This window comes from Palaemon carinicauda, chromosome 32 (assembly GCF_036898095.1).
Source record: "Palaemon carinicauda isolate YSFRI2023 chromosome 32, ASM3689809v2, whole genome shotgun sequence".
NCBI lineage: Eukaryota > Metazoa > Arthropoda > Malacostraca > Decapoda > Palaemonidae > Palaemon > Palaemon carinicauda.
The window spans coordinates 4,655,681-4,727,769 of NC_090756.1; the positions used below are offsets into that span (position 1 = coordinate 4,655,681).

Sequence of the window (72,089 nt, forward strand, 5' to 3'; positions counted from 1 at the left end):
GCTTCTCTGGGATACCATGCACAGCGAAGATCTTTGATAATTTGTCAATAACTGTCTGGCTGTGGGTATTTCCCTGTAATTCTTCCACTGCTATGAAATCACTGTAGTAGTCTGTCACTACGAGGAAGTCTCGATCGCATCATTGGAGTAAATCAGCTGCTATCGTCTGCCATGGCCTTGTAGGTATAGCATGTGTAATGATCGGCTCTTTCTGCTGTAGTCGGCGATTTTCTTGACAGTCGGCACACTTACTGATCATGTCTTCGATTTGACTGTTCATTCCTGGCCAGTAGACTATATCGCGTGCTATCTGCTTATACTTGACGATGCCAAGATGTGACTCGTGAATAATCTTCAAGATCAAATTCTGCATGGTTTTAGGAATTACCACTCTGTCACCCTTGAACACGATCTCATCCATCACAGCTAACTCATCACGTGAGTCCCAATATGGACATACTTCTGGAGGCACATTTTTTCTGTTTTCTGGCCATCCTTGCTTTATCACCTTTATGAGCTCTTGTAATGTTTTGTCATTCTTTGTCGTCTCCCACAACTCCTTCTGCCTCGGTTCAGTGAACGCTGTCAGGCCTCTAACTTCTATAGCAAATACATCTTGATAATTGACGCTGTTTAGGAGTCTTGTATCCGTTGCTGGCAAGAAGGCACGACTGAGGGCATCCGCTACTGGGACGTCTTTCCCTGACTTTCCAACGATGTCGAAGTCATAGTGTTGAAGAGCCATCCTCATTTTCTGTAGCCGTAGAGGTACTTGGTGTAGCGGTTTGTCCATAATTCTGACTAATGGAAGGTGGTCAGTTTCTACTGTGACATCAGATCTTCCATAGACATAAGTGTGGAATTTCTTGAAGCCAAAGACGATGGCTAGCATCTCTTTTTCTATCTGGCTGTAGTTCTTCTCGGTCTCGGTGAGGGCCTTGGAAGCGTAGGCGACTGGCTTTCCTCCTTGTAAAATAACTGAACCGAGTCCAGCTTGTGATGCATCGCTACTTAGCGTTATGGGCTCTGTTGAACTGTAGTATCGCAAAACTGGAGCACTCGTCATCATCTCCTTGAGAGTTTTGAAGGCGGCTCTATGCGCATCGTTGAAGTAGAATTTGAAGCCTTCATCATTGCTTTCTTTGATGAGGTTCCTAAACGGCTCCGTCACAGTCGACAGGTTTATCAGGAACTTACATGTGTACGTCACCATGCCTAGTAGAGTCTGGACATTGGCGATAGACGTCGGCTCCGGCATATCAGTCACTGCTTTAACCTTCGAGACATCAATTTTCACGCCATCCTTCGTAAGCCTGTGTCCGATGTATGTGACTTCTTCGGCACACAGCTTGGTTTTCTGTCGGTTTAGTCTCAGATTTTTCTCTCTGCATCTCTTTAACACTTGTTCCAATCGCTGGTCATGGGTTTCTTTGGTCGCTGCATGCACCAGGATATCGTCCATTACTATCTCAACTCCGTCAATATCTGAAAACATGTCGTTCATGGCACGCTGGTAGATCTCGGGCGCTGACGAGATTCCCATGGGCAGGCGTTTATACATGTACCTCCCAAATGGTGTGTTGAATGCGGTTAACCTCTGGCTGGCAAGATCTAGGCCTATCTGGAAGTAACCTTGGTTAGCGTCGAGCACTGTGAAGAACTTTGACCCGTCCGTCCTTGTCATGACGTCTTCTATCGTTGTGATCGGGTGGTACTCACGCTTTAGCGCTCTGTTGAGGTGCTGTGGATCAATAGTTACTCTGACTTCAACTTTTTCATTTACTTTGTCACTGTCTTTTTTCTTCTTAGGAACTACGTGAAGCGCTGAACACCACGGCGTTGGCTCACCGACAGGAATTTTGACAATGATTCCCAACTTCTCGAGCTCGTCGAGTTTAGTCTCTGTAGGTTCTCTTAGTGCTGCGGGTATGGGGCGGGCATTGAGGGCTACAGGCTGGGCATCAGGGGCAATCTGGAGACTGTAATCACCTGGGATTTTACCTGTACCATTAAAGACATCAGAATACTGCAGCAAAAGATTAGTAGTATTAACATTAAAAATGCGTTTCACCAGGTTCATACGTACAGAGTCTGCTACAGATAACAAATTAGGAACATCTTCGTTGTACACCTGACACTCAATATTATACAAAACATCTTTGTACTTAACTGGTAGTGAAACAATTCCCTCTGGACATTCTGGTTTACCAAACAAACCTTTTACAGGAAGACCACCACGCTTCAGCGGGGTTTCACACTTAAACTATTATAAGCCCTATGACCCAAAATAGAAGTAGCTGCTGCTGTATCAATACGGAACCTTATAGTTTGACAACCTTGCACCTGCAAATCGACTAAAAATTCAGGGTGCGACATGTATACTGAATTACTAGCGTAAACAGCTGAACCAACATTCAATGTATTAAAAGCATCACTAAACTGCTCATAGTTTATTTGCATATCTTGTGGATGCTCATCTGCATACCTAACACTGTTTGATCTACAACATCTTGCAAAGTGATTTTTTCTGCCACACGCATTACAAGTCTGACCAAAGGCAGGGCATTGGCGCGGTGGATGACCACGACCACAATTACCACAGTTACTGTTACTAAAATTACCTCGACCACTGCCTTGTAAATTACCTCTACCTCGACCTTGAATTTGACCTTGGTAGGCTTGACCTCGACTTTGACCTTGGTGGGCTTGACCTCGACCTTGAGACGGCGCATAGCTCTGACTGCGTCCCTGGCGGCCTCGTCGACCACGGCTCCTACCGCCTCCTCGTCCAAACGCTGCTGCGTTGACCTGAGCCTCGCCGGTTATGCGCCTTGTCTCCTGCAACTGGTCATACTGGTTACATTTTTTGATAATGTCATTTAATGATAAATCATCTTCCCACAGTTTTTCTTTCAACTTTTTGTCCCTGACCCCATTACTTATTTGAATGCACACTTGAGATTCAACTGTAGCACCGAATTCACACTGCGAGGCAAGCTCGCGAACGGCTGCTATGTAGTCATTTAAGGATTCTGTAGAACCCTGGACCCTTTGGTGGAATCTGGTTACATATGCCTTTAATAACTTTTTTGGCTGGAAATACTCATCGAATTTTTGAATGACTATGTCATATTTCTGGTCATCTCCAGCTTCAGTAAAAGTAAAATTTTTTGCTACCTTAATCCACTCAGGACCCATGGCCTACTTCAGCATACCGATCTTGACCGGGTCGGTCGCAGCCGTCTTTTCCGCTGCGATGAGGTACAGGTCAAACTGTTCCTTCCAGTCCTGCCAGGCTTGGACATGGTTGCTGCCCTGTGGTGGATTGAAGCTCTTTGGAGGCTGGAACCCGGTCGCCATGGTTACTATAAAAATACTAGAACAAAATGTTAATTAACCAGAAATTCACACTAGAAAAATTGTCAAAACACCAGCACTATCAGTAGACTGTTATAGGCTCCAGGTCACTTTGGGTAGGGTGTGTGACTATCACTGTAGTAGACACTGGCACTGTAGTGGACACTGGCTATGTCATTATAGTCTAGTAGAGCTGTCTGGAAGATCCTCAGAAATCAGCTTAATATACGCAGAGCCACTGGTGTATTACAACTTTGCTGGGGAGCACCAGCCCGTTATATGCCAGTAAAAACTTACACAATCATTGGCAAAATTTTCAAAAACATTGGCAAAGTTTCTCTTAAAACTTCGGCAGTTACTCTTAAAACATCGGCGGATTTACGTGAAAAAAAAAATTGTCAACTTTCTTTGATCCTACACGGCCTTATAATAACAGTTACACTGACAGGACCTGGGGCACTCCTGTAACTTTAACCAGGTCGAAAACGGCCGGCAAAAATCGTGTTTTTTTACTTGAAAATGTCAAATTTCTTCAGCATTACACGGCTATTTTAAACAACAATGTAGGCTGGACTAAAGTAACTGTCACTGTCTTTGCTTACCCACTACAAAAACCTTGGCAAATTTCTCAGTTCGTTATTGTATACATGGATGGCCATCTTGTTTCGGCGACATCATCAGTCCGTATTTCGTCTCTGCCGGGATCGCTCAACTTTGGAAGCTTTATATCTTGGTTTCTCTGCTTTGTCCTTCACTTTTCTGTAGTTTTCTTGAATCTTGGGTCCTTATCTTATCACCTGACACCATGTTACATCTTTAGGTTACGGATAAACCCCAACAAGTGTAGATTAACTTGTACATACTATTTATTGAATGGATGGATGGTGTGAAGAAAGCTCTGGGTGATAGGAGGATAGATGTGAGAGAGGCAAGAGAGCGTGCTAGAAATAGGAATGAATGGCGAGCGATTGTGACGCAGTTCCGGTAGGCCCTGCTGCTTCCTCCGGTGCCTTAGATGACCGCGGAGGTGGCAGCAGTAGGGGACTCAGCAGTATGAAGCTTCATCTGTGGTGGAAATGTGGGAGGTTGGGCTGTGGCACCCTAGCAGTACCAGCTGAACTCGGCTGAGTCCCTGGTTAGGCTGGAGGAACGTAGAGAGTAGAGGTCCCCTTTTTGTTTTGTTTCTTGTTGTTGTCGGCTACCCCCCAAAATTGGGGGAAGTGCCTTTGGTATATGATGATGATGATGATTACAATGGCGCGTGGCTATGGAGTGTGCAGAATCGGTTGCGTTCTTCTATTACATTAAGGCGGGTGCGTTCACATACATAACACTTATGATTAAACTATATGCTACCTCTACCAAATTGGGCCCAGGTAAGAGACATTCATTCAATGACTTACAACCCTTTGACCTTGCCGAGGCATTGAACACGATTCTAAGGGGGGTGGTACGGCTGTCCTTCCTAACCCCAAAGTGTGGCATGTAATAACCTTCCACTATGGGATCTTTCACCTCAGATATAAAACCTGCTTCGATATATTTGTCTATCACTCCCTGATATTGTTCAAAATATTTCCTATCCTTTCTGAATTTGGTCTGCAACGACTCTAACTGCGCCACAGCGTTACGATAATTTGTTTCTGGCCTAGCATCCGACCCGAATGGTAGGCTAACCTGATATCCCTCAGGTTTTTTCACAACGCTTTGCGATACCTTTCGCATGGCCTCGGCCTCGCGAACAGTGTATTGCTCAGATGGGGCGATGCCAACACGGTCTAAACGCCACCACTCGTCTACATCACACAGATATGGCTCGTTCGTGATTCTGCACACTCTCAACGTTCTCACCTGCTCAATCCTCTCCCCTTGCAGTAGCCACTGCGGCACCTTCCCATATGGCGACATGCCATCATGCGTCAGGAAGAGATTGATCCCATCCACTCTCTCCACGCCTATTACAAAATAACTAAAGTAGTCAGCCCCTACTAACACGTGGACATTCTTCAACACATCTGACTTGTTGGCTGGATCGGCTAACGTGACTCCCTTGGTCAACAGATGCTGTCTGACTTTACCATAACCAGCGTTATGTATCGGGACGTCTACGCTCTCATGTGCTACTAGCTTCATGCGCACGATTCTTTTCCCCATTTCAACCCTGCAACTTACTACATCGTATTGTCCGCTTATTTCCTCAGAACCAAACGGAGCTATATTTAAGGATACTCGTCCTACCACCGGTAGGCCTAATTGACGGGCAATTTTTGCTGAGATGAAGCTCCTCTGGCTTCCTGAGTCGAGGAATAGGCGGACTCGCTTACTACCTTGCCTTAGTTGGATACCTGCCATGGCTGTTGGCAAGATAGTGAATGGGAGGTCCACATCAGACCTCTGCGCGATCTTTGCTCTTGTGCATGGTTTAGCCTCTACTTTAGTCTGGGGTGGTCGGGGGGAAGTTTCGGGCTGCTGAGGCGTCGCATTCACTACGGGGCGGGACGTCGTTGTTTGACTATTACTATGACTAGGGATCGATTGCGGTCTACCCGCATCGCAAATTGCAGTGTTGTGCTTAGCATTACAGTTCCTACAGGAATTTGAAATGGGACATTTATCGCTACGATGACCTGATTTCGTACAATTAAAACAAAAACCCCTTTTCAGCAAAATGCGACGTCTGGCAGCTACGTCAGTCACTTGGGGACATCCGTGAGGCGGGTGCCGTTCGCTACAAAATGGGCAGGAATTATTGTGGATGGGATGGGTTTTCGGTCTTACACTACTGTCTGGTCTTTTGTCACTCTCAAGACTGTCGCCTCTCTGCAACGCATCGTCTTCTAGCATTCTCACAATAAAGTCTATTGCCTCAAAAAACTCGTCCAACGTATTGTCACATTTTCTCAAATGCTCGACCACTTTGCGGTAGAGCTTTCCCTCTGACAATTTTTGATTAATGAGGCTCATGACCATGCCCTGGCCTATGTCATTGGTACTCAGTATTTTGATTTGTTCAATTATGATGGTCAACTCAAAACGGAACCTTTTGAGTTCTACTGGGTTTAGTGACGGCACAAAGATGTTGGCTAATTTGCGGTGCAGAATCACGAGTGTCTGGTGCACGTTGCCATATTGCTTATCTAAAAGATGTAATGCTACACTATAGTTCGCGGCGGTTACACTTAGAGATTTGATGATTCTAAGTGGCTCTTTGCCCAACGTCCCCAATAAATAAGTAAATTTAGACACTTCGTCTAAATACGCTCTTCGATCCCCGTGGATCGTGAAGAGCTCACGGTACGATGCGTACTCTTGCACTTCCCCTTCAAACGTGGGGAGAGGCAGCGGCTTCAACCTGGGGAGGGCAACATTCCCCGTTGAAGTGCTTTTCATTTTGTCTATCCTATTATACAGTAGGGTAGAAGCGCGTGTAGCTTCACCTAACGTGTGCCTGATTCGGGCTTCAATACTAGACTCTAGTTTCACACACTGGCTTTTGTATAGCTCTCTTAGCTGTCGGACCTCTACCTGCAACTCTGTTACCAAATTCTGGTAAACGGACTCAGAATAGGTCTCTAATAGCGCTCTTTGCGTTTCGCTAAGTAAGTCGTTTATTAGGCCCATCGACGCCTCGATGTGCACGATCGTGGCCACCGCCATCTTAATTAACTTTACTTTACGTTTGGGGGGGGGGTTGGCAAAGCAAGGAAAGAAAAGTAATTTTACGTTAGGAAGGGACTCAAAAAACTGACCCACGTGGCCGATCGCACATCGGGACGAAGAGGACCTTAATTGTTCGTCTCTCTCTCTCTCTCTCTCTCTCTCTCTCTCTCTCTCAAAAGCTCATATTTTAATTTAGTCCTGTCCGGCTCTGGGAAGCACTTGCGATCCGGTTCGAAGGACCAAATGTTGCGAATTTCACCAGTTTATTAAATCTGCCCGATGTACTGGGCGGATCGCAAGTCCTTGAAGAGGCAACACTCCCCAAAACCCTTCAGGAGATAACTAAAATACAGCTATAAAGTTTACAATTTTATTACAAAAATAAACTCTAATACAAGACAAACATCCTTAAGCATTCACAAGACTTAACGAAAAACAAGGCTGACTCTTTGTAATGTAACACATTACAAAGTCCACACCGGACTCATTAACAAACTGAAAATAGTGCCAATCCGAATTCAATGCACAACGAATCACACACCAATTATCCATATTCTTATTTAACTAAGGATTCAGATCCCCAATCACAAGGATCTCTACGTTAAACTGCGATATAAAAACTAAACGTCTTGCACACAAACTTATACTACAACCAACCTGGTACACGAGGTAGAGAGGAGAGAACAATTAAAATAATGACTTATCTTTGCTGAGGACGTCGGACAAAAGAGGCAGAGCTGAGCTCTGCACCCCCCGACGTCACCTTGTTCCCGCGGTTTTTCTGAACCTAAATTTCTAGATAGGATATTTTCATCATGTTACAATAAAATGACATTAAATTTCTGAGTCATAAATTACAAATGCTCGATTTCTTTAGCCTCAGCGCCTCCCCTACCAGGCGGTTGCTCTCTAGTTTCTAAAACAGTCTCGTCTTAAACCACATTCATTCGCCCGCGAGTTCTCTCAACCCTCCCTCCAATTTGACGTAACGTAGGTGGAGTTAAATGGCGGGAATTTCGAGTGATCAGTTCGAAATTCCCGACAATATGGGTAATATATTTACTCCAGATAAGATTTGCAAATTGCTTTTTCCTTCTTAATTGTATATATCATTACATCTGGCAACGCTGAGATTACCAAAAAATTCTTCTTCATCCAAGGGGTTAACTACTGCAATGTAATTGTTCAGTGGCCACTTTCCTGTTGGCAAGGGTATAAGAGACTCTTAAGCTATGGTAAGCAGCTGTTCAGGGAGAAGATCACTCCAGAATCCAACCATTGTTCTCTAGTCTTGGGTAGTGCCATAGCGTCTGTACCATGGCCTTCCACTGTAGCCTATTGGGGTAGAATTCTCTTGCTTGAGGTTACACTTGGGTACACTATTCTATCTTATGTTTCATCCGCTTGTTTTATAGTTTATTTTACAGTATATCTTAATGTTGTTACTGTTTTTGAAATATTTTATTTTTCCTCGTTTCCTTTCCTCGCTTGGCTATTTCCCTGTTGGAGCCCCTTGGCTTATAGCATCCTGCTTTTCCAACTAGGGTTGTAGCGTTGCAAATAATAATAATAATAATAATAATAATAATAATAATAATAATAATAATAATAATTTGGCCCTTTCATATGACCAGTAAGTTATTAATCGCTTGTTCTCGTATCATTTGCGAACTCATTTGAACGACACTAGAAACGTTTCTTATATAATGAGTTTGGAGTCAAAATTTATGTATCATATAACGAAAATGATTTTAATGTATATAAGAATTATCATAAAACAAGAATAAAATGTTTCGCCATTTATAATCTTTATATCGACAAATAATGTAAGAGAGAGATAAAAATGAATTGAAATTTAGAAAAACTAAACGAATCCCAATGTTTGTTGTTTTCGTTAACTTCGAAGGTCGCAGGTAGTCGACTCTTGCTAAGTTGACAAATCCTCAGCGGAGTATTGTCATCGAAGTTTACTTCACGAAGCTCATGATTATTGTAAGTTCGATGGTTAATCTGTTAAGATACTAATAGTGATTTTGATGAGAGTATGTGGTGATATATTCAAGTAAGTTGTCACCGTGACTTTCAGACCAAGAAGCTTACACGTCTGTACTAAGGTACTCTCTCTCTCTCCCACCATCCAACACATGAATTACTTGAGATTGTAAGTGCGGCCGTCTTATGTAGATCCAAAGTATCGCAGAAATCTTGGTTGGCTGTATAGTCTCGGTGTACCGTGTATTCCTAAACATACTCAGGACCCGTAACCTAAACTGTTATGACCTCACCTGGGCCAGCAATCCCCATTCCTTCCAGGACGTTTTCCCCACCATTATGTTATAAGCCATGTAAAGAAATAGTTAGATTTTTATATCGGCGGGCAGTTCCTCGCGCATTGATTAACAATGGACATCAACTAACATAAACTTTCCCCCTTAACCTAACCTATAAGCCGTGTCCTTACCTACTTACTTAATGGTGGACAAACGCCCCCCTGCGACCCCCTCTTAAACTGCCATATTCTAAGTTTGACATAATAATACATACAGGTGGCCGCTATTGTACATACACCCCAGGAAATAAAAAGTAGGCATTTTGTTGATAACTAAATTACACTGCATGCATTGCAAATCCAAAACATGATTATTTAACACTTTCAAGATTGGTTAAAGGCCACAAAACCTAACAAACCTACCTAAACTAACTTAGTAGTTCCCAGTTCACAGACCTAGCCAGAGGGGTAAGTCCTCTGGATCCCCCTTCCCATATCATAAACCTTCCCAGGTCATGGACCTAGCTAGGGTCCAAGGCCCCCCTGGACCCCCTTCCCAGGTCACAATAGGAGAAACTGATTATTTCTCCATTTGTAAAAGGCCACAGAACTTAACAAACCCACCTAACCTAACTTAGTAGTTTCCAGGTCACAGATCTGGCTTTGGGGGTTGCAGTAGGAGAAACTGATTGTTTCTCTATTTGCTAATTTTCCTGCCCTTTATAGTATAGGCTCATATTTCCCCCCTTGGGATATGATAAACTGGTTATTTTGCTTGAAAATGGATGGGTAAGTTTCCCTTTTTGTTTAATAATGTGTATTGTGCTTATAATATACAGGGTGGGGAAACTGTCCACCTGTGTACTTAGCTGGTAGGGAAATTGTCCTAGGGGGATATTGAGGTGGGGAAAATGTCCATACCGCCTTAACTTTGCCTACTATGTTATGTTCCATAATTCAGGGAATAATAACTAGTTGTTTTTTTCTTCACAGAACAACAAAGCATATCTGGGAAGAGTTTCATGGATGACAGCTGATTGGTAAGTAAAACATTGTTTCAATAAAAATTCTGAGTCATATTAATGTGGGGTAAAACTATATATATATATATATATATATATATATATATATATATATATATATATATATATATATATATATATATATATATATATATATATATATATATATATATATATATATATATATATATATATATATATATATATATATATATATATTTGTTCCATTACTGAATACAAACCACGCTATTTACATGGGGTAATTACTTTGGCGACAGCCGATGACGAGCCATAAAGTTTTAATGAGGGTTTCCTACCCCACCGCCAGCTAGCGGGGGGGTAGGGAGGGGTAGCTAGCTACCCCTCCCCCTCACACACACCGGAGAATACTCCACTTTACTTTTGGCTCGCATAGTGATCGGAGGTTTCCGCTCCTATGCTCTCTTGACGGCCATTATTGTCTTTTAACTTTCCTTTTCTTATACTGGATATATTTAAACATTACTGATGTTTATATATATTTTTGTGTATAGAAAATGTAAGTTTCCTTTGCTTTCGGTGTTGTGCGGTGTGTATTGTGTACGTCTGCTAGAGTTCGCCGGCTTAGGCCACCACGATCTTTCCGTGATCACGGCCTTGCACTTCTAGGCCACCATGTTTGCCTTTCGTGGAGTCCGGCCCTTCTCTTGAGGTCGTTCACCTCTTACTCCGTACTACGCCTACGATAGCTTCTCAGTCCGAGTCACTGTTTTGTTTATTTGTCTCAATTATTTTTGTGAACATAATTATGTTTTAACTTTCCAGTTCAGGGCTCACGTCCCTTCGGGGGTCGGTGATCCTTGGAACATTCAAAGTCAGTTGCATAATTATAATGTTATAATTCTGTTTGTTAACTTCGTCCCCCCCCCCCCCCCCTCATCTGGGCATGCCGGGTGGGGGAGGGGGAGCGCATACCTTCTTTTGTTCTTATATTTTTTCCCTCAGGGTTTCTCTTCAGAGTTTCACCCGGGGGAATTTCTGTTAAATAATTATTTTGTTTTATTTTCCAGTTTGCGATGCTGTTTCTTCGTGCCTATTGTGTGCCTTCGAAGCAGAGCTGTCCTGTTATCCTGGGGAGTCGGCTTCTCCGCCGTCTCAAGGCGTTCGTCAGGGCATTTCTTTCACTTAGAAGTTCCCCCATGACTACTGCCAGCTCTTCATTGCATCCTAGAATGATAAGGAGGTTTGCCTCCAGGGTAGTTAATTAACTTCCTTTTTTACTTCCTTGGTCTTTAGGCAGTTATGCTCTAGGGGCTGAGCGGCCGCCCTTGTGACTCGCTCAAGGGGCTGAGCGGTTGCAAGGCTAGACCATGGTATTAGCGACTATGCTCTTGGGGCTGAGCGGTCATTTCTGTGGCTACGCTCAAGGGGCTGAGCAGCTGCAGGTTCAGTCTGGCCCTCTCTCTCGTTCGCGAGGGAGGCCTCACTAAGGGCTCCTTTTGTCTCTTCTACGAAGTGTCCCCTCCCGTTCGCGTGAGAGGACACTCACAGAGACTCCTCTTCGGAGGATTGTTCCTGTTATGCCTGCTGATCTCAGGGCCTTTCGGGGCTCCATCGACAGTCTCTTCTACGAAGTGCTCACCTCTCTCGTTCGCGAGAGAGGCCACTCATAGAGACTCCTCTTCGGAGGATTGTTCCTGTTTACAACAGCTTGCTGTTCAGTCACTAACACTTTCGGTGTTTAGTGACAGGGAAACTTCGGTTTCCTTTTTTCCCTGACCCTTCGGGGTCTCGGAGCTTAGTTACGCAGTTCCCTCGGGCTCTCGTAACTTTAGTCACTTCTACACTTCGGTGATTAGTGACGGAGAAACTTCGGTTTCTCGTTGCGTTGATCCTTCGGGGTCTTGCAACTACTCCTCAGTGTACCTGTTGCCTGCTGTATCCGTTCCTGATTGCAGACGCGCCTTGGCCGCCCACGCCCCCGTTATCTAATGGGCTCCTCCCTTCGGGGCAGGAGAGACCGTCTCACGCCTTGAGTAAGTCCCTTAAGTGACAGGTATCACCTGCGCGCCAACGTTCCCTTACGCGCTTGCGCTCGACTGCTGTTCCTGCTGTTCCTGAATCTGCCCTCAGAGACACCCCGTTCCAGTATTCAGTTAGGCTGCTGCCAACGTTCCCTGCGCATTTTGCGCACATCGTTGGGGTTACCGATGTTAGCGCACTGGCGCTCACCAGCGTTTCAGCCTAGGGTGTCTCTAAGTCTCTTCTACGAAGGACACCTCTCCCGTTCGCGAGAAAGGTACCTTACAGAGACCACTCCTCGGAGTATTTAGCAGTACCTCAGTTGATCGTCGGCACTGAAGTAGACCTCCGGGTCCTCTTCAGGGGATGCCCTCCCTTTTAGGGACATATCCCAGTTCCTGATCTTCGAGTTAGCCGACGATCCCCTGATGCGCGCTGACGTATAAACGTTTATGATCGCCCGCGCGCGGGATGGTTTCCCGCACGCGATCTCGCGATCGTCGACGGTTAGCCGACGATCTTCTGCTCGTGCTAACGCGTAAGCGTTGATGATCGCCCGCGTGCGGGATTATTTCCCGCCCGCGACCTCACGGTCATCAATGGTTTAGCCGACGATCTTGTGTTTGCGCTAACGCGTAAGCGTTGATGATCGTCCACGTGCGGGATGGTTTCCTGTGCGCGATCTCGCGATCGTTAGCCGACGACCTTCTGTTCGCGCTAACGCACAAGCCCGCGCGCGGGATGGTTTCCTGCACGCTATCTCGCGATCGTCGACGATCGTTAGCCGATGATCTTCTGTTCGCGCTAACGCCTAAGCGTTGATGATCGCCCGCGCGCGGGATGGTTTCCTGCGCGCAATCTCGCGATCGTCGAGGGTCGTTAGCCGACTATCTTCTGTTCGCGCTAATGCGTAAGCGTTGATGATCGCCCACGCGCGGGATAGTTTCCCGCGCGCGACCTTCAGGCCCTTTCACTCGCGATCGTCATCCCGGCAACGGTCGTTAGCCGGCGATCTTCAGATCCAGCGCTAGGCGTGCAAGCGCTGACAATCTTCTTAGTGTGCGTAAGCTCCGAGAATCGTTCTGTGCGCGGGATGGTTTCCCGCGCGCGGTTTTCCGCACGCGATCATCAACGGCTGTTAGCCGGCGATCTTCGGTTCTGGCGCTAAGCGGAAACGCCGACGATCTTCTTAGTACGCTTAGGCTCCTATGATCGTTCTGTGCGTGGGATGGTTCCCGCGCGCGGTTCTCCGCACGCGATCGCCTACGGCCGTTCGCCGCCGATCTTCGGATTTGGCGCTAGGCGCGCGAGAGCCGACGATCTTCACGGTAGGCGTGAGCGCCGAAGATCGTTCAGTTCGCGGGATAGTTTCCTGCGTGCGACCATTGAGGCTCACGCAATCATCGCACGGATCGTCCGCACGCGGTTTTCCGGCTTGCGATCGTCGTAGATCGTCCGCGCGTGGGCACCGAGGTTCCCGCTCATGATCGCCGACTATCTTCTCTCGCGCGCGAGCTCCGACGATCGTCGCTTACGCGGGAGCGTCAGAGATCGTGCGGGCTCGCGCGAATCGCCGACGATCACCCTAAATAGTTGGAGATCTGTCACATGCGGGCACTATGGGTCCCCGCCCACTGTCTCCTACGGTTTTTTTCGCGCTAGGGCCAACGATCTTCGTACTCTCGTATGCACCGAAGATCGTCAGCATTTCTTCTGCGGTATTCTTCCGCGTGTGGGATGGTTCCCCACATGCAATCGCCGTCGGCGCTAGCACCGGCGATTTTTTTTTCGCCGAGATCGTTCACGCGTGGGATGATTTCCCTCGCCCACGATCTTTCACACGCAAGCGCCAGCAATTTTCATACGCGCTGAGACGCGGGGATCGTTCACGCGGTCGCCTATACGCCCACGCTCTCGCAGGTTCGCGGGCATTCGGGCGCGGTTATCTGCTACGCATGCTTTATTCACGCGTTACCCAGATTTGTGCTTTTCGCGCGATCGTCAGCGTGATCGGCGCACCGTTCTCCGACTCGGCCACGCCCTGTTTACATCAGGGCTTATGGCAGTCAGGCCATCTCCGCGTTTCCCTTCCCCGCAGCACAGAGTAGCGCCCTCTCCGGAGGGGGGGAGGTTTCCGGTCAGGTCACAGGTGTCTTCTCTCTTCACTATAGTTTCTCTACGGGCGAACCCTCATGTGTCATCTCCCCCAGGGGATTGAACGATCCTCTTTCCTCCAGAGGGACTCCCTGTCAGTGCGAGGATTGGTCGGCATCCCTGGTGGGATGCAGTAGTCAGAGCGCTCGAACAGGCAATGAGCCTGTGCCTCTGACTGGGGTCACTAATCAGTGGCAGCTTCCTCTCCCCCTGAAAGGGGTGAGAGGAATCTCTGGCATGGTATCTTCCCCAAGGACTATCCTGTCCCTTCGCGAGTCCTTACGCAGGCGATGAGCCCTCCTCAGTCTCCATCTCCCTTCCCCCGCGGATGAGCTTTGCCCATCCCCAGGAGGGTCGGAAGACCCGGTCCTCTCCCCTTTCACTCCATAGGGAGAATCTCCGCCTCTTCCTGAGGGTCCTATCGTGCTGAGGGGGCGAAGCTTTACATCCTTCATCGCTGGGGTCCTGTTTCCCTCCTAGGAGGGATCCTGAGGTCCTGTCTTCCGCAAGGATCCAACAGGATCCAGTTGGACCCTTGGGGCATGTCTACGAGTCTCCCAGGAAGAGCCGCCGGGAATGGGAGACCTTGCTGCCAGTCCATCAGGAGGATGAGCTCCAGGGGTCAGAACTTGCGTTCTGGCGGGTTCTGGCCCTCAGGAGAAAACCTCAAGGGGATCCCAGATTCAGAGATTCCTCTCCAGTAAGGGAAGGATTTGGTTCTGGACCGAGTTCTACTCACCCAAGGGCTCCCTTACGCCAGTGCAGCTTGCCCTGGTCTTAGGGAATGGAGAGCGCCAGAGACTAGGCCAAGGGCCAGCTCTCCGGGGTTGTCTCCTTCAACAGTCCCGGTTGGTTTCGAGCCCCTCCCTTCTCCCTGGGTAGGGATCGGTGAGGGGACGGGTCCTCCGGGCGGAAGTCCAGTCCAGGTCGAAGAGGCACCCCCTCCAAGAGGTGGCCAACGGGTTTCGAGGCCTCCGTAGTCGCCTCCTTCCCTCCTCGACTCTGTACAGGGTTGTCAAACAGTCTCTGTCCAGCATAGCGACAGCAGACTCGGTCTGCTTTGCTGTGAGACCAAAAGTCTTCATGGGTACACTGGTCCGGTAGGTCTCGTACTTCCGGTCCTGGTTCACCCATCTTCAAGGAAGTACTTTGGAGTCCGCCTGGAAGGCGGGTATACCAGTTCAAAGGGCTGTGCTTCGGCCTCTCCACGGCACCTCAACAGTTCTCCGATACTTCCTCTCGGATCTCTTCACGGGCGCTCAGCATCGGCATCCAGCCACTCCATTCCTGGGTGGCTGGCCGATCCTGGCAGTCTCGAAGGCTTCCCTTCTTCGTCATCGGGACAAGCTCCACGGACTTTTCCAAGTTCTAAAGATCATGGTGGTCCTCGAGGAGTCCTCCCCGCAGCCCTCTCAGAGTCTGGTATACCGAGCCTGGTCTTAGGCACCTATCTCCCGTAGCCTTCCCTTCAGACGTCAGGGTACCAAGGCAGAGGAAGGTCGCGAGACCTTTCCTCACACAAGAAGACCCTCCTACCCAAGGTTGTTTCGTCTCCCCTTCCTGGCCCGTCTGGTTTCCACAGTCGCCCCAGGTTGAGTTCTCTTCAGTGGTGACTCAGGGCGCGGGGGAGTCGGGGGCGCGTCTCCCCAGATGCCGAGGCCCCTAGGGGACAACCGGTACAGACGAACCCATAGGGGTGGGAAGCTGACGAGGGCCTACAAGAGGGAGTGGTCCTTCTCGTCCTTCCCCTGACTTGATGCTGTTTTCGGACGCGTCAAAGGAAAGGGGGGGGGGGCCATGTTCTGATCCACGGGTCCTCAGGCCGGGGCTCAGAACCAGGAAGAACCTTCTCTAGTCCTACTAGAGACGGAAACTGTGTTTCTGGCTCTTCAGTAGCTCCACCTAGCCTGGCGGACTACTCTGTGGTTATGAGGATCAACAACACCACAGTGATGGTTTTCTGGCCCAGACAAGGAGGTACTTTTCAGTACTACCATCCCATCCTGCGGTTGAGATACCGGGATGGTCCGAGTCTCCCTCGGTCTCCTTGGCAGCTCGCTTGATTCCAGGCAAAGGAATGGGCTCGCCGACCATCTGAGCAGTGTGTCACGAACACCACATTCCGAGTGGTCTTTGGATCCTCAAGTAGCCTACAAGTCCTGCTTTGGTGGGGTTCCCTCGGTGGACCGGTCCGCTACAGCACTGAGCTGCAAGCTCCCGCTGTACTGCTCCCCGGTCACGGATCTCAAGGCCCTCTGGTAGGAGGCCTTCCAGCAACGGTGGGACACCATCGATGTGTTGCCTCCGTAGCTTACTCCTCTTCCCGCCGGGGGTCTATCCAGCACCTCCTCAAAGAGAGAGGATTTTCGCAACAAGTGGCGAAAAGGAGGCCTGGACACCTGCGCAAGTCTTCCGCAAGTAATCTCCTAGGCGATTGGGTGAGTTTCTGTAACCGGTGTCGGGGAGAGGGCATCCCTCCACACGTTGCCGCTTCCAGCATAGCGGAGCCCCTAGTGGGATTGCGGGATAAGTGTGCCTTTCAGTTTCGACTGTGAAAGGCTATCCCCCAGCCTTAAGGCTTGCCTCCTGACTCTAGGGACAAACATTTCTCCCCCGCTGGAACTCTTCCTTCGCATGCGAAGCCTTGTCCTCTCCTGCCCTCAGTCGAAGGTGAGACCTCCTCCTTGGAACGTGGTTCGAGTCCTTGAGTCTCTAAAGAGACACCCCCTGACGAACCACTACGAGTCCCCAGACCACCACCTTTCTGGGTAGACAGTGTTCCTGCTAGCCTGTCTTCAGCCAAGCGAGTCACATGGTCTCTCTTACGACTTCGCCCATTCAGGGGGTTAGGGGCAGACAACTTCAGGTTCGTCCCTGAGGTTTGTTGCCGAGACTCAGAATCTGAGAGTGCCGGACCCGCTTCGACTCTTTCCAGGGCTCGGGTCTCCGTCCTATAGCAGATGACTCAGGCCATCTCCTACCTTGCCGGTAGGGAGTCCGACCTGGTGTCTTCGGAGAACAGCTGCAGGTCGTCTCCAGGTCCAAGTCTAGTTCGTGGATCCTGAGTAACGAGGAGAAGGGTCTCCAGGAGTACCATCTCGGCCTGGATTCGCAGGGTGCTACACCCTGCCTTGAATCCTGACCCTTCTCCGTCGCATCGCCCTAGAACCCATGATGTCAGGGACTTAGATACGACCCTACCCTTCATGGAGCATCTTCAGTGACGCAGGTCCTGTAAGCAGGGATGTTGAAGCCTCAGACCTTCTTCTCACCCCCCTTACCTGCAAGACATGACCCACAGGAGGCTCGATACGTTTCTATCGGCCCTGTGGTGGCTTCACAACAGCTGGTCTTAACCTCAGGCTCCTTGATGGACAAGTGGCAGAAGGTTGAGGGCATTGTTACCTGGTGTTAGTCTGCACGAATGAAAAGATCTGTCTGGCCCTTATTCTTTTCTTCATCCTCTCCTCCCACGGAGAAAGCAGCATCCTGGGTTCTCTGCACAGCTGACCTCAAACCACTGCAGGTAAACCATGCTTCTTTGTGTTCCTAGTATTATGTGTAATACTGTCATGTCCCCATACCCTGACGAGGTGGTATTGGGAGAGTCCTAGCCTGGATTTCCTTCCGAGGGACTCCAGGGCAACTGCCTGGGACAAGTCACTTTTCATCTTCGCACACACTTTATATAGGCCGCGGCAGTTTCACAACCGCCAGCGAGGAGCAGGGATTTCCTATTGTCCGAGTACTTGACCACTCGAATATGGAATCCCCGGGCAAGCCAAAAGCCAGTATGGCCGGGACTTACCATCCTTCCTAAGGGTTAAGTCACCCCATGTAAATAGCGTGGTTTGTATTCAGTTACGGAACAAATGACAAATTCGTAGATAATTTGTATTTTTCCTAACGATACAAACTTAGCTATTTACAGTTATGTGCCCGCCAGCCCTGTCCCCCAAGATAAGTCCTACCTCTAAGTAAAGTGGAGTATTCTCCGGTGTGTGTGAGGGGGAGGGGTAGCTAGGTACCCCCCCCCCCCCGCTAGCTAGCGGTGGGGTAGGAAACCCTCGTTAAAACTTTATGGCTCGCCATCGGCTGTCGCCAAAGTAATTGCCCCATGTAAATAGCTAGGTTTGTATCGTTAGGAAAAATACAAATTATCTACGAATTTGTCATATTTGTATATATATATATATATATATATATATATATATATATATATATATATGTGTGTGTGTATATATATGTATGTGTATATATATATATATATACATATATATATATATATATATATATATATATATATATATATATATATATATATATATATATATATATACGTGTATACTATATATATATATATATATATATATATATACGTGTATACTATATATATATATATATATATATATATATATATATATATATATATATATATATATGTATATGTATGTATATGTATATATGTATGTATATATATATATATATATATATATATATATATATATATATATATATATATATATATATATATATATATATATATATATATATATATATATATACTGTATATATATATATATATATATATATATATATATATATATATATATATATATATATATATATATATATATATTTTTGGGCTCAAGCCATGTCGTCCTGATGGAAGTTCCTTAAAGGCAGCTTCCTAGGGTATATTACAACTACGGCGATATTCCCAGAGAATTTACCTTAAGGTACCCAGAATTCTAACTCCTGGAGCGAGTATCCCTAAAAAAGACCTTAGGGATATCGTAAATATCAGCGGACGTATTCTTGACACGCCTCATAGCAATCTATACCCCGAATAGAGTTAACACTTCGTAGGGGTCAAATGGCAAGAAAACGAAAACGATAAGAAAGGGGGGAGCCGTTCGTAAGGCATCTCTCCTCCCCGTTTCGTAAGCGTGCCCTGCGCCGCTCGCGGCGCCATCTGTATTCCTTTTTGCGTAGCTATACAACTCGGTGTTTTTCCCTGTGTTTCTACCAAAATCTTGGATTTACTCTCGTATTATGCTTTCTCCAACTTCTTCTGCTTCGGATAAGTTGAGTACTATTTCTTTTATGTATAAATGTAGGCTCTTGTTTAAAATTAAAGTAATTAAAAGAGTTATCTTTGATACAAGAGCTGTTGCCTGCTGGAGGCGTCCTGGACGCTGTCGCTCGCTAGAATAGGATTTATTTGTTAGCAAGAGCGACGTTCCCAGCCCCCTGCGCTTTAATAATTAGCTGCTTAGCTTAATTAGGAATTCTGTTATGATGCGATAGTAGTGCGCCTGGCGAAAGTTTTGCCTAGGCTGACCAACACTAGTCTTCGTAGCCTAGTTGTGGGCCCTTGTACTTCCTGCATGATAATTAGTCTTCCAAGTGTGATTTTATATTGCTTAAAGCGTTAGGCAACGTTATACATATAAGCCAATTTTCGAGTATTTTCCAATATAGTATTGGAGTGAGTTTCGGTGATTTAGGTAATCGATTCTCTTAGTGCCTAGGCTAGGTTGTCTTAGGTCATTATAATATTATCTGTTTCCCCGTTTGCTCCCTTCTCTTCGGGGAAGGGGCAAACCCTTTCCCTCTGTTTAAGCCTTAGGCTTAACTCTTGTGGTTTGTTTGAATTAATTTTCTAATATAACTATGCTGGAGTAGTACTGTACCTTCCTGCTCCAACTGAATTGGGTCAGAGGGGGACAGTACAGCAGTGTATTAGTCTGAGTCCGTGTTGGGCTAGCGTGGGGCAGAGTCTCCCTCGCTGCCTGACACGGGCATAGGAGGTTTATCCTCCTTGGTTACCTTGTAGGGTTCCTGTAGTTGATCCCTTCGCTAGGTGACCCCTCAGACTTGTCCTCTGTGCCGTTCCGGGTTCGGGATATGTTCCCTTTCCGGAATAGCAATTCCTTCCTTGCCTTGGTTTTAGGGAGGCAGCCAGTAGTGCCGGCCTCCCTCCCTGGATTTCTCTGACTGAGATGAGCTTTCTTAGTTGGGAATGATCCTTAACCAAGGCAAGGTTGGATAGGACCCTCTGTCCTTCCCTTCTATTTTTACGTTTCCTTTGTGTCAGTCGTCTCACATCCGTACCTAGCCTAGGTTAGGATGGGGAACTGTCGTGGTCCCCTGTCGGCCGGCAGAGTGTGCCGACCGGCAGAGACCCTATCTTTGAGTGCTGCCCGGTCCTTTCTTGGTCCCTCAACCGCTGCCGTCTGTAGATTCAGTAAGCAGTGGTTAGGAAGCCTGACTTAGTGTCTCCCCTTCCTCTCGGCACTCTTTCGGGTGCCGGGCGCAGAGGTTCATAGCCTCTTAGCCCGGCACTCATTCTGTTGTCTTCTTATGTGTTGTCCTTGCCGTCTGCCGGCCTAGGGGCCGGCTGTCGGTAGGGGGTGTTCTCTAGTTCTCTTGCTGTCGGTCGGCGGTGGTTATATGCCTTGCCGGCCGGTCTCTTTGCTCATCTGCCGGCCGGTCTCTTTGCTCATCTGCCGGCCGCCACTCATGGCGGCCGGCAGCCGAGCGCTACCTGGTGTGGATGCCAGCCGGCAGGGTTTGCTTACCGCTGCCGGCCGGCCTGCTACATTGCTCGGGTAGCCGGCCACTAAGAGTGATGGCCAGCAACACGGTGCTACCCGGGTGGTTACGGACCGGCAACCACTGCCGGCCGGTTCAGGCATGGGAACTGGAGTTCTCTCCAATAGGGGTGATCTGAAGTTGTATACTTGAGACCTACCTTTGGAAAAAAGGGGGGGGGGTACTGACCGGCAAGAGCCGGCCGGCTCACCACCCTCATGTACTGTATCAGTTCTTTCTTGGGTGGTGTATTCTACCAAGGGAGACCATGATATAGTAGGTTACAACAATGTTTTTTCTAACTTACTTGTGTTGCCTTGTGCAATCACTTGGTGTCACCTTATAAGGATAAAAAGAGAATTCTTTTCATCTCTAGCCAGAATGGTAAAATCTTACCTTAGGTGTGAGCTACACCTAATTTCCCTTGGGAAATATGATCTCTGGTTATTCTAGTAAAGACTAACTACGTGATTTTATGGCTGGTGGGCTTCTACAGGTGATTGTGTGGGTTTCACAAGTAGGTGTCTTTCCCTTATTCTTTGTGAATGCTCATATATACATGTGAATTGAAATTCACTTGATATTCATGGAAATTTTCTTCTTTTACAGGAGGAGCATCCGAAATGTGATAGTGTTTTCTGCAATGTCCGCAGCAAAAACTTTTGCGGACATGTCTCGTGTAGGAGGCACGCGGCTTGCGCAGCCTCCAATGATGATCATCGCTACTGGGATCCGCAGGTATGTGCAGTGTGTACTAACCTGCTATCAGAGGCTTTTGAATCCCCTAGGTCGGCGGAGTCAAGGGATGCAGCGAGGGAGAAGCTCCGTTTATGGGTAAGGGGTTTCCAGAAGAACACCACTGGGCCTTATCTTCCTAATGAGAAGATGAGGGCATACCTTTTTCCCAAGGCTTCTACTGACGCTGTTGTTCCCCAGCCTCGGCCGGAGATCCCTCTCGTCCAGATCCCAGTGGAGGAGGATGTTGCGGATGCCATGCAGGACATCCAGCTGGATGACAAGATGTCTGACTTGTCCGACCGTGCGGAACAGGACCTCCTCGCAGAGGGTGAGGAGGAGGATCAAGATCCGATTGCCGTGGAGGAAGAGGTTCCCGTACCTTCAGACGTTCCGGTTCAGGCCCCTGAACCTATCCCCTCTACCTCGTCCGCTCTTCCAGCAGAGCTGGGACAGGCTCTCTCTTCCATCGTTGGTATGATACAACAGATGCAGAGGGAGAATAATCAGAAGGCTGCTGCAATGGAGCTCCAGATGCAGAAGATCACAGCATCACGTGGACCTCCAAAGAAGCTCAATGTGAAGGACCTTCCTCTGTGCTCGGATGCCAACCCGTGGAGATATGCCGAGCACATGCCGATGACGGTCGGGAAGATCGTCATGTCGGAGAAACTGGGCTCAGTTCCCCTTGAGGAGGTGGAATTCTGGCCCAGCAGAGGGGCATACCCGGACTGTTATGTCCGTCTGAAGAAGGAGCCGGCCTTGAAGGAGGAGACGGAACCGAAGGAGGTGATCATCCTGGATCACTCCAAGGCTCAAGCTGCCTTAACATCTGCTTTGAAGGAGAGGGGGTTCTCAAACTCTAAAGTTGCTGCTTAGAGTAAGAAGCACCCCTCCTTCGTATCCTCCCCGGCTAGGGCCTTCCCCTTTATGCAGAAAGGGTTCGCGGCCGTTTTGAAGGCGGTTGAAGCTGGCAAACCATGTCCATCTCTGGAGGAATGCAAGCCACTGTCGTTGCCCTTGCCGTTGGATAACAAGGACTGGAAGGAGGTACACCTCACCTTCTCGGTTGGGAAGTTGGACGCCGATTTTGCAGGTCAGCAGTTCGGCGAAAACCTTCCCAAGTTGTCGGAATTCCTCCTACGGAGGGAATTGGATACAAAGGAGCGTCTAGCAGCCTCGATGTCTCTCCAGACAAACATGGAGACAATGGCTAGCGACCCAAAGATGCCTGAGATGTTCATGATAATGGCCAAGATCCATCTGGCCACGGTGACTAAGGACCTCTATTGCTTTGTCAAAGCGAGGAGGGCCTGTAGGGAGTTTGTTTTCGCCTTGGCCACAGTGAGGCATGAACCCAAGAGACTCATCTCATCTAGCATCTGGGGTAAAGATCTCTTTCCCAACGAGGTGGTCAAGGAGGTGGTGAACAAGGCAGCCACTAAGAACCGTAATCTTCTCCTTAAGTGGGGCCTGTCCCTTAAGAGGAAGTCTTCCCCTGATGAGGGCCCTCAGCCGAAAGGAAAGGCGAAGAAATCGAGGTTTTCTTCCCGTCCAGCCAAGCCTTTCAGACCACAACGACAGCAGCAGCAGCAGCCAGCTTTGCCTCCGGTACCACAACTGGTAGCCCAGACCCCGACCACCTTCCAATGGGTACCCCAAGCCGTGTCATCAGCATCCCCGGCATTCAATCCAGTGTTCGAAGGGCAATCGACCACGTTTCGAGCAAAGCCCAGAGGTGCAGCCAGAGGTTCGGCGAGACGCCCCTCTAGGGGAAGAGGATTCAGAGGTGGTCGCGGCCAGGGAGGCAAGACTGCAGGGCAGTCAAAGTGAAGTGTCGCCGGTAGGTGGGAGACTACAGTATTTCCGGGATCGCTGGACCTTCGATCCCTGGGCCCACAGCCTGCTCAAAAATGGACTGGGTTGGAGTTGGTACAGTACTCCGCCCCTGTGCCCTCAATTTTTCCAACACTCCACCCCCGTTTTGGAGGAGTACATTCAAGAACTGTTGGAGAAAAAGGTGATCCGGAGGGTAAAGTCCATCAAGTTCCAAGGGAGGCTGTTTTGTGTTCCCAAGAAAGACTCGGGGAAACTCAGAGTCATTCTGGACTTGTCACCACTCAACAAGTTCATATTGAACCACAAGTTCAAGATGTTAACGTTACAACACATAAGGGCCTTACTGCCCAAGAGGGCATATACCGTCTCCATCGATTTGTCAGACGCATATTGGCACGTTCCAATAAGTCGCCGTCTCTCCCCCTACCTAGGATTCAAGCTACAACAAAAACTTTATGCTTTCAGAGCGATGCCTTTCGGGCTAAACATAGCTCCAAGGATCTTTACGAAGCTTGCGAGCGCAGCGCTCAAACAGTTACGCCTAAAAGGGTTCCAGGTAGTAGCCTACCTGGACTATTGGTTGGTGTGGGCAGCATCCAGAGCGGAATGCTTGCAGGCTTCCCTACAGGTGATTCAGTTCCTGGAATATCTAGGTTTCATGATCAACAGAAAGAAGTCTCGTCTTTCTCCAGCTCAGAGGTTCCAGTGGTTGGGAATTCACTGGGATCTAGTGTCACACCGTTTTTCCATTCCAATGTCGAAAAGGAAGGAAATAGCGGGGTCTGTCAAGAGACTTCTAGGTTCCGAGAGGATATCAAGACGCGAACAAGAGAGGGTTTTGGGCTCTCTTCAGTTCGCATCAGTAACAGACCCAGTGCTAAGAGCACAGCTAAAAGATGCAGCGGGAGTTTGGAGAACCTTTGCATCAAAAGAGCGAAGGGACTTGAAGAGACCGGTCCCACTTCGGCTACGTTGTCTTCTCAGACCGTGGTCTCAAGCCAGTCGTCTAAAGAGGTCACTACCTCTTCAACCACCCCCCCCCCCCCCCGTCAGTGACAATCCACACAGACGCCTCAAAGGTAGGGTGGGGGGGTCACTCCCATCGGAAAAAAGTGCAAGGGACCTGGTCCAAGCTATTTGGGACTTTTCACATAAACTTTCTAGAAGCTATGGCAGTGCTTCTTACCCTGAAGAAAGTATCCCCACGTCACTCGATCCATGTAAGGTTGGTGCTGGACAGCGAGGTGGTAGTGAAAAGTCTGAATCAGCGGGGATCGAGATCTCCACCTCTCAACCAGGTAATGTTAGCCATATTCCGACTGGCGCAGAAGAAGAAGTGGCACCTGTCAGCAGTTCACCTTCAAGGAGTCCGGAATGTGACCGCGGACGCTGGATCATTCTCCTTCATCTCGAGTCAAGTCCCAGAACTGCAGATAGACCTCTTCGCGACGAAGGACAACAAGAAGCTGCCGAGATATGTGTCCCCGTACGAGGACCCCTTGGCGGAAGCAGTAGATGCGATGTCCCTCGATTGGAACAGATGGTCCAGGATCTACCTGTTTCCCCCTCACAATCTGATGTTGAGGGTCCTCAACAAACTGAGATCCTTCAAGGGAGTAGCAGCGATAGTGGCCCACAAGTGGCCGAACAGTGTATGGTTCCCTCTAGCTCTGGAACTACGACTAGAGTTTCTACCACTCCCGGACCCAGTTCTGTCCCAGCAAGTCCAGAAGTCGACTGTCTACGCTTCATTACAGAAAACCCGGACCCTGCAGCTCATGATTTTCTCTCCCTAGCGGTGAAGAAACGGTTCGGAATCTCGAAAGATAGCATCGACTTCCTGGAAGAATATAAGTGCAAGTCTACTAGAAGGCAGTACGAATCAGCATGGAAGAAATGGGTAGCCTTTGTCAAAGACAAGAATCCGCACGAGATCTCTACGGAGTTCTGCCTATCCTTCTTCATCCACCTCCACGGACAGGGGCTGGCGGCTAACACGATTTCTACATGTAAGTCAGCTCTGACAAGACCCATTCTGTATGCCTTCCAGGTAGACCTCGCTAACGAGATGTTTAACAAGATCCCGAAGGCCTGTGCTAGGCTTAGACCTTCAGCTCCTCCAAAGCCTATTTCATGGTCTTTAGACAAAGTCCTTCATTTTGCCTCATTACTGGATAATGAGGAGTGTGCACTGAAGGACCTGACTCAAAAAGTGATCTTCCTTTTTGCCCTAGCTTCTGGGGCCAGAGTTAGTGAGATTGTAGCCCTCTCGAGAGAGGAGGGCCGGGTTCAGTTCCTGGATGGGGGAGAACTGAACCTGTTTCCGGACCCTACGTTTCTCGCTAAGAACGAGTTGCCCACCAACAGGTGGGGTCCCTGGAGAATCTGCCCTCTGAAAGAAGATGCATCTCTATGTCCCGTAGAATGCCTAAAGGTCTATCTTCGTAGAACTTCAGACTTCCATGGGGGCCAACTATTCAGAGGAGAAACATCGGGCTCGAATTTATCTTTAAATCAACTTAGGGCGAAAATTACATATTTTATTCGCAGAGCGGATCCTGACAGTTCACCCGCAGGTCATGATCCGAGGAAAGTTGCTTCATCCTTAAACTTCTTTAACTTTATGGATTTTGAACACCTTCGTTCATACACTGGCTGGAAGTCTTCCAGGGTATTCTTTCGCCACTATGCTAAGCAAGTGGAGCAGCTAAAGAGGTCTGTGGTAGCAGTTGGTTGCGTCGTTAACCCTGCTGTTTAACTCTGCGAGGAACAGTGGATTTAATTGGGACTTTGATTCTTGGGTGAGTGTATAGTTATATGCGTTGCTATAACTAGTAGCGAAGGCTCTGGGAGCCCACAGTGACTGTTCCAGCGTTATGGTGATTGTAGCACAAGTACAGACAGGTGTGCCGAGCGTTTCTGACGCTAATGTCAGTGGATAGTAACATGGACGTTTAACTTTGATACCTTGGGATGTGACAAGTGACCTGATTGTTTTCTTTCAGATAACCATACATCCATGCACTACGGTACTTGTGTAAATTGTTGGTCATCCACCTATCATATGTATATAATTGTGGTAACCATGTCTATTTATTGTTATTCAATAAACTTGTTCTCGGGAACCTTGCGTCTCCTTCACCTATATTGATTTCATTTTAATTATTGAGCATTCAGCCTATGTATATTAATCGGGGATATCTATAATAGCCTGTTCCTTAATGCAAGCCTTGTTGCACTGGTTTATACTTTCCTTAGCATAAAGGGCTCCACCCTTCTCTGAGGACGGTGGCGGCAGCAAGTTTAATCCTACGCAGATATAACCTTTTTGTCTATTTCTACTTCGACCAGGGTGCTGGTCGGGGTTTTTCCCTTGGATGCTGTAGTTCCGTAAGGACTATGCTTAACTTCATATAGAGTGAGACCACTATATTGTATTGGCTTGCGAGTGATTCATACATAGGTATATGTACTCTTCGTTCGTTTCTAGAGTCTAGTACGACTCCTCCCTGTAGGGGGCAGGAAGCGCTTTCATGGCTTATGATTAGTGAAAAGATGTATAACGGTAACATCTTAGGTCTTTCAGTCGAGTTGACTAAGAAACATTCCTGAGGAGTACGGCACGTATTGAGAATCCACAGATACAGTAATGCTCTGGTATACTTCCATCAGGACGACATGGCTTGAGCCCAAAAAACGGATTTTGAGCGATTTGGGTAAGATGGCCATGTCGTCCTGATGGACCCGCCCTGTCCCTTTTCAAAAAAAAAAAAAAAAAGAAAAGGGCTGTAGGACCCCTCCCTACATACAGTATCTGTAGCACCTCGTGTATCGCTACAAGGAATACAGATGGCGCCGCGAGCGGCGCAGGGCACGCTTACGAACCGGGGAGGAGAGATGCCTTACGAACGGCTCCCCCCTTTCTTATCGTTTTCGTTTTCTTGCCATTTGACCCCTACGAAGTGTTAACTCTATTCGGGGTATAGATTGCTATGAGGCGTGTCAAGAATACGTCCGCTGATATTTACGATATCCCTAAGGTCTTTTTTAGGGATACTCGCTCCAGGAGTTAGAATTCTGGGTACCTTAAGGTAAATTCTCTGGGAATATCGCCGTAGTTGTAATATACCCTAGGAAGCTGCCTTTAAGGAACTTCCATCAGGACGACATGGCCATCTTACCCAAAAATAGATTTTTCGCTTCGCTCAAAATCCGTTAAATATGTATTTATATATATATATATATATATATATATATATATATATATATATATATATATATATATATATATATATATATATATATATATATATGTATATATATGTATATATATGTATATATTTATATATGTATATACTGTATATATATATATATGTATGTATGTGTGTATGTATGTACATACATACATACATACATTGTATATACAGTATATATATATATATATATATATATATATATATATATATATATATATATATATATATATATATATATATATATATATATATATATATATATATATAGTTAACATATTTCTATGATAGAACAAATTAGTGCTTGAGCTAGCCTGTGTCCATCAATCTACAAACGTTCCAGATTCTCTAATCATATGTATATATATATATATATATATATATATATATATATATATATATATATGTGTATTCTGTATATATATATATATATATATATATATATATATATATATATATATGTGTGTATATATATATATATATATATATATATAGTATATATGTATGTATATATATATATATATATATATATATATATATATATATATATATATATATATATATATATATATATATATATATATACACATACATATAGCAAAGGCACTTCCCCCAATTTTGGGGGGTAGCCGACATCAACAAGAAACAAAACAAAAAAGGGGACCTCTACTCTCTACGTTCCTCCAGCTTAACCAGGGACTCAGCCGAGTTCAGCTGGTACTGCTAGGGTGCCACAGCCCAACCTCCCACATTTCCACCACAGATGAAGCTTCATACTGCTGAGTCCCCTACTGCAGCTACCTCCGCGGTCATCTAAGGCACCGGAGGAAGCAGCAGGGCCTACCGGAACTGCGTCACAATCGCTCGCCATTCATTCCTATTTCTAGCACGCTCTCTTGCCTCTCTCACATCTATCCTCCTATCACCCAGAGCTTTCTTCACACCATCCATCCACCCAAACCTTGGCCTTCCTCTTGTACTTCTCCCATCAACTCTTGCATTCATCACCTTCTTTAGCAGACAGCCATTTTCCATTCTCTCAACATGGCCAAACCACCTCAACACATTCATATCCACTCTAGCCGCTAACTCATTTCTTACACCCGTTCTCACCCTCACTACTTCGTTCCTAACCCTATCTACTCGAGATACACCAGCCATACTCCTCAGACACTTCATCTCAAACACATTCAATTTTTGTCTCTCCATCACTTTCATTCCCCACAACTCCGATCCATACATCACAGTTGGTACAATCACTTTCTCATATAGAACTCTCTTTACATTCATGCCCAACCCTCTATTTTTTACTACTCCCTTAACTGCCCCCAACACTTTGCAACCTTCATTCACTCTCTGACGTACATCTGCTTCCACTCCACCATTTACTGCAACAACAGACCCCAAGTACTTAAACTGATCCACCTCCTCAAGTAACTCTCCATTCAACATGACATTCAACCTTGCACCACCTTCCCTTCTCGTACATCTCATAACCTTACTCTTACCCACATTAACTCTCAACTTCCTTCTCTCACACACCCTTCCAAATTCTGTCACTAGTCGGTCAAGCTTCTCTTCTGTGTCTGCTACCAGTACAGTATCATCCGCAAACAACAACTGATTTACCTCCCATTCATGATCATTCTCGCCTACCAGTTTTAATCCTCGTCCAAGCACTCGAGCATTCACCTCTCTCACCACTCCATCAACATACAAGTTAAACAACCACGGCGACATCACACATCCCTGTCTCAGCCCCACTCTCACCGGAAACCAATCGCTCACTTCATTTCCTATTCTAACACATGCTTTACTACCTTTGTAGAAACTTTTCACTGCTTGCAACAACCTTCCACCAACTCCATATAACCTCATCACATTCCACATTGCTTCCCTATCAACTCTATCATATGCTTTCTCCAGATCCATAAACCCAACATACACCTCCTTACCTTTTGCTAAATATTTCTCGCATATCTGCCTAACTGTAAAAATCTGATTCATACAACCCCTACCTCTTCTAAAACCACCCTGTACTTCCAAGATTGCATTCTCTGTTTTATCCTTAATCCTATTAATCAGTACTCTACCATACACTTTTCCAACTACACTCAACAAACTAATACCTCTTGAATTACAACACTCATGCACATCTCCCTTACCCTTATATAGTGGTACAATACATGCACAGACCCAATCTACTGGTACCATTGACAACACAAAACACACATTAAACAATCTCACCAACCATTCAAGTACAGTCACACCCCCTTCCTTCAACATCTCAGCTTTCACACCATCCATACCAGATGCTTTTCCTACTCTCGTTTCATCTAGTGCTCTCCTCACTTCCTCTATTGTAATCTCTCTCTCATTCTCATCTCCCATCACTGGCACCTCAACACCTGGAACAGCAATTATATCTGCCTCCCTATCATCCTCAACATTCAGCAAACTTTCAAAATATTCCACCCACCTTTTCCTTGCCTCCTCTCCTTTTAACAACCTTCCATTTCCATCTTTCACTGTCTCTTCAATTCTTGCGCCGGCCTTCCTTACTCTCTTCACTTCTTTCCAAAACTTCTTCTTATTTTTTTCATATGACTGACCCAGTCCCTGACCCCACCTCAGGTCAGCTGCCCTCTTTGCCTCACGTACCTTGCGCTTTACTTCCACCTTTTTCTCTCTATATTTTTCATACTTCTCTATACTATTACTCTGCAGCCATTCTTCAAAAGCCCTCTTTTTCTCTTCCACTTTTACCTTCACTCCTTCATTCCACCATTCACTGCCCTTCCTCATGCTGCCTCCAACAACCTTCTTGCCACATACATCACTTGCAATCCCAACAAAATTTTCTTTTGCTAACTTCCACTCCTCCTCTAAATTACCAGTTTCTCTTACTCTCACCTCGTCATATGCCATTTTCAACCTTTCCTGATATTTACTTTTTACCCCCGGTTTTATTAGCTCTTCAACCCTCACTAGCTCCCTTTTACATCCACCTACTCTATTCCCCCACTCTTTTGCTACAACTAATTTTCCTTCCACCAAAAAATGATCAGACATACCGTTAGCCATACCCCTAAACATGTGCACGTCTTTCAATCTTCCAAACATTCTTTTAGTTATCAACACATAATCCATTAATGCCCTTTCTACTACTCTTCCATTTGCCACTCTTACCCATGTATACTTATTTTTATCTTTCTTTTATATATATATATACAGTATATATATATATATACAGTATATATATATATACATATATATATATATATATATATATATATATATACAGTATATATATATATACAGTATATATATATATATATATATATATATATATATATATATATATATATATATATATATATATATATATATATATATATATATGTATATATATGTATATATTTATATATGTATATATATATGTATGTATGTATGTATGTATGTACATACATACATACATGCATACATTGTATATGCAGTATATATATATATATATATATATATATATATATATATATATATATATATATATATATATATATATATATAGTTAACATATTTCTAAGATAGAACAAATTAGTGCTTGAGCTAGCCTGTGTCCATCAATCTACAAACCTTCCAGATTCTCTAATCATAAGCACTATCTATCAAAATATTTAGATGTTTCAATGTGGATAATAACATCCTTAATTTGAATGGCAAGTCATGATGACAGCATTAAAGGTGCCCTGACAAATTTTTTTTCTTTTTCTTTTTAAAGATACTCTGCCTTGACAGGTCTTACTTTGATCATTTCCACTAAAAAACTCATGTACAGTAATACCTTGAGATATGAGCGTCCCAACATACGAGGAAATTGGGATGCGAGGAGAGCTCCGAGCAAATTTTTGTCCTGAGATACGAGGAAAAATTTGGGATACGAGGCAGTTCCCTATGCGCTCGCCAGGTGGCTGAGTGTGTGAGAGGTTTCTCACCAGGACAGCATCACTCGATCTTCCACGTCGGATCTCCGTCGCGTAAAGTTATCTTCGAGCATTGGCCGTAGCGTTTTGTTTTATTATGTGTTTTTTGCATTAATCAGTGCATAATTAATTAAATAAGCAATAGGTCCAAAGCAAGCGAGTGCAAACTAGTGTACAGAAAAAGCGTATGATGACAATGAAGATGAAGCATGAAATAATTGAAAAACATGAGAGTGGCATAAGAGTGACTGAGCTTACGCGCCAATATGAGAGGAGCACATCGACTATACTGTATGTATCATCCTCAAGCAGAAGGATGCTATAAAGAGCACCAAGCCTTCCAAAGGAGTAACCATCCTCTTCAAGCTGCGTTGTGATATTCACGACGAGATGGAGAGGCTTCTTTTAATATGGATAAAGGAGAAACAGTTGGCGGGAGATAGTGCGACCGAGACTATCACATGTGAAAAGGCCAGCAGAATCTATGATAACTTGAAAGGGAAGCAAGCAGCCGAGAAAGGGGAGACTTCGACGCCAGCGGAAACCTTCAAAGCCAGTCGTGGCTGGCTGGATAATTTAAAAAATTGACTGGGATACACTCGGTTGTGAGGCAGGGGGAAGCAGCAAGTTCTGACTCGAAAGCCGCGGCGAACTTCGTCACAATCTTTGCCTCAGTTATCGCCCGACGTGGGTTCATCCCCCAACAAGTCTTCAACTGCAATGAAACTGGCCTTTGTTCCGTAACCGAAATACAAACCACGCTATCTACATGGGGTATAACTTTCGGCGTAGCTGAAATGACGAGCCATTAGATTTTTAACAAGGGTTTACTACCCCCTCGCTAGTTAGCGAGGGGGTAGGTGACGGTCAGACGTGTCTACCTCACCCTCGCATTTTGACAGCCTTAATCTTTTTGCTTTTTCTTTCAGAGTGTGTTCGCAAGTTGGCCTCTACCTCTATCATGCGGAAGTGCCCTGGCTTACCGGACCGCCCTTGTGGGACTTTCATGTCGGCAGTCGTGACGGACCCTCACACCTTGTGTCCGTACTGCAGAGGTCAACGGTGTGATGGAGACAATGTTTGCAGTGAGTGCAGGGAGTGGTCTACCTCCCAGTGGGAGAGGTTTTCCCGGCGACGGAAGAAGTCTAAGCGGGATCTTTCTCCTTCAAGGGTTGCCTTGAAGAAGGAAAGTTCCAAGGACTCTTCTTCCACTGCCCGAACCTCCTCTGAAGCTCCCACTCGATGGGTCTCTCGTGAGAGGCCGGCGAGTGGTAGTGTAGGCCATTCTTTTGTTGACCAACCTCGGGGTTCGGGAGAGGGAGTTGCCTCCCATAGCGAGGCAGCTCCTCCTCCTCCTCCGGGAGAGGATATTGATAACTCTGTATCTAATGATGATTTATTGCAGCTTTAGGCTTCCTTGGGGCCCAAGGGTTCGCCCTCCAGGGAAGCCCTGTTTGACTTTGATCCAATAGGGAGCAGCTGTCAAGCAGTCGCCGGTGATAGCGGAGGTAGATCCTCTGTCAATCGTCGACGTTGTTGTGGCAGAGGCTTCCGACGGGTCGGGTCAAACCCCTGCCTTGGTTGCTGATGTAGCTGAAGGTTCAGTTCCCCCTCCGAACATCCTTCGAGGGAGGAGCTGAGTCCAACGGTCTCTCCTGCGGGCGATTCTCCCCCTCGGGGGAGTTCACTGACAGAGACTCCTCTTCGGAGGACCGACGATGGTGTGCCTGCTCCTAGAGGTCGTCTTCGCCGCAAGGCTCGCCCTTCTCTCCGCCGTAGAGGCCTTCCTTCTCCCTACAAGGGAGTTAGGAGGCACCTCTTCGGTTCTTCGCCCTCGACGTCTCCCGCAGAGGTTCCTCCTTGACGTGAGTTGACCGTTGCAGCTGCATCTCTGGACCTCTCTGCAGATCGTTCGCAATCTCCAACGCCTACCAGACCTGTGGACCTTCCTTCTCCGTTCCTGGAAGCTGACGCGCTGTGGGCGCCCCGCACCCCGTTTTCGAACGGCTTCCAGTCCCTTCGAGGCAGAAGGACTGTCTCACAATGTGAGCAAGTCTCTTCAGCGCCAGGTTTCACCTGCGCGCCCACGTTCTCCTGCTCGCTTGCGCGCAGCAGCGCGCAAGCGCTCTCCTGCTGTTGCTGAGGACCTACCTGCGTGCCAGCGATCTCCTGCGAAAGAGGCAGAGTCATCTCGTTAGCGCTCTCCTGCTCGTCACCGTGCTCCTGCTCGCAAGCGCTCGCCTACGCGCCAGCGTTCTCCTGTGCACCAGCGATTTCCTACTCACCAGCGCACATCTGCGCGCCCTCTTCCTGTCACGCGCCAGGCGCGCTCACGATCTCCTCCAGCTCGCCAGCAATCTTCTCCTGCGCGTTAGCGCGCACCTGCGCGCCCACGATCCGCGGATCTGGGCACAGGCAAGAAGATTCTTCCTTCTCCTTCTCGCCCGCGATCACCTGCGCACCCTCGGAGCTCGCCCACGCGTCAGCCCTCGCCTTCGCGCCATCGTGCGCACTCGCCTTTGCGCCCTTCCAGAGCTGGACGAGACGCTACACGCCCACGCGCTTACGGAAAGTCTCCTGCACGTGCCCACGAGCAGCCCCCTCTACTCCTGCTGGCCCTGCGTCCCAGCCGCCTGCTCCGGACCGTGAACCAGCGCGCCAGCGATCTCCTGCGCGCCTGCGCGCAAGCATTCTTCAGCGCACCCGCGCGCACAAGATCCTGCTCGCTGAAGGTCTCCTACGCGCCCACGTGCTATCTCTCCTGAGCACGATCGCCCTTCGCGCCATCGCTCGCCTGCGCGCCGTCATTCGCCCGGCCACCAACGCTCGCCCTTACGGCCGCGTGTGCCCACGCGCACCCTCGCCCATCCTCGCCCACGCGCACCCTCGCCCATCCTCGCCCACGCGCACTCCTCGCCCATCCTCGCCCACGCGCACCCTCGCCCGCGCGTTCACGCGCCTTCATCTCCGCGCGCGACCCCAAGCGCGATTCCCGACGGGTTTCACAGCGCGAGCGAGTCTCCAGAAGCACTCACAACCAGGTCGTCATCTTCACGCCCCCCCCCCCCCCGCAAGCGCAGGACAGCGCGCTCGCAGGAGGAGGGGAAGTCTTCATAGAGGTCTAAGCACCATTCTTCTTCTTCCTTTCAGGCAGGCCCTGTGGTGTCTACTCCAAAGGATCGCCCGATCCCCTTCCCTCCAGTGGGAGTCTTTAACACTGAGTCTGTCAGTCGTCAGCCTTGGTTTGGGTCCCTTATCAGAGCTGTCGTCCAGGCTGTTAAGCCTGCCTTCGCTGATTTGGGTCTCAAACCAGCGTCCCCACTGAAGAGGAAGAGAGGAGTAGAGTTCGTGGTGACTTCTCCTATGGTCAAACTGGCCCCCAAGAAGTCTGTAAGGAAGGCTCTTTCCCTCCCTCAGACATTCTCTCCTTCTCCTGTGGACGAAGCTTTTCCGTCCTCAGGAGAATCTACCGAGGTGAGACCTTCTCCCACCGCACCAATGGGAGAGACCCCACCACGAGTAGGAGAATCGTCGCGTACTGGGGCGGAGCAGAGCCCTCAGACTTCTTTGCTGGAGTCCTGCATCCCTCCTAGAAGGGAACCTAAGGACTCGAAGACCGTCCCGAAGTCTTCTTCAAGGATTCGACCAGAGCCAGCGAGACCCCAGGAGAACGTCCACGTGTCCCCAGAAGTAGAGCAGTTGGGGACAGGAGACTTTGCTGCCAATTCACCAGGAGGAGAGCAGCATGATTCAGAGCACGCCTTCTGGCAGGTCCTGACTTTGATGAGGCATCTCAACAAGTTCAAGGACCCCGAGACCGCCCCTCGTGAAGGCAAGGATACGGTTCTGGACCAAGTCTATGGCACTCAAAAACCCTCTAAGGCCAGTGCGACTCTGCCTTGGTCCCAAGGGGTGAAGAGTGCCAGAGATAAGGTTGAGGGCCAGCTTGCGGAACTCGCCTCCTCCAGCCGTTCCTCTGCTGGTAACAAGCTCCTCCCACCTCCTCGTGTCCAACAGAGGAGGTACTTCGAGATCATGGAGGAGCCTTGTTTAGCTCTTCCTCTTCACCACTCCGTGGAAGAGCTTACCAGGGGAGTCTCTCTTGAGAGACTCTCCAACCGGCAGGTGACATTCTCGGCAACGAAGATCCTGAGTCAGGAGAAGGTCGCAAAGTGTGCCATGCAGGCCACTTCGTGGCTGGATGTCTGGCTAGGGTCTCTGGGCATCCTGTTGTGTTCCGAAGATCTTTCCAAGGAAAGCACCAGGAAGGCCCTGGAGACCTTCCTCCTCTCGGGCACACATACCATCGAGTTTCTGGCCCACCAAGTTTCGAACTTGTGGGCAAACTCGATCTTGAAACGATGTGATGCGGTGACCGAGAGGTTCCACGCGAAGGTCCCAGCCGTGGATGTCCACAAGCTCAGACACTCTTCCATCCTAGGAAAGAGCCTATTTGAGCCCAAGGATGTGGAACTGGCAGCTGAGAGGTGGAGGAAATCGAACCACGATTCTCTCCTCCTAAGGGCTCTTACATCTAAGCCCTACAAACCTCCAGCACCCCAACAACCTCGCCAGTCCAAGTTGACGAAACCGGCGCCAGCAGCAAAGACGAAGGTGTCCAAACAGCAGCCCTTTCCTGTTAAAGACAAGAAGGGTGGAAAGTCCTCCAGGGGAGGCAAGAATCCTAGAGGGAGCGGCCGAGGCCGCAAACGCTAGGATTGGCAATCCCCCTGCATGTCCACCAGTGGGGGATGCCTACAAAGTTGCGCGTTGCAGGTGGCAGCAACTCGGGCGCGTTGCAGGTGGCAGCAACTCGGGGCCGATTCCTGGACGATCTCTGTGATCAGTCAGGGATATCGCGTCCCGTTCACGACATCTCTTCCTCCCCTGACAGCGAATCCAGTGTCGTTGAGCTCCTATGCCATGTGATCGTTAAAGGGGTTAGCCCTTCGGGCAGAAGTCGAGACCATGCTCAAGAAGGATGCTCTCCAGGAGGTCGTCGACGGCTCCCCAGGCTTCTTCAGTCGACTCTTTCTTGTAAAGAAGGCGTCTGGAGGCTGGAGACCCGTCATCGACCTCTCAGCCCTGAACAAGTTTGTCAAACAAACTCTGTTCAGCATGGAAACAGCAGACACGATCAGACTTGCAGTGAGACCGCAAGACTTCATGTATACACTGGATCTGAAGGACGCGTACTTCCAGATCCCAATCCATCCGTCTTCCAGGAAGTTCTTGAGATTCAGCCTAGACAACAAGATCTACCAGTTCAAGGTGCTGTGTTTCGGTCTCTCCACAGCACCGCAGGTTTTCACCAGAGTGTTCACCTTGATATCTTCGTGGGCACACAGGATCGGCATCCGTCTCCTCCGTTATCTGGACGACTGGCTGATCCTGGCAGACTCGGAGTCGACCCTTCTTCGACACCGAGACAAGCTTCTGGGATTTTGCCAAGATCTAGGGATCATGGCAAATCTCGAGAAGTCTTCTCTGCTTCCATCTCAACGACTGGTATACTGTATCTAGGCATGATATTGGACACCAATCTCCACAAAGCCTTTCCATCAGACGACAGGATAGCAAGGATGAGGAGGGTCGCAGATCCTTTCCTCAGACGAGAAGAGCTTCCAGCCCAATCGTGGTTACGTCTCCTAGGTCACCTTTCCTCCTTAGCCCGTCTGGTTCCAAATGGCCGCACAGGATATGATCCCTGCAATGGCGGCTCAAGTCCCGGTGGAATCAAGGCCACGATTCCCTGGACATCCTGGTCGCTATGGTTCCTGCGGAATGGACGGACCTTCAGTGGTGGGTGACGGACGAAAACCTTCGAAAGGGAGTGGATCTTCTCGTCCTCCCCCCGGATTTGATGCTGTTCTCGGACGCTTCAAAAGAAGGGTGGGGGCCCCACGTTCTGAACCACAGGATCTCAGGCCTATGGTCAGAATCAGAAAAGTACCTCCACATAAATCTACTAGAAATGAAGGCCGTATATCTGGCACTTCAACAGTTCCAATGGATCCTGGCGGGTCACTCCGTGGTGGTGATGAGCGACAACACCACGGTGGTGGCTTACATCAACAAGCAGGGAGTTACCTTTTCACAACAGCTATCCCATCTTGCAGTAGAAGTACTGAGATGGACCGAAGTCCACTCGATTCCACTATCGGCTCGCTTCATAACGGGCAAGAGGAATGTGCTCGCCGACAGTCTGAGCAGAGCATTGCAGATAGTGAGTACCGAGTGGTCTTTGGATCCTCTAGTAGACAGCAAAGTCCTGACTTTGTGGGGTTCCCCGACGGTGGACCTGTTCGCGACAGCCTTGAACTTCAAGCTTCCGCTGTACTGTTCCCCAGTCCCGGACCCAAAGGCACTCTGGCAAGATGCCTTCCAACAACGATGGGACAACATCGACGTCTACGCCTTCCCACCGTTCTGTCTGATGAGAAGGGTGCTCAACAAGACCAGACTATCGGTCAACCTGTCAATGACCCTAATAGCTCCGCTATGGCATCATGCAGAGTGGTTCCCGGACCTTCTGCAGCTCCTGACGGAACTCCCGAGAGAGCTTCCTCCACGACACGAGCTACTCAAGCAACCACACTGCAGCATCTTCCACAAAGCCATAGCATCGCTTCGGCTTCACGCCTGGAGACTATCCAGCATCTCCTCACAGAGAGAGGCTTTTCGCAACAAGTTGCGGAGAGGATGTCTCGACACCTGCGAAAGTCATCTGCAGGGGTCTATCAGGCAAAGTGAAGAGTCTTCTGTGGTTGGTGTCGTGGAAGGGGTATCTCTCCCCTCGATGCCACTATTCCAGCAATAGCGGAGTTTCTTGTGTATTTGCGGGAAGAAATGCGCCTTTCGGTCTCGGCGGTGAAAGGCTATCGCTCAGCCTTAAGCCTGGCCATCAGGCTGAAAGGAATGGACATTTCCTCCTCGCTGGAACTTTCCCTACTCATACGAAGCTACGAGCTTACCTGCCATCAGCTGGAAGTGAGACCTCCTCCATGGAACGTGGTTTGTGTCCTCAGTTCTCTTAAGAGACCTTCGTTCAAACCATTACGCCAGGCTTCTGATCGTCACCTGACTTGGAAGACGGTGTTCCTGCTCGCTTTGACCATCTCCTACTGTGCCCAGTAAGGAGTCTGAGGCTCTATCTGAAAAGAACAGCTGCAGTTTGTTCTCGAGTGCAAGCCCTGTTTGTGAGCACAGGGAGGACGAAGAGGAGGGTCACTAAGAACACCATCTCGGCTTGGATTCGCAGGGTCATCCACCATTCCCTGAATCCAGACCCTCCTCCATCACGTCGCCCGAGAGCACACGATGTCAGAGGCATCGCTACGTCCCTGGCATTCAAGAGAAACTTCTCAGTGACGCAGGTTCTACAAGCTGGGGTCTGGAAGCGTCAAACGACCTTCACAGCCCACTACCTGCAGGACGTGACCCACAGGAGGCTCGATACGTTCTCTATCGGCCCTGTGGTGGCTGCACAACAGCTGGTCTAACCTCAGGCTCCTTAATGGACAAGTAGCAGAAGGTTGAGGGCATTGTTACCCGGTTTTAGTCTGCATGAATGAAAAAGTATGTCTGGACCTTACTCTTTTCTTCATCCTCCCCTCTCTTGGGGAAAGCAGCATCCTGGGTTCTCTGCACAGCTGACTTCAAACCACTGCAGGTAAACCATGCTTCCTTGTGTTCCTAGTATTAATATAATACTGTCGCGTCCCCCATACCCTGACGAGGTGGTATTGGGAACGTCCTAGCCTAGATTTCCATCTAAAGGACTTCAGGTCAACTTCCTAGGACGAGTCACACTTCTTTCCTTCACACACTAGCTTATGTAGGCCGCACGTTCCTTGCGGAGCAAGGAACTTGCGAGGTGTAGGGACTCCTTATCTCGAGTGCTACTCACTCGGATCCTGAGTCCCCGGGCAAAGCCAAAGCCAGTAAGGCTGGGACTTACCACCCTACCTAAGGATTAAGTCACCCCATGTAAATAGCGTGGTTTGTATTTCGGTTACGGAACAAATGACAAATTCGGAGATAATTTGTATTTTTCCTAACCATACAAACCTTAGCTATTTACACATACTTGCCCGCCAGCCCTGTCCCCCGTGAAGTCCTACCTCTAAGCGAAGTGTATCAGTTCACCGGTGTGTGAGGGGGGAGGGGTAGCTAGCTACCGCTCCCCTACCTCGTTAAAAATCTAATGGCTCGTCATTTCAGCTACGCCGAAAGTAATACCCCATGTAAATAGCTAAGGTTTGTATGGTTAGGAAAAATACAAATTATCTCCGAATTTGTCATATTTATTAGAGGTTATACTTTCGGCGGAACTGAAATGACGAGCCATTAAAATTTAGCGAGGGTAAACTACCCACACCGCTAGTTAGCCGGGTTGGGGGGGGGGGGTAGCTTGCGACTACTCCCGTTCACACACCTGTAATTTAGTCACTTTACTTTTGGCTCGGATTGAGAGCGGTTGTTTCCTCTCTCCCTCCTCGCCTATTCTAGACTGCCATTAATTTTTGTCTTTTACTTACTTTTTCTTATACTTGTATATACAGCGGAACCTCTACATACGAATGTCCTAACATACGAATTTTCCAACATACGAAGTAAAATTCAACCAAATTTCTGCTTCGACACCCGAAGTGTTGCTCCAACATACGAAGTAAACATTACGCCATTGAGCGTCGACTGCTCAGTTCTCTGTTCTTGTGTGTATCGTGTGGTTGTCCTCTGTTTGGTCTGTTATTAATAGTGCTTATTTTCTTCCTTTTCTCACATTTCCTTTTTGATTTTACCTATAATCATGGTGCCTAAGGAGCTAAGTTTCAGTACAGGTAGTGGTGAGAAAAGGAAGAAGGCAATTCTTTCATTGGAATTAAAGCAAGAAATTATAGAAAAACATGAGAGCAGCGTGCATGTGAGTGATACTGTATGGCTAAACAATATGGCCGGAATAGGCCTATGATCTCGAGGATCATCAACCTGAAGGCAGCCATTAAAGCAGATAAACCATCGAAGGGGATCACAATTATTACAAGACATCGTAGCAATACCCTGGAAGAGATAGAACGCCTTTTGTTGATAGGGATAAAGAACAAAGAGATTGTTGGCAACGATCAATTGTGAGAAGGGCCAGCGTGATGAACAGAAAGAAAGAAAAAAGTGAAGCAAAGAAAACCAAGATAGCATTAACAAGCTCTTTTAAATAAGACTTCTTTCTTTTTCTGTTTCTCTCTAAACATAGCATTAACATGTTCTTTAAATAAAATCTCTCTCTCTCTCTCTCTCTCTCTCTCTCTCTCTCTCTCTCTCTCTCTCTCTCTCTCTCTCTCTCTCTCTCTCGTACTTCTTCGCTGTTATAGTGGTAGATACGTTTATTATTTTTTTTCCGAGAGAGAGAGAGATATTAAACAAAAATGTGTTTAGAGTACATATGATTTTTAACAGCGTCAACGAGTTGAAAGACAATTAAATGTAACTAAGAAAGTACTGTAATAACAGCTAATCTGAATTCCTTTATTAACTAAAACAAATATTGATACAAACACACTCGTGTGCGTATGCGCAAACACACACACACACAGGTGCAAGAATTGCTACGCAGTAAGAGAGACGTTCGGGGAGGAGGTAGAGATGGTGACTGCGATAACGTACCGTAACTCGTCACTGAAAGTGATGAAAATTAAAAATCAAAAGAAAAAAAATTGTAAAAAATATGAAATATAAAAATAAAAAAAAATAAATAAGCTAAGTTAGATTAAAGTTTCCATAGTGTAAGTTACGGTACGTTGTCGCAGTCACCATCTCTACCTCCTCGCCGATTGGGTCTCCTCCTGCGTGTGTGTGTGTTTGCGCATATGCACACAAGTGTGTTTGTATCAATATTTGTTCTAGTTAATAAAGGAATTCAGATTTGCTGATATTGTTTTTTTAGTTACATTTGATTGTCTTTCAACTCGTTGACGCTGTTAAAAATCATATGTACACAACACATTTTTGTTTAATCTCTCTCTCTCTCTCTCTCTCTCTCTCTCTCTCTCTCTCTCTCTCTCTCTCTCTCTCTCTCTCTCTCTTTTTCTCTCTGAAAAAATTGATAGACGTCTCTAACACTAACAGTGAAGAACAAGGGAGAGAGAGAGAGAGAGAGAGAGAGAGAGAGAGAGAGAGAGAGAGAGAGAGAGAGAGAGAGAGAGAGAGAGAGAGAAAAGAGAGAGAAAAAAAAGAGAGAGAGAGAATATTTATTTGAAAAACATGTTAACACCTTGTCTACCTTCTCACCGATCATCCGTCTCCTCCTGGCGTAGCAAATCCTACACCTGCGTTGGCCTGTCTCTTAGGTAAAGTGGCAATAAAACACATTTTTTCCGTAACCGAAATACAAACCACGCTATTTACATTGGGTTTACCTTCTAGCGTAGCTGAAATGGCGAGCCATTAGAATTTAACGAGGATGTATTACCCCCGCGCTAGTTAGCAGGGGGGTAGGGGAGTGGTAGCTAGCTACCCCTCCCCCCTCACACACCGGTGAATTGCTTCACTTTCACTTTTGGCTCGGACATGGACAGACGTCTCTGTCTTTGTCCTCGCTTGGCAGCCATTGTTTGTTTTGTCTTTACTTAATCACTTACTTTTCTTTTACTCAATATATATGTAAACATTTTCTCATGTTTATGTATATATTTGAGTATAGAAATCAGTAAGTTTCCTTTTCAGAGTTTGTGTTTGTGTGTGTAGTGTACGATATCTCCGTGGAGCCCTCGGCAGTTAGGCCACCATGGTGTAATTTCATGGGTCGCGATTGAGTTTGACTTCGGTCTTTCTCTCTCTCTCTCTCTCTCTTGAGGTCGTTCACCCTTATACTACGATTACTTTTACTACGCCTTTGTAGCTTCCTTCCCGTGTGGGGGGGTTGCTACGCCGTACGTTTTGTCTCAATTAGTTTATGAATCTAATTGTATTTGTTGATTTTTCAGCTTTGTAGAACGATTCCTTTCGGGGTTTTCGTTCTTTAGTGTACATTCATTTTTAAATTTCTTAATTACATAGTTACATAATTATAATTGTTATAATTCTGTGTTGGTTACAGCTCTCCTTCCGTGAGTGTAAGTGGTTGTGGGGGCTCGTGCCTGTTGTGTAATTCTTGTGTTCCTTTCCCTCGGGATTCCTCTTCGGAGCCTTCCCGGGGGAATGAATGTTAACTAATGATTTTTTTTTTTTCACAGTTACCGATCTAGTTCGTTTCTGTAATGTGACAACGGAGTGAGCTGTCTTGTTGAGGCCTGGGGATTCGGCTGTTGCTGCCTCCCCTATAGATCTTCGTCAGGGGCGTGTCTCCTTCTCCTGGAAGTACTCCCGTGACGATTGACAGCTCTCCAGTTCATTTTAGAACACTCAGGAGGCTCACCTCCTTGGGTGGGTAACTTTCCTTCCGCGGGAAGTTTTTCCTGTCCAGGCTTGAGTTTTTCCCCTTTTGGGGGGTTCTTCTCTTGCCTTTTTTTCGTGCGACTATGCTCTTGGTGCTGAGCTGTTGCACCTGCAGTTATGCTCAAGGGGCTGGGCAACTGCAGGAGCCCCTCTTCGGAGGATTGCTCCTTTTAGGTCACTGGCTGACCCGTCTCTTCTACGAAGTGTTTCTCTTTCGTTAGCGAGAGAGTACACTCATAGAGACTCCTCTTCGGAGGACTCTTCTGCTGTTGGCCGCCTTCGCCGTAAGGCTTACCGTCCGCTACATCGTAAGGGCCTCCCATCTCCCTATAAGGGTGCTAAGAGGCGCCTTTTTGAATCTCCGTATGCAGCTTACAACTCCTCCTTCTTGATCTTCCGCCCCTGGTGCAGATGGACAGCAGTCTGACCTCGTCTTCCGACGGGCAACGGTCTTCCCGACGAACAACGGTCTTCCGACGGACATCAGTCTCCCGACGGACAGACAACGGTCTTCCGACGGACATCAGTCTCCCGACGGACAACAATCCCTTCGGGGCAAAGGGTTGCCTCCCACGGGGGTTCTTCCCTTGCGTGTCAGGGTTCCTCTGCGCGCCCTTCTGCGCTCTCTTGCTCATCAGCGCTTTCCTGATCGCTAGCACTCTCCTGTTCGCCAGCGCTCTCCTGTTCGTCAGCGCTCTCCTGATGATCATCTCTGCTGTTCCTGTTGGTTCCTGTTACGCGCCCACGTTCGCCCTCGCGATCTAGAACTTCGGTTCAGGTCTTGGACAAGGACTTTTTTTCTACGCACAGGCTTCCACGCGTTGCCTTCTGCTCGCCAGCGATCACCAGCTCGCCAGCGACCACAGACGCGTCAACGTTCGCCTGCTCGTCAGCGATCTCCTACGCGTCAACGATCGCCATCGATCTGCCACGCGTGTCAGTTCCCCTGGACACCATCAGTAGCGATCTAGCGCTCGCCTGCTGTGGACCACGATCTCCGGTAGCTGAGTCTTGCCGTAGATCTTCCTCCTGCTCGCCAGCGCTCACCTTTACTTCTGTCCTTCTGTGCGCCAGCTTTCTTCAATTTCCAGCGCACATCTGCGCGCCCTTTTCTGCCACGCACCAATGGGCGCCAACGGTTTTTTCTGACCGTCTAGGATCGCCTGATTAACAACTTGCTTCAGCGCTCACCTTCCTGATGCACCTGCGCGCCTTCTGTTAGCGCGATGCGCTAACCATCACTAGTCTCTTACGCGTTAGCGATCGCCTACGCGCCCGCGCGATTCTTCGCCTGCGCGCTAGCTTTTTGTTAACGCACCACCGCTCACCAACGCGCTTTCATTCGCATACGGGCCATCGCTCGCCAGAACGCGCTATCGCTCGCCAGAATGCGCCATCGCTTGTCAACGCGCCATCGCCCACCTATGCGCCATCGGTCTCCCAACCGCCTGCGCTCACCCGCGCGCCCGCGTGCCTGCGCGCCTACGCTCATGCGCGACCGCGCACATGCTCTCCAATGTTCGCCGCGCGCGGACTGACGGTGTTCCGTCGCGTGGACTGATGGTGTTCCGTCGCGCGGACCGACGGTTTTCCGTCGCGCGGACCGGCGGTGTTCCGTCGCGCGGACCGACGGTGTTCCGTCGTGCGGACCGACGGTGTTCCATCACGCGGACCGACGGTGTTCCATCGCGCGAACGTCGGCTTGATTCCTGCAGTATCCATTGCTCGCCTACGGGTCATCGCTCGCCGACCACCAGCTCTCGCCCTTCCTACCACGTTCTACCACGTTCGCCCTCCTTCTGCGCTCCTTCACGCACTTTCGTTTGCGTTCCTGCGTGCCCGCGCATTGGCGCTTCCACGTTCGGCCACGCTCAAACCATTGATTTACCATCGTGCGAGCGCCAGGGCGATTGCGACCGCGATTCCCGTTGGGGTTTCGCAACATGGCCAGCCTGGCGAGTCTTCTGGAGCGCATTTCCAGAACACGGCCTCACCCCGTAAACCCAGAGCATGGCACATGCTAGAGCAGGAAGGATCTTCAGGGAGGTCTGAGCAACATTTTTCTTTCCAGAACCTGGGTTAGCCCTTCCCCGTCATTCCCTGGAAGGGTTTTGCCAGGGAGCTTTCCGTTCGAGATTTCTCCGTCAGCCAAGGGGTGACTGGTTTACCCCTTCCTCTTCTCCATCTCGTGAAAGGGGCTTACCAGGTCTTTTCCGTCCTCGGTTGTGACCCGAGGTTTTGTACAAGGAAGCTCCAGGAAGATCATGGGTACTAAACTCCTCTCGGGCTCAAGCACCTTGGCGTTTCGTCACCAAGTTTCGAACTTGCGGGCAAGCTCGATGTTGGACCATCTGGACGCAATGACCGAGGGCTTCCTCTCGGGTGTCTCATCCATGGATGTCGACAAACTCAGACACCCTTCCATCCTTGGGAAGAGCTTGTTTGTGCCCAAGGACAGAGACATAGGCAGCGGTTGTGCGGAGGAAGTCGACTTCCGTTTTCACTCCTCCAAGGCGCTTTCTTCCAGACCCTGCAGGCCTCCAGCGCCTCTTTCTTTCAGCCACGTCGGCCTAAGTTATCGGACCGGCTATGGCATCTAAGATTAGGTGTCCAATAGCAGTCCCCTCCTGTCAGGAACAGGTAGCACGGGAGGCTCTCCCGGGGGAGCATAATCCTAGAGGGAGCGGCAGAGTTCACGAACTCTAGGATTGGCAACCCCCCTTGCAGGTCTCACGCTGGAAGGATGCCTAATGTTACTCATCCGGATAACAGCTTCCCGATGCCGATTCCTGCACGATCTCCGTGATCAGCCAAGGATATCACGCCTGCCGTCTCTGTCAGCGAATTCAGTGCCAATGAACCTCTATGCCATGGGGCCGGCAAGAGTTTTGCCCGTTTGGGCAGAATGATCCATGCCTTAGGAGAAGGTCCTCCATAGGATCGTCGACGGCTTCACCTCCCGGCTTCTTCAGTCGATCCTTTCTCGTAGGAAATCATCTGAGACAGGAATTCTGTAGTCGACCTCTCAGCTCTGATCAAGTTTGTCGAACAAACTTCGTCCAGCGTGGAACAGCAGAATCGATCAGACTGGTAATGAGGCGACAGGACTCCTTAGGCCTTGGATCGGAAGGACGGGTACTTTCAGTTTTCATTCCATCCATCTTCCAGAAAGCTCTGGGAATTCAGCCTAGACTACAGGTGTTCCTGCTTAAGATGCGGTGTGGCGATCCCGCCGTGCCATCGCAGGTTTTTCCCCAGAGAACTCTCCCTGCTTTCCTCATGGCCGCTCAGAAGCAGGCTTCCGCCTCCTTTGCCTTTTGGAGGTTTGGTCAACTCCGGTAGGCTCGGGTTCGACCTTCTTCGACGCCGGGACAAGCTTCCGGATCTTTACCATGAGTGAGGGATCATGGTAATTTGCTAGGAGCCTTCTCTACTTCTGCCTCAACATCTGGAGTATCTAGCCATGATATTGAGTCAACGGCCTTACCACGTTGGAAACCCCGCTTCTCGTCCGTCCAGCGAGGTTAAGCAACGTCGGGTCTGGTCGGTACTTGGATGGGTGACCGCCTGGGGACTCTAGATGCTGTTGCTGCCTCCTCCGAGCCTTCCCTTCAGTTGACTGTGGCAAGGCTGAGGAGAGTCGCAGTACCTGTTCTCAAGCGAGCAGAGCTTTCAGCCCTACCTTGGAATGTTTCCTAGGTCTCTTTTCCTCATTGACCCGTCTAAGGTCCCGAACGGTCGCCTCAGGATAAGTTCCCTGTGGGGCGGCCCAAGTTCCGGTGGTTTCAAAGCAACGATTAACCGGACTTTCTGGCCCCTATGGGACCAGCGGAACGATTAGACCTGCAATGGGTGTTGACCTACGGAACCTCTTGATGGGAGGGGATATTCTCGTCCTTTCCCCACAATTTTTATTCTGTTCTCGAACTCGTCAAAGAAAAGGTTGGGGGGGGGGGGGGCATGTTCCGGTTCAGGCCTATGGTCAGGACCTGAAGGATACCTCTCCATCATTCAGGCAGGCTTAGGGGCCGTAGTCTGGCCCCTCTGCAGATCCTACAGCTCCTGCCGAGTCGCTCCGTGCGCGACGAATTCATGGTACTGGCGTGTTCCAACCAGCAAGGGACGCATTTTCATACCTTTGCATCTTGCAGTAGAGATACTGAGATGATTTGAGATCCTCTCAATACCACTATCGGCTCGCTCATTCCAGGCAGAGGAATGTTCTCTCCAACTATCTGAGCAGAGCCTCGTAGATAGAGTGTACCTGGGGGTCTTTGGCCTTTAGTAACCAGCAGGTCCTGGCCTGGGGGACCTGATCGCAACAGCTTGGAACCTCAAGCTTCCGCTGTTCTTCCCCCCAGTCTCAGACCCCAAGACTCTTTGGCAAGATGCATTCCGGTGATGGTGGGACAACATCGACGCCTGCGTCTTCCCTCCTTTGTTGTCTGTTGAGAATGGGTCTCAACAAGACCAGGTTGTCTGTCAACCTTTCAATGGCCCTGAGAGCTAAACTGGGACTATACGCAGAACGGTTTCCAGACCCTCTACTTCCCCTGACGGAACTCCCGGGAGAGCTTCTCCCACGGCACAGGCTTCTCAAACAACCACACTGCAACATCTTTCACGAGCTGGGGTATCGCTTCGGCTTCACGCCTGGAGACACTACGCCTCCTCCTCAAGAAGAGACAACCCGCTACAGTCGCTGGGCGGAGGTCGCGTCATCTGCGATAGTCATCCGCAGGGGTCTACCAGGCGAAGTGGAGAGTCTTCTGTGGTTGGTGTCGTGGGAGATATACCTCTTCCCTTGAGGCCTCTTCTCCAGCAATAACGAAGTGAAGCCTGTCGCTCAGCCTTTCCCTGACCTTTAGGCTGAAAGGAATAAACTTTTTCCTTCCCGCTGGACCTTTCCTCGCTCATGCGAAGCTGCAAACGTCCCTGCCCCCGTTGGAGTGAGACCTCCAACATGGAGCATGGTTCGGACTTTTTAGTCCCTTAAGAGATCTTCTCAAGACCCTTTATGTCAGGCCTCTGATCGTATTCCGTCTTGGGGCTCCTGCTCACTCTGGCCGCGGCCAGTGTGTAGGCAATCTTCTTGGTCTCGTACGACTCTGCCCTTTCTAAGGAATGGGGGAAGGCAACATTCAGGTTCGCTCCTGAGTTGTTGGCTAGACTCAGAATCTTGGGGTCCCGGCCCTTCGGTCCAATTCCTTCAAGATTTCGAGTCACCATTCTGTATCAGATGACCCAAAACCTTCTCCTTCTTGCCAATAAAGGAATCGAGGGGTTATCTTTGAGAACAGCTGCAGTTTGTCCTCACGTGCAGCCGGGTTGGGAGCACAAGAAGGACACGGGGGAGAGTCACCAGTATACCTCTTCAGCTCGGACTCAAGGACATTCATCTCGACCTGAATCCAGACCCTCCCCCGTCACGTCGCCCTACAGCACGATGTCGGATACATCGCAACGTCCCTCGCCTTCGAGTAATACTACTCTGTGACGCAGGTGCTACAAGCTGGAGTCTGGAAGCGTCTAATGACCTTCGCAGCCCGCTTCCTGCAGGACGTGACCTACAGGAGTATCGATACGTTTCTATCGCTCTGTGGTGGCTTCACAACAGCTGGTCTAACCTCAGGCTCATTTTTGGACAGGTAGCAGAAGGTTGAGGGCATTGTTATCAGGTTTTAGTCTGCATGAACGAAAGAAGTATGTCTGGCCCTTACTTCTTTCTTCATCATCCCCTCTACTGGGAAGCAGCATCCTGGTCTCTGCATAGCTGACCTCAAACCTCTGCAGGTAAACCATGCTTCCTTGTGTTCCGAGTATTGAGTCAATACTGTCGCGTCCCCCATACCCTGACGAGGTGGTATTGGGAACGTCCTAACCCAGAGTTCCTTCTGGAACTCCAGGTCAACTGCCTAGGACGGGTCACACTTCTTCCTTCACACACAAGCTTATGTAGGCCACACGGTAGGCCACAAGGAACTTGTGAGGTGCAGGGACTCCTTTTCTAGAGTGCAACTCACTCGGATTCTGAGTTCCCGGGTAAAGCCAAAGTCAGTATGGCTGGGGACTTTCCACCCTTCCTAAGGGGTAAGTCACCCAATGTAAATAGCGTGGTTTGTATTTCGGTTACGGAACAAATGACAAATTCGAAGATAATTTGTATTTTTCCTAACCATACAAACCTTAGCTATTTACATATATTGTCCCGCCAGCCCTGTCCCCCAAGACAAGTCCTACCTCTAAGTGAAAGTGAAGCAATTCACCGGTATGTGAGTGGGGGGGGTAGCTAGCTACCACTCCCCTACCCCCCTGCTAACTAGCGCGGGGGTAATACACCCTCGTTAAATTCTAATGGCTCGCCATTTCAGCTACGCTAAAAGGTACAGTGAACCCTCGTTTATCGCGGTAGATAGGTTCCAGACCCGACCGCGATAGGTGAAAATCCGCGAAGTAGTGACACCATATTTACCTATTTATTTAACATGTATATTCAGACTTTTAAAACCTTCCCTTGTACGTAGTACTGTTAACAAACTACCCTTTAATGTACAGAACATTTAATGCATGTACAGTACTACAGTACCCTAAACTAAAACAGGCACAAATATTAAAGGCGATTTTATATCATGCGTTTCCTAAACACGCCAAAAAGCACGATAAAAAATGGCAACCAATGTTTTGTTTATGTTTATCTCTGATCATAATGAAGAAACAAACGCATTTACACATCTGTGTATAGGTTAGTTTTTGCATCGATTATATTGATTATTCAGTACAGTATGTTGATTTTGTTATTACCTACCAATGTTTTACTTAATTTTTCTTAGGACTTCCAAATGAAATGTTTTTCTTTATGACGCCGCCTGAAACGACGGCGTCATAAAGTACGCTCAGTAAACAAACGAAGGCATTTAACGCACATGATGAAAGTGATAAATAATGATATTACAGTAAAAGCTTTTAGAAAATATGTTATTACAAATATTATTTACCGTATCTATATAAAATCATACATACGTAGCAAAGCAGGAAAACAATTTACGAAAGAGAGAGAGAGAGAGAGAGAGAGAGAGAGAGAGAGAGAGAGAGAGAGAGAGAGAGAGAGAGAGAGAGAGATTGTTCTACGTACGTAAATGTAAATTTTAAACAAAAAAAATAGCCCCATTTCATATAAAATGGGTTATTACAAATATTTTACTTTATCATATTACAGTAGTCTGTATAATACTGTAAAGTTCAGTACAGTATGTTGTTATAGTCGTGGCGATGAAATTCTCACGAAACAAAAACACGGCATTCCATTACAACAGCTGATTCATTCTCTCTCTCTCTCTCTCTCTCTCTCTCTCTCTCTCTCTCTCTCTCTCTCTCTCTCTCTCTCTCTCTCTTCGTGTTATACAATACTTACATATAGATGAAGAAACTAAAATTAGTTTTCTTCGTATTAATTAAATACGAAACGAAAAAATTATGCCGAGTTTACATCCATTTCAATCGTTGCTAAAAATACGGCATCCGATTTCATCAGCAAACCACTATTTTTTGGGAAACATTTTATTCTAGAAAATTGCTACTCTTCAAATAGTTAATTGCACATTAAGAAAGCGTGTACTTTTGTTTTTAAATTTCGGGTGTGTTTTAAAGATCGAGTATTGTTGACTTCTTTTTGTTTTACTTTTGGCTGTGATTAGATCAGCTGACGTCTAGCTGCCGCTCTTGAGAGTGTACGAATACAGTAACAAAGTATCGTTTATACTATTTCTTAACTTATTCAAACCGTCTACAGTATACAGTTGATATTACATAAGCACCAATGTGTTATAACCTATAAAATTTTTTTGTTTGTTACATTTAAAACAACACACACACACTCTCTCTCTCTCTCTCTCTCTCTCTCTCTCTCTCTCTCTCTCTCTCTCTCTCTCTCTCTCTCTCTCTCTCTCTCTCTCTCTGTGGGCTACTTTTCACTACCTCCCATTCCTTACCTCTCTATCTCTCTAACAAATGATATCTTTTTTGCTCCTCATAGTTTCATTTATATTGAAAATCAATCATGATTCAATTTTCCTTACTTTCTCCAATCTCGCACCATCGGTCACATCGCGGTATTTTCGAAATTTTCGGAAAATCCGCGATTTTTGTATATACATGCGTTATGAAAAAAATCCGCGAAGTGGTGAATCCGCGATTGTCGAACCGCGAAGTAGCGAGGGCTCACTATAAACCCAATGTAAATAGCTAAGGTTTGTATAGTTAGGAAAAATACAAATTATCTTCGAATTTGTCATTTTTTATTTATTATTTTTCAATATTAATCTTACCCGATGATCATGTAGCTGTCAACTCCGTTGCCCGACAGAAATCTACGGTCGGGATACGCCAGCGATCGCTATACAGGTGGGGGTGTACTCACCAGCGCCATCTGTGGTCAGGTACTCAAGTACTTCTTGTCAACAAGACCTCAATTTTTCCTCTGTCGTGCCACCGGCAAGACCTACATGGATACGCTGTTGATTTTGGAGTCTTTTGTTCACGATTTGGTGAAGTATTTGCTCTGAAATTTAGCCTTCGCTGTACAGGAAGCTTTATACTTAGCTTAGCAAGCTTTTGATATTAATTTGATTCATTGGTTAACGATCTTTGCTTTACTTTGGAATTCCCCCTTGACTACTGTACTTCTAAAATTCAAGATGTCTGACCATTCCCAAGTTCCTAAATACAGGCGATGTAGTGTTAGGACTTGTAATAGGCGTCTTCCGAAGGCCTCTGTTGATCCTCACACCGTATGTTCCAATTGTAGGGGAAAATCCTGTCAATTGGAAGATCGATGTGGGGAATGTGCTGGGCTTTCGGAATTCGATTTTAATGAATTCCTCAGATATACTCGTAGGTTAGAGAAGGAGAGAGATAGGAGGAGTTCTTCTCGCTCTGTGGATTTTTCCTCTCCCCATGCCCCTCAACCTTTTCCTTCCCCTGTGGTGGTGACTCCCGAACCTGCTACGAGTGCTCAGCCTGCAATGGCTGATATGTTGCGTGCCATTCAGGCTCTCGGTGATAAAGTGGAGTCGTTGGTTAGTGACCGCAATCAGCTCTTGGCAGATGTCAAGGAGCTGAAAGCGAAGAGTGCAGTGGGAAGTGTTAGTGCTAGTGCTGTGCATAGTGTCAGTGTCAGTGTTGCGCATGAGGATACATCTGTGCGTGCCAGTCGTCCTCCCAGTCCGGGACCTCTTGCAAGCTCCCAAGCCCAGGGGAGAAGCAATGTCGAAGGACCAAAGGGTTCGGCAGGCCTTGATCGGCGCACGGATGTATCCTCAGTGGTTGCGGACGCATCTGCTAAGGATCGTCCCTTCCACTCCCAGACGAATGAGCCCTTACATTCCTCGTCTGTGGAAGAGGTTTCCAGGAGGAAACGGTGGACCAGGGTCTCACGACCGCTCAAACGTAAGGTCCCTTCCGAGCTAGTCCAACGGCCCAGGTGTAGCCACTGGGTCAGTTCGGACTCGCCACAGTCATCTGATGACTGCACACCTCCCAAGAGAGGTAGAGTGGTCCCTCAACAGGCCTCTGCTCCGTCTGTTGTTGCTCCTACCACAGTAGACCCTAAGTGGTCCATGCTGCAGACTATGCAGTCTCAGCTTGCGGCTTTTATGCAGGAGTATCATGCAGAGAAGGTTAACACCTCTCCTGTTATTCTACAACCCGCAGAGGTTGTGCGCTCTGCAGATACTGCGGCTGCCTACTCCCACTCCCTACCTGTGAGAGCTCCTCCACCGATGCGCAGTCCTCACTGCCAGACGCATGTTCTTGCTGCACCATCTGCTAACATGCGTGAGCTGCCGCATCAGGAGTTGCCGGGTTCCAGCACTATGCGGCATTCTCCTCAGCCCATGCAGCATGCTCTGCAGACCTTACAGCATGCTCCGCATACCATGCAGCATGAGCCGCATACCATGCAGCATGAGCCTCATACCATGCAGCATGAGCCGCATCCCATGCAGCATGAGCCGCATACCATGCAGCATGAGCCGCATGCCTTACAGCATGCTCTGCATACCACACCGCATGCTCCTCAGCCCACCGCAGACCCTCCCACACACCGACCCTCTGCTTTTGTTGTTGCCAGCTCACAGTCTGTCCAGCAGAGGCATGATGATGGATCCGCAGGTACGCATGCACCCGTTCTGCAGGATTCAGCCGTTCAACTTGCTGCTCTGCCTTTGCCACTTACTGCTCAACTGTCGGATGAGGAGGTTTCGGAGGATGAAGCTGCTCATCTGGATGATCCTCACTCTGATGTTGAAGGACGCAAGTCTTCACCACCCTCCTTAGACTTCCGCAAAGTCCTTGCTTTGTTCAGAGAATTGTACCCTGAACACTTTGTGTCTGCAACCCCTTGTTCTCCTCCCTCCGAGTTTGCTCTGGGCATGCAGTCTACTGCTCCTGCCTTCACCAAGCTTGTTCTCGCCAGATCATCAAGGAGAGCTTTGAGGGTTATGGGGGATTGGTTGCATTCCAAGAAGCAACTGGGAAGGACCTCTTTTGTGTTTCCTCCTCCCAAGCTGGCTTCTAAGTCGAGCGTCTGGTATGCCACGGGAGAGGAACCTGGCTTGGGGGTTCCTGCCTCTGCCCAGGCCGACTTCTCAAGTCTGGTTGACTCTCCCCGCAGGTTGGCTATGAGACGTTCGAAGATCTGCTGGTCCTTTTCAGATCTTGATCATATGATGAAGGGAGTCTTTCGTGCCTTCGAGATATTCAACTTCCTCGATTGGTGTTTGGGAGCCTTAAGCAGGAAGACTTCCCCTTCTGACAAGGACTCGGCCATGCTGATCATGTCCAGCATGGACAAGGCAATACGGGATGGGTCTGGCGAGCTTGCGGCTTCTTATGTATCAGGGGTCCTCAAGAAGAGAGAACATCTGTGCTCCTTCTTATCTGCTGGTATCACCCCTTGCCAGAAGTCAGAGTTGCTGTTTGCTCCTCTCTCCAAGTGTCTGTTTCCGGAGGAGTTAATTAAGGGGATGGCTGCCTCTCTTATCCAGAAGGATACGCATGACCTCATGGCTTCTTCTGCACGTAAGGCTAAAACCTTACCTTCCGTGCCTAGACCCGTCCGCCCCTTAGCAGTTGATACACCTGCTTCTAGGTTCATCCCGCCCTTTCGTGGCAGAACCTCCAGCAGAGGAGGTACCCGTGCAGACAGTCACCGTGGCAAGTCCAAGAAGGGTTCCAAGTCCGCAAGAGGCAAGTTTTGACTGCCTTCCTCTCCAGACAGCTGTAGGAGCCAGACTCAAGACCTTCTGGCAAGCTTGGGAGAGCAGAGGTGCAGACGCTCAGTCTGTGAAGTGGCTGAAGGAGGGATACAGAATTCCGTTCTGCCTCAATCCTCCTCTAACTACATCTCCCATCAACCTCTCTCCCAACTACAAGGAGAAGGACAAGAGGCTAGCGTTGCAACAAGAGGTGTCGCTCTTGCTACAGAAGGAGGCAGTGGTCATAGTCCGGGACCATCAATCCCCGGGCTTTTACAACCGTCTCTTCCTGGTAGCCAAGAAGACAGGAGGTTGGAGACCGGTGCTGGACGTCAGTGCGCTCAATGCTTATGTCACCAAGCAGACGTTCACGATGGAGACGACGAAGTCGGTCCTAGCAGCGGTCAGGCAGGAGGACTGGATGGTCTCGTTAGACCTGAAAGACGCATACTTTCACGTCCCCATCCATCCAGACTCCCAACCTTTCCTGAGATTCGTCTTTGGAAAGGTTGTGTACCAGTTCCAAGCCCTGTGCTTTGGCCTAAGCACGGCACCTCTTGTGTTTACGCGACTGATGAGGAATATTGCGAAATTCCTTCACTTGGCAGACATCAGAGCCTCCCTCTATTTAGACGACTGGCTTTTAAGAGCTCCCACAAGTCGTCGCTGTCTGGAGAATCTCAGATGGACTATGGATCTGACCAAGGAACTGGGCCTCCTGGTCAATTTAGAGAAGTCCCAGCTCGTCCCATCCCAGACCATCGTTTACCTGGGTATGGAGATTCAGAGTCGAGCTTTTCGGGCTTTTCCGTCGGCCCCAAGGATCAACCAAGCCCTAGAGTGCATCCTGAGCATGCTAAGAAGGAACCGATGCTCAGTAAGGCAGTGGATGAGTCTAACAGGGACACTTTCATCGCTGGCCCTGTTCATCGAGTTAGGGAGACTCCACCTCCGCCCCCTTCAGTATCATCTGGCTGCTCACTGGATCAAGGACATGACGCTAGAGACGGTCTCAATTCCTGTTTCCAAAGAGATGAGGTCTACTCTAACGTGGTGGAAGAACAGCATTCTTCTCAAGGAAGGTCTTTCGTTGGCTGTTCAGACCCCCGACCACCGTCTCTTCTCGGACGCATCAGACTCGGGCTGGGGTGCGACATTGGACGGACAGGAATGCTCGGGAAAATGGAATCAGGAGCAAAGGACACATCACATCAATTGCAAGGAGTTGTTGGCGGTTCATCTGGCCTTAATGAACTTCAAGTCCCTCCAGCTAAACAAGGTGGTGGAGGTGAACTCCGACAACACCACAGCCTTGGCTTACATCTCCAAGCAGGGGGGGACTCATTCGAGGAAGTTGTTCGAGATCGCAAGGGACCTCCTCATTTGGTCAAAAGATCGAAGGCTCACGCTGGTAACGAGGTTCATTCAGGGCGATATGAATGTCATGGCAGATCGCCTCAGCCGGAAGGGTCAGGTCATCCCCACAGAGTGGACCCTTCACAAGAATGTTTGCAGCAGACTTTGGTCCCTGTGGGGTCAGCCAACCATAGATCTGTTCGCTACCTCGATGACCAAGAGGCTCCCATTGTATTGTTCTCCGATTCCAGACCCGGCAGCAGTTCACGTGGATGCCTTTCTGCTGGATTGGTCCCATCTCGACCTGTATGCATTCCCGCCGTTCAAGATTGTCAACAGGGTACTTCAGAAATTCGCCTCTCACAAAGGGACACGGCTGACGTTGGTTGCTCCCCTCTGGCCCGCGAGAGAATGGTTCACCGAGGTACTGCAATGGCTGGTCGACGTTCCCAGGACTCTCCCTCTAAGAGTGGACCTTCTGCGTCAACCTCACGTAAAGAAGGTACACCCAAGCCTCCACGCTCTTCGTCTGACTGCCTTCAGACTATCGAAAGACTCTCAAGAGCTAGAGGCTTTTCGAAGGAGGCAGCCAGAGCGATTGCCAGAGCAAGGAGGACATCCACTCTCAGAGTCTATCAATCCAAATGGGAAGTCTTCCGAAGCTGGTGCAAGGCCAATGCAGTTTCCTCAACCAGTACCACTGTAACCCAGATTGCTGACTTCCTGTTACATCTAAGGAACGTTAGATCCCTATCAGCTCCTACGATCAAGGGTTACAGGAGTATGTTGGCAGCGGTTTTCCGCCACAGAGGCTTGGATCTTTCCTCCAACATCCTTAGGTCTTTTGAGACCTCTAAGGAACGTCGGTTGTCCACTCCAGGCTGGAATCTAGACGTGGTCCTAAGGTTCCTGATGTCATCTAGATTTGAACCGCTCCAATCAGCCTCTTTCAAGGACCTCACATTAAAAACTCTTTTCCTCGTATGCCTAGCAACAGCTAAAAGAGTAAGTGAGATCCACGCCTTCAGCAGGAACATAGGTTTCACATCGGAAACGGCTACATGTTCCTTGCAGCTCGGTTTTTTGGCTAAAAACGAGCTTCCTTCAAGTCCTTGGCCTAAATCGTTCGAGATCCCTAGCCTATCCAACTTGGTGGGTAACGAGCTGGAGAGAGTACTTTGCCCAGTTAGAGCTCTTAGGTACTATCTGAAAAGGTCAAAACCCTTACGAGGACAATCAGAAGCCTTATGGTGTGCTGTTAAGAAGCCTTCGCTACCAATGTCTAAGAACGCAGTTTCTTACTACATCAGGCTTCTGATTAGAGAAGCTCATTCTCATATGAAGGAAGAAGACCTTGCTTTGCTGAAGGTAAGGACACATGAAGTGAGAGCTGTGGCTACTTCAGTGGCCTTCAAACAGAACCGTTCTCTGCAGAGTGTTATGGATGCAACCTATTGGAGAAGCAAGTCAGTGTTCGCATCATTCTATCTCAAAGATGTCCAGTCTCTTTACGAGAACTGCTACACCCTGGGACCATTCGTAGCAGCGAGTGCAGTAGTAGGTGAGGGCTCAGCCACTACATTCCCATAATCCCATAACCTTTTTAACCTTTCTCTTGATTACTTTTATTGTTGTTTTTGGGTTGTACGGTCGGCTAAGAAGCCTTCCGCATCCTGGTTGATTTGGCGGGTGGTCAATTCTTTCTTGAGAAGCGCCTAGGTTAGAGGTTGTGATGAGGTCCTTTAGTATGAGTTGCAGCTCTTTATACTTCAGCACCTAAGAGTCGTTCAGCATCCTAAGAGGACCGCTACGCTCAGTAAGGAAGACGTACTTATTAAAGGCAGAGTAATGGTTCAAGTCGACTTCCTTACCAGGTACTTATTTATTTTATATTGTTATTTTGAATAACTAATAAAAATGAAATACGGGATACTTAGCTTCTTTGTTAACATGTATACTGGTCTCCACCCACCTCCCTGGGTGTGAATCAGCTACATGATCATCGGGTAAGATTAATATTGAAAAATGTTATTTTCATTAGTAAAATAAATTTTTGAATATACTTACCCGATGATCATGATTTAAAGGACCCGCCCTTCCTCCCCATAGAGAACCAGTGGACCGAGGAGAAAATTGAGGTCTTGTTGACAAGAAGTACTTGAGTACCTGACCACAGATGGCGCTGGTGAGTACACCCCCACCTGTATAGCGATCGCTGGCGTATCCCGACCGTAGATTTCTGTCGGGCAACGGAGTTGACAGCTACATGATCATCGGGTAAGTATATTCAAAAATTTATTTTACTAATGAAAATAACATTTCTCTATAATTATCTTTTTTACATGCTTCTTTCATATTATGCAGTTATGTTATTGTTATGTGTAATTTTATGTAGTAATTTAAATCACAACCAGAGGCCTCGCACCATTTAGATATCTCCTGTCAACATCCCCGAACAGCGAGGTGCCGTTCAACATCCTACTACTACTAGCAATCCCACGCCAGTGACGTCACTCCTTGAATAGCACGCAACTTTCTAGCCGTATTTTGCCTTGTGTGTGAATTTCGCTGGTTTTTTCTGGATTTACCTCAAGATGTCGGACTCCACTGTCACTCCATCTAAGTTAAGTACCAGATCTATGAGTTTTGAGATTTTGTAGGGGGCCTTGCCCTTTTTTGCTTATATTATACAGCTTTATTTTTCACCACCCCGCGTGAGTCTTTCAGGGCGCCCGGCCCCCTCCCATCTCTCTCTCGTTCGTTCTTAATGATTTTCAATGAGTCCTCCATACTGATTGTTTCTCGTTATGAACTTTATGGGTATCCATGGTTCACACACCGTATAAATTTTTATATTGTCCTGTTATTATGATAACAGTTATTACATATACGTGTGCATATTATCGGTAGGTTGGCATGCCTGATCGCCTTCGGGCGTTCTATTCCACTATATTATTACTGGACTTGGATTATTTACGTTCGCACGCCACGGACTTGCTTATCATTTTAACGTCATTCGTTTGCTTGCATTAGCTCGAGGGGCTTTCATGAGTCGGATATTACATATTAGTTTTTATTTTGTTAGCACTTCACTGACTCTGTGTTATGTTGGTAGCCCTGCCGCAGTCAGGGTTGGGTTTTCTCCCGTCTCATGTTCGCTCCCTCGTTTGTTTTACGATTTACGATTGATGTATAGTTAATCATCGTGGGTCTGGCAGGTTGGTATACCTGCTATCGCCCCACTCCTAGCCTCCCTCCCGCCGTTACCCCACCCCAGGGTTCCCTCCCTCTCTCTCTCCCGATCGAGTTTGAGTCACTTTATGGCGCTATGTACCCCTCCTGGGGGCATCCGCTTTCTTTGCACGGGCGGTTCCCGTTGATCTGTGAGGCTTACTATTATTATACATTAACGTACATTACTTACTCTTTTCACTACTCTACCCGGTCGTAGTCGTTTTCTTTCCGTCGCTCGTTTGGCCAACAATCGGCAGGAAGTTTTCTGCTCGGTCCGTGGTACCTTGTCATGTTATATTATTTATTAAGTTTTGTACGTGCTACTCCCTCGGGCCCGCACGTCACGGACCCATTAAAGATCCCTTCCCCCCTCTAGTGTCACGCACCTCACGGACCTCATATAGATATATATATTTATATATATAAAGACTTTCATTACGGGATCCCCGGAAGTAGCTTTTATACATTACCATCCGGTCGAGTTGTTTAGTTGCGCCTCCGGAGCCAACGTTACTCATTCTTACTTGGATTAACTTTATATATTAGTCATATATATATACTATATATACGATCCTTGTTCTCGACCTTCCCTTCCCTCTTTTGATATGATCACGGTTACGGTCTGACTTAATTTCAATTCCTTTTACAATCAAAATAGATCTGTTATTTTGATATTGATATTTAAGCAATCCGGACCCCCCGGGTCCCGAATTTCCTTACATTAAATATACTTTATGGCTATATATAAAAGATTTTTATCATGATATTGACATATATATACGTAGATATTTAAGCTCCGGGCCCGGAGAAGATACTCATGTAAATTTTGTCTGACAGACTGTACGTATATAAAACATTTTTATCATATTGATATATAAATCTTCTATCATGATATTGATATTATTTAAGCACCCGGGGCCCCCGAGCCCCTATTTGCTTTCCTTCAGGATTCCTAATGTATATATAGAAAACATTTTTATCATGATAATGATATATAAATCTTTTATCATGATATTGATGTCATTTAAGCATCCGGGGCCCCCGAGCCCCTATTTGCTTTCATTCAGGACTCCTGATGTATATGTATAAAACATTTTTATCATGATATTGATATGTAAGTCTTTTATCATGATATTGCTATAATTTAAGCATCCGGGGCCCCGAGCCCCTATTTGCTTTCATTCAGGATTCCTGATGAATATATATATAACATTTTTATCATGATAGTGATATATATCATTTGCTTTCATTCAGGACTCCTGATTTATATATATATAAAACATTTTTACCATGATATTGATATGTAAATCTTTTATCATGATATTGCTATAATTTAAGCATCCGGGGCCCCCGAGCCCCTATTTGCTTTCATTTAGGATTCCTGATGAATATATATAAAACATTTTTATCATTATAGTGATATACATATTTATATTTTAAGCACCGGGGCCTCCGGGCCCCTAATTTGCTTTCCTTTGGGATACTCATGTATCTTTTATTTTACAGACTGTACGCTGTGCAATGACGGCATGTGCCGCTGTCATCTATCAACCCTGCGGCCATGACGTGTGTCGTTCACACGCCCACTGTTCTGTCCGAGTGGATGACTTAGCTGTTTGGCATCCAGACAATTGTGTAGTCTGCTACACAATGACTTCCACTCTAACATCTGACTCGGTGAGTGCATTTTCATTAATACAGACTTGTAGGGAGTTACTATTAATTTCAAACATTATTAATTTTAAGGCCACTAGTCCTCTGGACTTCCCGCATGCCTTTCACTTCGTGTCTACGAAGTCCTTGGACTTCTTCACTTTTCTTTGGCACAAATATCCCTCGCTAATAGTCTGTTCTCTTTCAGTGCTCCCAACTTGAGAAAGATACAGCTCGGGCTACCCTCAAGATCTGGATTGACGGGTTCGCCCGCAACGTGAAGGCCAAACAGCCTTATATCCTCTCTGAGGAATGGTGTTCCCATCTCTACCCCCATGCTAAAACTTCAGCTGTGGTCCCCAAAGAGTTGGCGGATCCTATCATCGAGAGGCTCGAATCCCTTCTTCTGGCCCCGGACCAAGAAGAGACGGGCGGCACCCTAACTGAGGACGTCGCTACCCTCAACCTCGATGTGGAACCCATGGCTCTTGACGATCCCGACGCAGGTAGGGACGTAGGTGAGTCAGGTGGTTCCCGGGCTAAGATTCCTATCCTTAGCCCGGCTTTCTCTTCTACTTCAGAACGCTCTTCTTTTCGAGGTTTTCCGGGGACAACCGGGACTGGTCTCAGTCCCCGGCCTGTTATCCCCAAGGTGAAGGCTCATTGTAAGACTTTATATACGACCCACAAGTCTTCCAAAGACCACAGGTCTTCGAAATCATCAGCTTCGAAGGCTAAATCTTCCTCCACCAGAGTCTCTCAAGACCCAATTGCTGTGCCTTCAACCTCTCACGGAGTAGTCTCCGTTCCGGCACCTGTTCCCCTCCGGCGGAATCATCTAACCCGGTGGATTTTTCCGAGAAGATGTTTGCTCGTTTTGAGTCGATACTATCGTCTCATACGCAGCAATCACAAGAGAGAATAGCTTCTATGGAGAGCCTAGTTCAGGACTCATGCGCTCGGGGCTGCCACTGCCACAATAGCAATACCCCATCCCCGACGCCTCCAAGCTTCCTCCTTTCAATAGGAATAACCCTTGGAGGTTGGCATTGCATGCCCCCTTCTCGGAGGGTATGTTGTCAATCGGAGGTTTCGGTACCCGGCCTCTTGCGGATTATGAATTCTACCCACCGGGTCTTGAATTCCCCTTCCCGGGCTACGCTCGCCTCACGGAAGAGGCTCTGATTCGATTGGATAAGGTCCCAAAGGAAACTGTTAATTTTCCTAAAGAACAGGCACAGTCTGTCTTGGTCCGCGTGTTCGATGAGTGGGATTGCTTGAACACAATGATTACGGCCTACAAAAGTTCATATACTATGTTTGTGGCCGACGACCAGACCCCTACCCCATGTGCAACCAAGATCATAGAGACGGTCTTTCAGGCTATCAAGGAAGAGAAGCCTTTACCTCACCTCAGGGAGACCGACTTACCCTCCCTTCTCTTTCCGGGAGACAGTGAATGTTGGCGGAACGCCCCAGCTACCTTCTCGGTAGGTAAGTTGAGTCCGGACTGTGCCTCGACGCAGTTCAGCGAACGGCTTCCCAAACTCCCGGAGTCTCATTAAATTGGAATATGAGTCGAGGTGTAGATTCTGCAGATCCCTTAATTCAGTTGCCCTTTCTGAATTGACTGTCGCCACTTACACCGAGGAGGACCTCCTTAAGGTCCTCACTAAGTCACTTTTGCAAAACTTTATGGCTGACGCCTATGTTGTTGCAAATGCCAGGACCCATTGTCGACGACACGTTCTATCCGAAGCCACGATTAGGGACGAACCTAATAGGCTTATCTAAGCTCCAGTCTGGGGCCCGGACCTTTTCCCAAGGGACTTAGTTAACTCGGTCCTTAGCGAGGCAGCTAGAGCCAACCAAAACCTCAAGGTTAGGTGGGGCCTGGTTTCAAAGAGGAGATATGAGCCTACTAGTACCCCAATTCGAGGTAGGAAGAGATTGAGGCCCTTCCAATCTTCCCAATTCAGGCAACCTCTGCAAGTGGTTCAACCGGTCTCAGTCCACGGAAGAACTACGTTCCTTCACAAAAGATCTGCTACTAAAGAATGCAATCCAAAGTATACGTCGCTTAAGATTTCACGGACGCTTGTTCAGCATGCCAAAGAAAGGCTCAGACAAACGGAGAGTAATCCTGGACCTGTCTCGCTTAAATTCCTTCATTCGTTGCGACAAATTCCATATGCTTACCGTCTCGCAGGTGCGGACCTTACTTCCCCGTGGGGCCGTCACCACCTCCATCGATCTTACAGATGCCTACTATCACGTTCCAATAGCAAGGCATTTTCGTCCTTTTCTGGGCTTCAAGCTAGACAAACAAGCCTATGCATTCAAAGTGATGCCATTCGGGCTCAACATAGCACCCAGAATCTTCACCAAATTAGCAGAGACAGTAATTCAAGAGCTTCGAACTCAGGGGATACAGGTAGTGGCCTATCTAGACGATTGGCTAATCTGGTCAGACAATGCCCAGACTTGCTGCATAGCAACAAACAAAGTCCTCACCTTCCTTCGACAACTGGGATTCCAAGTCAACCTCGAGAAATCCCGCCTGGTCCCGGAGACCAAGTTTCAATGGCTGGGACTACAATGGGACCTGTGCTCCCATACGCTGTGCCTCCCCAAAGCCAAAAGGAAGGGGATAGCGAGGAATACAAAACAATTTCTCAAGGAAAAGTTGACCTTCCGAAGGAGCAGAGAGTGGATCCTAGGTTCCTTACAGTTCGCCTCCGTGACAGACATCGTCCTGTGGTCCAAACTCAAGGACATAAACAGAGTGTGGCGCTCCAGAGCAACCACAATACACCGAGACAGACGTGCTCGCCTTTCCCCAACCCTGAGAAAAAGTCTGCAGACTTGGACGAAGATCAAGTATCTTTCCAAGTCGGTTCCTTTACAACACAAGAAAGTCCAAGGGTTATGGTCACCGGTCTTCCAACAAATGCACGTCAACATCCTAGAGGCCATGGCAGTCTTCCTCACTTTAAAACGTCTCAATCCAGCCAGGAATCTCCATATCAGACTGGTTCTCGACAGTGCAGTCATAGTACACTGCCTCAACAGAGGAGGCTCCAGATCAGACCAAATAAACCACATCATGTTGAAGTTTTTCTCCATGGCGGCAATGCACAAGTGGCACCTGTCAGCAGTCCATCTAGCAGGAGTCCGGAATGTGGTAGAGGACTTGCTTTCCCAGACTACTCCGCTAGAGTCGGAATGGTCACTAGACAATCGATCTTTCCAGTGGATGATATCTCAAGTCCCGGGTCTCCAGGTGGATCTGTTTGCGACGGAATCCAATCGCAAAATAGATTGTTACGTAGCCCCCAACCTGGACCCTCAGGCTTATGCCACGGACTCTATGATTCTAGATTGGAATACCTGGAGGACGATTTATCTGTTTCCTCCGGTGAATCTCCTGCTGAAAGTTCTGCACAAACTCAGATCCTTCAAAAGTCAAGTGGCTCTCGTGGCCCCCAACTGGCCCAAGAGCACTTGGTTCCCCTTGTTGCTAGAACTAGGTCTCCGCCCCCGGCGGATTCCCAATCCGGTGCTAACACAGATAGTACAAACTCGCAATGTGTTCGCTTCCTCGAGGATTCTGAATGCCCTAACTTTATGGACTTCATGAAGTTAACAGCCCAACGAGGTGCAAACATCGATCCTTTGAATACTATTTTCCTGGAATCTGACAAAAGGGAATCTACTCTCCGTCAGTATGACTCAGCTGTCAAGAAATTAGCTAAGTTCTTGAAAGATTCCTAAGTTGAGAAAATGACGATGAACCTAACTGTGACATTCTTCAGAACTCTCTTCGAATCAGGCCTGGCAGCCAATACCATTACTACAACCAAGTCAGCCTTGAAAAAGATCTTCCATATTGGTTTTGACATTGATCTAACGGATTCATATTTCTCATCCATTCCGAGAGCTTGTGCCAGACTAAAACCTTTAACTCGCCCTAGCGCGGTTTCCTGGTTTTTGAACAATGTTCTTAAGCTAGCCTCTGACACCCCAAATGAATCCTGTAACTATATGGCATTATTAAGAAAGTCACTTTTTCTTTTGAGCCTCGCCTCGGGCTCCAGAATCTCAGAATTGTCAGCCTTATCTAGAGACCCTGGTCATATAGAGTTTCTCTCTTCGGGTGAGGTTCTTCTCTCTCCTAACAAAGTTTTCCTGGCTAAAAATGAAGACCCCCAAAACAGGTGGTCTCCCTGGAAGATTGTTCCACTTCCTCGGGATCCATCCCTGTGTCCAGTTACCACCCTGAAAGCCTACTTAGGTAGAACTTCCACTACAACCACAGGGCCCTTATTTATTAGAGAACATGGAGGAACTATTTCCCTTAAGGGAATCAGACAACAAATTCTTTATTTTATTAAACAAGCTAATCCTGCATCATTCCCACATGGCCATGAGATTAGAGCTGTGGCTACCTCAATTAATTTTTTCCACCATATGAAATTGGATGAGCTCTCAAAATATACGGGTTGGAAGTCCCATAAAGTTTTCAAGTGCCACTACCTAAAACCTTTAGAAGCTCTTAGATATGCCACAGTAGCTGCAGGGAATATAGTTCTTCCTGAAGGTACTGAGTCCTAATCACAATGTCTTGCTCTGTCCTCTTTCCCTCCTGCCTGGCTTACCTGTTGTTCCTACCTGTTTTGTTACTATACACCCTTATGGTGTATTATTTTATTATTCAATTGTTTAATTTCACGAATTGTTTTCATTACACTTGTTCTTGAATCCCCGAGCTGATTTTATTTTGCGTTTTTGATTACCAAGCTGGATTCCCACTATTCATATCTGTTGAATTCTACCTACGGGTTTCATTATCGATTGTTTACCATGTCTGTTTATCACTGTCATATGTGTATGTTGCGTTTATGGATCTGGAGAAAGCATATGATAGAGTTGATAGGGAAGCAATGTGGAATGTGATGAGGTTATATGGAGTTGGTGGAAGGTTGTTGCAAGCAGTGAAAAGTTTCTACAAAGGTAGTAAAGCATGTGTTAGAATAGGAAATGAAGTGAGCGATTGGTTTCCGGTGAGAGTGGGGCTGAGACAGGGATGTGTGATGTCGCCATGGTTGTTTAACTTGTATGTTGATGGAGTGGTGAGAGAGGTGAATGCTCGAGTGCTTGGACGAGGATTAAAACTGGTAGGCGAGAATGATCATGAATGGGAGGTAAATCAGTTGTTGTTTGCGGATGATACTGTACTGGTAGCAGACACAGAAGAGAAGCTTGACCGACTAGTGACAGAATTTGGAAGGGTGTGTGAGAGAAGGAAGTTGAGAGTTAATGTGGGTAAGAGTAAGGTTATGAGATGTACGAGAAGGGAAGGTGGTGCAATGTTGAATGTCATGTTGAATGGAGAGTTACTTGAGGAGGTGGATCAGTTTAAGTTCTTGGGGTCTGTTGTTGCAGCAAATGGTGGAGTGGATGCAGATGTACGTCAGAGAGTCAATGAAGGTTGCAAAGTGTTGGGGGCAGTTAAGGGAGTATTAAAAATAGAGGGTTGGGCATGAATGTAAAGAGAGTTCTATATGAGAAAGTGATTGTACCAACTGTGATGTATGGATCGGAGTTGTGGGGAATGAAAGTGATGGAGAGACAGAAATTGAATGTGTTTGAGATGAAGTGTCTGAGCAGTATGGCTGGTGTATCTCGAGTTGATAGGGTTAGGAACGAAGTGGTGAGGGTGAGAACGGGTGTAAGAAATGAGTTAGCGGCTAGAGTGGATATGAATGCGTTGAGGTGGTTTGGCCATGTTGAGAGAATGGAAAATGGCTGTCTGCTAAAGAAGGTGATGAATGCAAGAGTTGATGGGAGAAGTACAAGAGGAAGGCCAAGGTTTGGGTGGATGGATGGTGTGAAGAAAGCTCTGGGTGATAGGAGGATAGATGTGAGAGAGGCAAGAGAGCGTGCTAGAAATAGGAATGAATGGCGAGCGATTGTGACGCAGTTCCGGTAGGCCCTGCTGCTTCCTCCGGTGCCTTAGATGACCGCAGAGGTAGCAGCAGTAGGGGACTCAGCAGTATGAAGCTTCATCTGTGGTGGAAATGTGGGAGGTTGGGCTGTGGCACCCTAGCAGTACCAGCTGAACTCGGCTGAGTCCCTGGTTAGGCTGGAGGAACGTAGAGAGTAGAGGTCCCCTTTTTTGTTTTGTTTCTTGTTGATGTCGGCTACCCCCCAAAATTGGGGGAAGGGCCTTTGGTATATGTATGTATGTATGTATATACATGTTGATCTAATTTTACAGGTTTCCACATCCCTCTTTTTTAATATTAAACTCATCAGCTCTGTTATTTTGTGTTATTCCCTCTTCAGGTGGTTAGCCATATTGGGTCCCCATTCTCTGGTACGATTTCACTGGGCGGCACGGGTCGGAGCCCAGAAAAGGGATTTTGACGAAGGAAAAATCTATTTCTGGGTGAGAGACCCGTGCCGCCCAGTGAACCCACCCGTCCCTCCCTGATTGGGCCCCAATCTTGCTATAGGGAGTGACGTCACTGGCGGGGGATTGCTAGTACTAGTAGGATGTTGAACGGCACCTCGCTGTTCGGGGATGTTGACAGGAGATATCTAAATGGTGCGAGGCCTCTGGTTGTGATTTATTCAGCGCCCCAATATTATACCGACACCTTATTAAGGTGAGCGAGCTGGGTTCAACCTAGCATTCCTATACAAATTTTTCTCTGGTAAATTCATAGCAGTTTTTACCTTAGAAATGATGTTAAAGGAGCATTTCACTGGGCGGCACGGGTCGGAGCCCAGAAAAGGGATTTTGACGTAGGAAAAATCTATTTCTGGGCGAAGGACCTGTGCCGCCCAGTGAATAAGCTCCATTTAGCACTTATTCTTAGGTAATTTACTGCTAAATATACCAGAGAAAAAATGTAAAGGAGTGCTAGGTTAACTAGCTCGCTCACCTATTGGTGTCGGTATAAAATTGGGCGTATATTCCAGAGGTCCCGCACTATTTAGATTAATCCACGACAGAGAACCCCAATAGAGGAGAGCCGTTCAACCTCACTCGGTACTACTACAATGCATCCGCTCAGAACCCAACTCCTTAGCACCCAAAGTTTGGGGACTCCAAGGGAGAGGAGCTGGGAGGGTTCACTGGGCGGCACAGGTCCTTCGCCCAGAAATAGATTTTTCCTACGTCAAAATCCCTTTTCTGGGCTCGAACCTGTGCCGCCCAGTGAATCTATACAAGAGAAAAATGTCACCAAACTTGCAAAATAAAGGAAAAAACATAAGCGTAAGAGAAAAACAGGATGCTTTAATCAGAGATGAGTACCAAAAAACAATTATAAGGGTATCTTAAATATGAACATAAATCCAATAAGGTAGGTATAATAATGCCGTGAGTGATAAAGTATACAGATACTCAGGAGCATAAAATTTACAAATATAATAACAGTATTCAGGTGCGCGACCAACGAATACAATAGGGTATAAATGAGGCAGGTAAGAGGGAGAGATAAAGAGTCAAGGCATTAACCTGTGAGTTACTCGTGAGTAACTACGCTCCCTGCGGCTACTGTAGAAAATTTTAGGGCTTCCAAATGTTTAAGGTAGTGTTTCTTGAACACTGACGGTGATTTCCACCCTGTATACCTGGAAAGGTCTGTAAAATTCATGTGGTGAAAGAAGTTCACCGAGGTGGCAACCGCCCTGATATCATGTGCAAGAGGAAAAGAGTCAGGGTTACCTTGTTTAATAAAATACAAAATTTGTTGCCTGATCCCTTTAATAGTAATGGTACCGCCTTGTTCTCTAACGAATAGAGGCCCCGAGGAGTTAGAGGAGGTCCGGGATAGATAAGACCTAAGAGTAGTGACAGGGCACAGCGACGGATCTTGCGTGAGGGGAACAATTTTCCAGGAGGTCCATCTGTTTTGAGGGTCTTCATTCTTAGCCAAAAAGAATTTGTTAGGAGAAAGAAGGACCTCTCCTGAAGGCAGAAAGTCAATATGACCCGGGTCTCTCGACAAGGCTGCCAATTCAGAAATTCTTGCCCCGGAAGCCAAGCTCACTAGGAAAAGTGTTTTCCTGAGAAGGGGCATGTAACCACAAGAACTGTTAATGGTATCAGAAGCCAATTTGAGTACGTCATTAAGGAACCAGGTCACCGGGGTAGGACGAGTAACCGGTTTCAGTCTGGCACAAGCTTTCGGAATTGAAGCTAACAAAGAGTCGGTTAAGTCTATGTTAAAACCCACTAGGAAGATCTTTTTCAGAGCCGATTTAATAGTGGTGATAGTATTGGCTGCCAGACCTGATTCTAATAAAGATCTAAAGAAAGTGACTGTAAGGTTCAAGTTCATACAGTTCACGTCTGAGTCTATTAAAAATTTTGCCAACTTTTTAACTGCAGAGTCATACTGACGGATGGTGGAATCCCGTTTATCCGATTCTAGGAACAAGGTGTTTTGAGGATCAATATTGGCACCATGCATAGCCGCAAACTTCATAAAGTCCATAAAGTTAGGGCGCTCTGAATGTTTGAGAAAGCGTACACAACGCGTGTTTGTACTATCTGAGACAGAACCGGATTGGGTATCGGGCGAGGGTATAATCTCAACTCCCGCAGGAGAGGATACCAGTTGCTCTTGGGCCAGTTGGGTGCGACCAAGGCTACTTGTCCCTTGAAGGATCTCAGTTTGTCTAGAACTTTCAGCAAAAGATTCACCGGGGGAAAGAGATAAATCTTTTCCCAGTTGTCCCAATTCTGTAACATGGCGTCTGTGGCGTAAGCCTGAGGGTCTAGATTGGGAGCCACATATACTCTCAATTTGTGGTTGGATTCCGTGGCGAAGAGGTCCACTTGGAGACCGGGAACCTGAGAGAGAATCCACCGAAATGACTTTAGATCGAGTGACCATTCCGATTCTAGAGGGGAGGTCCGGGACAGGGCGTCTGCCACTACATTCCGGACTCCCGCCAGGTGGACAGCTGAAAGATGCCAACGGTTCGAGGCTGCTAGGGAGAATATGGCTACTAGAACATGGTTCAGAGGCCCTGACTTTGACCCGCCTCTGTTGAGGCAGCGGACCACCACTTCGCTGTCGAGGACCAGACGAAGGTGTTGTTTCTTGGGAAGAGCGAGACGTTTCAGGGTTAGAAGAACTGCCATGGCCTCTAGCACATTGATGTGAAAATGGCGGAACAAGGGAGTCCAAAGACCTTGAACTTTCTTGAGCTGAGAATAGCCGCCCCAACCTGATAGGGATGCGTCTGTGTGAATGATTAATTCCGGAGGCGGAAATCGAAGGGGAACTGACTTTGACAGACTGTTTGCTCTTGTCCAAGGAAGAAGTCTTTCCCGTAGAATGGGAGGAAGGCGGACTTTCCTGTCCCGGAGCTTCCGGTTCGCCCTCGAATGTCAGACACGATTGATATCTTTCAATTTTGCCTTCAGAAGAAGATCCGTCACTGAGGCAAACTGAAGGGACCCCAGAATCTTCTCTTGGAGTCGTCTGGAACTTACTTTGTCTTTGAGAAAGCGTTTGGTGTTCCTTGCAATCTCTAACCTCTTGGGTCTGGGAAGACACAGAGTATGAGATATAAGATCCCATTGCAGGCCGAGCCATTGGAACTTCGATTTTGGAAGAAGACGGGACTTCTTGAAGTTGATCTGGAAGCCTAGAGATTGAAGATAATGGATGACTTTGTGAGTGGCTTTTAGGCAATTTTGGGAGGTGTCTGACCAAATGAGCCAGTCGTCCAGATAGGCTACTACTTGAATCCCTTGATTCCTGAGTTCCTGAACAGCGACTTCTGCTAGCTTTGTGAAGATCCTTGGGGCAATGTTGAGCCCGAAAGGCATCACCTTGAAGGAGTAACTTTTGTCCCCTAAGCGAAAGCCTAGGTACGGACGGAAGTGTCTCGCTATCGGGACGTGATAGTAGGCGTCTGTAAGATCGATAGAGGTGGTGACGGCCCCACGGGGAAGTAAGGTCCGCACCTGGGAGACGGTAAGCATTCGAAACTTGTCGCATTGAATGGACAAGTTGAGAAGGGATAGATCTAGAATCACTCTTCTCTTGTCTGAATCCTTCTTCGGGACACTGAACAGCCGACCTTGAAACTTCAGATGTTTCGTTTCTTGTATGGCGTTCTTTTGTAAAAGATCCTGGACAAATTCGACCAGGTCCGGAGTGGAATGTTGACGAAATTTGTTCGGAGGAGGAGGTCCTTGAATCCAACTCCACCCTAGTCCCTTGGAGATGATACTGAACGCCCAGGGACTGAACCTCCATTTGTTGCAGAAGGCATAGAGCCTCCCCCCTACCTGCTGTACCTCAGTATTGGTTTGAGGAGTTGCCTCCACGTCCGCCTCGGAAGTTCTTTCCTCTGCGAAAGGCTCTTCCCCTGCCTTTGTTCTGGTTAGAGCCACGGTGGTAGCCTCTACCTCTACCATAACTCTGGGAAGAGCTATGAGCCTCGTAGGACTGGTTAAAGGCAGGGGAAGTGGCGGAGGCACCAGAAAGCTGGCTCTTAGGTAGCAGAACGGTGACATAGTCATCCGAAGGAGCCCGAGAGGTGGAAGGCTGTGCAGGGGCAACAGAAGATGGAGGAAGAGGCAGCCGGAAGTTGGATGAAGCACTCTGTTGTTGCCTGAACTGGGTGGAGGTATATGGTCTAAGCTTCTTCCTACCCCGGGCTTGATAATTTGCGGGGTCATACTTGCGTTTAGGGGTCAAACCCCAACGGGCTTTAAGGCTCTGATTAACCCTAGTGGCCTCCGCCAAGACTTCCTCTACGAGATCCTCGGGGAAGAGATTTGAACCCCAACAGGAGGACCGGATGAGTTTATTAGGTTCATGCCTAATCGTCGCCTCAGCTAGAACATGCTTGCGACATCTGCGTTTAGCAGTAGCGAAGTCATACAAGTCATAATACAAAGACTGTAACGTAGCCTTGTTGAGAGACTTAAAAATACTCTCCGTATCGTAAGTCAAGGCTATCGACTCCGTGGATGTGGCCAGGTTTAGAGTACGGCCCACACGTAGGCGGGAATCATATTCCTGTTTAATGAGGGATTCCGGGAGACGGGGAAGCTTCTCACTAAACAAGACTGAGGCACAGTCTGCTGCAAGCTTGCCGGAGGTAAAGGTGGTATGGACGTTGTCCCAACACTCAATACCTGAGGGAAGAAGGAGGGAGATTGGATCCACCTCTTGGATGGGAGGCAAGGGCTTCTCCTCCAGAGCATATTGAAAGGCAAGCTCTGCCACCTTATTGACGCATGGAGTCAAGGTGGT

The 72,089-nt window shown here is 47.8% G+C and overlaps 1 protein-coding gene and 1 pseudogene across 1 annotated transcript; one reads left to right on the forward strand and one right to left on the reverse strand.

The window, feature by feature from the left end:
* Window positions 1–2,241: 2,241 nt before the first annotated feature.
* LOC137625446 (uncharacterized) lies at window positions 2,242–3,198 on the reverse strand. Its single transcript, XM_068356355.1, has one exon. It carries the CDS (start codon window positions 3,196–3,198, stop codon window positions 2,242–2,244), a length of 957 nt encoding a protein of 318 aa, XP_068212456.1.
* Window positions 3,199–46,773: 43,575 nt separating this feature from the next.
* LOC137625812 (5S ribosomal RNA) lies at window positions 46,774–46,892 on the forward strand (annotated as a pseudogene).
* The last annotated feature ends 25,197 nt before the right edge of the window (window positions 46,893–72,089 follow it).

Bases quoted from the DNA above. Each gene is read 5' to 3' on its own strand.
- LOC137625446 (XM_068356355.1), bottom strand. From the start codon at position 3,198: ATGGGTCCTGAGTGGATTAAGGTAGCAAAAAATTTTACTTTTACTGAA.